At 45.6% G+C, this 70,966-nt stretch overlaps 12 protein-coding genes across 12 annotated transcripts; 8 read left to right on the forward strand and 4 right to left on the reverse strand.

Annotated features, from left to right (window-relative positions):
- Positions 1-1,656: 1,656 nt before the first annotated feature.
- Positions 1,657-2,190, forward strand: DFJ58DRAFT_733342 (uncharacterized protein; the record flags this gene model as incomplete). Its single annotated transcript, XM_041386286.1, has 2 exons — positions 1,657-1,969; positions 2,030-2,190. The coding sequence occupies 2 exons, from the start codon at positions 1,657-1,659 to the stop codon at positions 2,188-2,190; spliced, it is 474 nt and encodes a 157-aa protein (XP_041238577.1).
- Positions 2,191-9,864: 7,674 nt separating this feature from the next.
- Positions 9,865-10,437, forward strand: DFJ58DRAFT_667799 (uncharacterized protein; the record flags this gene model as incomplete). The annotated part of the gene is made up of 1 exon (XM_041382647.1): positions 9,865-10,437. The coding sequence occupies one exon, from the start codon at positions 9,865-9,867 to the stop codon at positions 10,435-10,437; it is 573 nt and encodes a 190-aa protein (XP_041238578.1).
- A 202-nt stretch (positions 10,438-10,639) lies between these two features.
- On the forward strand, positions 10,640-11,296 carry DFJ58DRAFT_733343 (uncharacterized protein; the record flags this gene model as incomplete). Its single annotated transcript, XM_041386287.1, has 2 exons — positions 10,640-10,988; positions 11,037-11,296. 2 exons carry the CDS (start codon positions 10,640-10,642, stop codon positions 11,294-11,296), a joined length of 609 nt encoding a protein of 202 aa, XP_041238579.1.
- A 26-nt stretch (positions 11,297-11,322) lies between these two features.
- Positions 11,323-12,623, reverse strand: DFJ58DRAFT_718552 (uncharacterized protein; the record flags this gene model as incomplete). The annotated part of the gene is made up of 3 exons (XM_041384490.1): positions 11,323-11,700; positions 11,754-11,868; positions 11,902-12,623. 3 exons carry the CDS (start codon positions 12,621-12,623, stop codon positions 11,323-11,325), a joined length of 1,215 nt encoding a protein of 404 aa, XP_041238580.1.
- Positions 12,624-13,253: 630 nt separating this feature from the next.
- Positions 13,254-16,001, forward strand: DFJ58DRAFT_845711 (uncharacterized protein; the record flags this gene model as incomplete). The annotated part of the gene is made up of 13 exons (XM_041393187.1): positions 13,254-13,344; positions 13,381-13,401; positions 13,576-13,653; positions 13,714-14,078; positions 14,101-14,349; positions 14,407-14,568; positions 14,635-14,695; positions 14,854-14,888; positions 15,058-15,096; positions 15,148-15,261; positions 15,382-15,453; positions 15,505-15,684; positions 15,741-16,001. 13 exons carry the CDS (start codon positions 13,254-13,256, stop codon positions 15,999-16,001), a joined length of 1,728 nt encoding a protein of 575 aa, XP_041238581.1.
- A 4,137-nt stretch (positions 16,002-20,138) lies between these two features.
- DFJ58DRAFT_733349 (uncharacterized protein) lies at positions 20,139-20,721 on the forward strand (the record flags this gene model as incomplete). Its single annotated transcript, XM_041386288.1, has 3 exons — positions 20,139-20,169; positions 20,218-20,370; positions 20,432-20,721. 3 exons carry the CDS (start codon positions 20,139-20,141, stop codon positions 20,719-20,721), a joined length of 474 nt encoding a protein of 157 aa, XP_041238582.1.
- Positions 20,722-20,831: 110 nt separating this feature from the next.
- Positions 20,832-21,384, forward strand: DFJ58DRAFT_667794 (uncharacterized protein; the record flags this gene model as incomplete). Its single annotated transcript, XM_041382646.1, has 2 exons — positions 20,832-21,054; positions 21,110-21,384. Coding segments are annotated over 2 exons (498 nt in total), but the record flags the coding sequence as incomplete, so codon positions are not given.
- An 8,114-nt stretch (positions 21,385-29,498) lies between these two features.
- Positions 29,499-30,215, forward strand: DFJ58DRAFT_859518 (uncharacterized protein; the record flags this gene model as incomplete). The annotated part of the gene is made up of 3 exons (XM_041393998.1): positions 29,499-29,624; positions 29,671-29,967; positions 30,015-30,215. 3 exons carry the CDS (start codon positions 29,499-29,501, stop codon positions 30,213-30,215), a joined length of 624 nt encoding a protein of 207 aa, XP_041238584.1.
- Positions 30,216-31,598: 1,383 nt separating this feature from the next.
- Positions 31,599-32,528, reverse strand: DFJ58DRAFT_845714 (uncharacterized protein; the record flags this gene model as incomplete). The annotated part of the gene is made up of 4 exons (XM_041393188.1): positions 31,599-31,769; positions 31,822-31,992; positions 32,048-32,256; positions 32,315-32,528. 4 exons carry the CDS (start codon positions 32,526-32,528, stop codon positions 31,599-31,601), a joined length of 765 nt encoding a protein of 254 aa, XP_041238585.1.
- A 6,112-nt stretch (positions 32,529-38,640) lies between these two features.
- Positions 38,641-39,954, forward strand: DFJ58DRAFT_733356 (uncharacterized protein; the record flags this gene model as incomplete). Its single annotated transcript, XM_041386289.1, has 2 exons — positions 38,641-38,761; positions 39,251-39,954. 2 exons carry the CDS (start codon positions 38,641-38,643, stop codon positions 39,952-39,954), a joined length of 825 nt encoding a protein of 274 aa, XP_041238586.1.
- Positions 39,955-43,865: 3,911 nt separating this feature from the next.
- DFJ58DRAFT_845717 (uncharacterized protein) lies at positions 43,866-45,377 on the reverse strand (the record flags this gene model as incomplete). Its single annotated transcript, XM_041393189.1, has 4 exons — positions 43,866-44,156; positions 44,211-44,444; positions 44,494-44,895; positions 44,946-45,377. The coding sequence occupies 4 exons, from the start codon at positions 45,375-45,377 to the stop codon at positions 43,866-43,868; spliced, it is 1,359 nt and encodes a 452-aa protein (XP_041238587.1).
- Positions 45,378-61,646: 16,269 nt separating this feature from the next.
- Positions 61,647-62,461, reverse strand: DFJ58DRAFT_812360 (uncharacterized protein). Its single transcript, XM_041391535.1, has 3 exons — positions 62,267-62,461; positions 62,078-62,215; positions 61,647-62,003 (listed from the first exon to the last, which is right to left on the reverse strand). The coding sequence occupies exons 1-3, from the start codon at positions 62,378-62,380 to the stop codon at positions 61,932-61,934; spliced, it is 324 nt and encodes a 107-aa protein (XP_041238588.1). The 5' UTR covers positions 62,381-62,461; the 3' UTR covers positions 61,647-61,931.
- Between the last annotated feature and the right edge of the window lie 8,505 nt (positions 62,462-70,966).

The following is a 70,966-nucleotide window of genomic DNA, read 5'->3' on the forward strand; positions in this document are numbered from 1 at the left end:
ACTCCTTGTGGCAATCTATACAGATCTCTTCATTGGCATCTAGCTTGCCATTCAAGAATGCACTGTGGAAATTGAATACATCAATGTCCACATATTGCAGTAACATATCTCCGTATTATACGAGTGAACGGACGTGCATAATATCCCGTATGATACGGGCCAGCGGACCATGGGCCGAAGGTAGATATATCCTCGACTGTGACGGATGGGCCGGGAGTGTTATTATTCCCGATGGAGACAGGTTGGCCCAGGTGGGGAATATGTAAAGTAGATGGGTGGGCCGATGGACATGAATTTTCAATAGACGGATCGGCCGAGGTAGTTGGATATTATGTAGATGGGTGTACCAAGGTAGATATGTATCAAATAGCCGGGTATATCAAGGGTGCTTGTTATCACATAGACAGGTGGGCCCAGATATATATCATATTAGACGGGTGGGCCGACGAATTAATATTATTTTGTAGACGGGTGGGCCGACGTATTGGTATTATTTTGTAGACGAGTGGGCCGAGGGAGCGGTGAAAGATTTATTATATACGGGTGGGCCAATGGTAGACATATATTGCATAGATGGGTAGGCCGACGTAGGGGTATATAATATAAACGGTGGGCCCAGGAGAATGATAATTGTAGACATGATGGAGCTCAGCTAGTTGTATATCATGGAGGTAATAATTCAAAGTCATCTAATGATGTAGTATGGCATGGAGCCTTGCAAAGGGGTGAAGTGGAAACTCGAGCGAAGTGTACCGAGTTCCGAGACCCGGGTCTCGACAAATGAATATGTGATGTCCAACACACTTCCGATTGTCTGGTATTTCATTGAGCAATATATGATAATAGATCTTTGAAAGCCAACATCATCCAAGCCTACCAAATGCCAAATGCCAAGTTCCAACTACCGAAAATCAAGTGAAGTGTACCAATATCCGAGCCCTGACTATCAAATCCCGACAATCGACCATTGAGTCCCGACTACCGAGTCTTGAAACCCGAGTCCCAAAGCCCGAGATTTGAGTCCTGAAACCCAATGCCCGACCATTGAATCCCAACAATCGAGTATCAAGTCCTGACCAACGAGTCCCAAATATTGAGTCCCGACCATCGAGACCCAACACCCGACACCCGACACCCAACACCCAACACCCAACACCCAACACCCAACACCCGACAACCGACAACCGACACCCGAGATTCAAGACTCAAGTTCCGACTATGGAGTCCCGGATATCAAAAATCAAGTGAAGTGTACTGAGATCCGAGTCCAACCTGAAGGATTCCTTAGGCTGGACTTCCAAACCTTTGGATTTGTCCTTCCATCTCTATCCAAGCTTAAGGATTGATTCCTTAAGCTGGACCTTTGCCTTTCTGGCACTTCCTGTCTTTCCAAGACTTATGTCTACTTCCTGTTATCTCCGACTCCACCTAAGTGTAGCCTACCTCTGTTTGCTTCTACTCCAGACCTTGTCCATGGTAGCCTTTATTCTCCTGTCCTATAATCCTGTCCACTCCTGCTGACCTCCAGACCTTTGGATCTCCGGACCTTTGGATCTCCGGACATCTTACCCTTCGGATATCAAAACCTTTGGACATTGTAACCTTTGGACATCATGACCTTCAGACATCATAACCTTTGGACATCTGAACATTCAGATGGCGCAACCTTCAGACATCCTGTCCTCTGGACCACTCCTCCTATCTGATCCTGCTTTGGACTCTGTCCCTTGCAGTCTCTCCTCCATGTGCTTCCATCTAGGAAGCTTACCTTCAGAAGTCTTATCTTCGGACCCTATGCAGCAGGTGAAACTCCTCCAGAGTTTCCTGTACTTCTCTAGAAGTTTCTATACTCCTCCGGAAGGTTCCTGTGCTCATCCAGAAGTCCTCCAGCACTCCATCAGAGTAGCCAGTCTCCGGAAGTCCTTCGGACTTCATTGGATTTCATCTGGACTTCATTCTGAAATTAAGGGTATGTACTTGGGAAAGGTGCAAAATAAAATATACTGACTACCAAGTGCTGAGCACTAAGTGTCGAGTTCCAAGTTCCAAGTTCCAAGTTCCGAGTTCCGAGTTCCGAGTTCCGAGTTCCGAGTGCCAAGTGCCCCGATGCTTTCGGGCATTAACACCCAGATAGCCCTCGCTCTCAGGGGCCCGTCAGAATTTAGATCATCTCAAACGGATGTGATTTGAGTGAGATATGAGCAAAATACTATATACCGGGTGAATTTTGGCATCAGAAGTTCGATGCTTTCGGGCATTGACATGAAGATAGCCCTCAATCTCAGGGGTGTGGGAGAATTCAGATTGTCTGAAATGGATATAATTTGAGTGAGATATATGCAAAATACAATATATTGACTACTGAGTGCTGAGTACCAAGTGCCGAGTGCCAAGTGCAGAGTGCCCCAATGCTTTCAGGCATTAACACCCAGATAGCCCATGCTCTCAGGGGCCCATCAGAATTTAGATCATCTCAAACAGATGTGATTTAATGTGTCCCAAGTGCTGAGTGCCGAGTCCCAAGTGCTGAGTGCCGAGTGCTGAGTTCCGAGTTCCGAGTTCCGAGTTCCGAGTTCCGAGTTCCGAGTTCCGAGTTCCGAGTTCCAAGTTCCAAGTGCCGAGTTCCGAGTGCCGAGTTCCGAGTGCCGAGTTCCGAGTGCCGAGTGCCCCGATGCTTTCGGGTATTGACACCCAGATAGCCCTCGCTCTCAGGGACCTGTCAGAATTTAGATCATCTCAAATGGATGTGATTTGAGTGAGATATGAACAGAATACTATATACCAGGTGAATTTTGGCATCAGAAGTTCGATGCTTTCGATGTTTTTGATGTCTGGTCTTGATGCTTTCGAGCATTAATATGTAGATAGCCCTTGATCTCAGGGGTGTGGCGGAATTCACATTGTCTCAAATGGATATAATTTGAGTGAGATATTTGCAAAATACTATGTATATACTGACTACCGAGTGCTGAGTGCCGAGTTCCGAGTGCCGAGTTCCGAGTGCCGAGTGCCCCGATGCTTTCGGGTATTAACACCCAGATAGCCCTCGCTCTCAGGGACCCGTCAGAATTTAGATCATCTCAACGGATATAATTTGAGTGAGATATTTGCAAAATACTATGTATATACTGACTACCGAGTGCTGAGTGCTGAGTTCCGAGTGCCGAGTTCCGAGCGCCGAGTGCCCCGATGCTTTCGGGTATTAACACCCAGATAGCCCTCGCTCTCAGGGACCCGTCAGAATTTAGATCATCTCAAACGGATATAATTTGAGTGAGATATTTGCAAAATACTATGTATATACTGACTACCGAGTGCTGAGTGCCGAGTTCCGAGTGCCGAGTGCCCCGATGCTTTCGGGTATTAACACCCAGATAGCCCTCGCTCTCAGGGACCTGTCAAAATTTAGATCATCTCAAATGGATGTGATTTGAGTGAGATATGAATAAAAGTACTATATACCGGGTGAATTTCAGCATCAGAAGTTTGATGCTTTCGATGTTTTTGATGTCGGGTCTTGATGCTTTTGGGCATTAACATGTAGATAGCCCTTGATCTCAGGGGTGTGGCAGAATTCACATTGTCTCAAATGGATATAATTTGAGTGAGATATTTGCAAAATACTATGTATATACTGACTACCGAGTGCTGAGTGCCGAGTTCTGAGTGCCAAATGAATACCACACACTGACTACCGAGGGCTGAGTACCAAGTGCCGAGTGCTGAGTGCCGAGTTCCAAGTTCCGAGTTCCGAGTGCCAAGTACCCCCGATGCTTTCGGGTATTAACACCCAGATAGCCCACGCTCTCAGGGACCCGTCAGAATTTAGATCATCTCAAACGGATGTGATTTGAGTGAGATATAAATAAAATACTATATACCGGGTGAATTTTGGCATCAGAAGTTCGATGCTTTCGATGTTTTTAATGTCAGGCTCTTGATGCTTTCGGGCATTGACATGCAGATAGCCCTAGATCTCAGGGATTCATCAGAATTTAGATAGTCTTAAATAGATATGATTTGAGTGAGATATATGCACAATCCAAGATACAGGGTGAATGAGTCCCGAGTGTTGAGTGCCAAGTGCTGAGTTCTGAGTTCTGAGTTCCGAGTGCCGAGTGCCGAGTGCTGAGTGCCCTGATGCGTTCAGGCATTCAATCACTGTCAGGAGGTGTTCCCTCATCCACCTCAGTGCCTTCAGTGTTGCAATCAGCTTTTCTGCTGTGTGCTGAGTGCCGAGTGCCGAGTTCCGAGTGCCCCGATGCTTTCGGGTATTAACACCCAGATAGCCCTCGCTCTCAGGGACCCGTCAGAATTGAGATCATCTCAAACGGATGTGATTTGAGTGAGATATGAACAGAATACTATATGCCGGGTGAATGTTGGCATCAGAAGTTCGATGCTTTCGATGTTATTGATGTCGGGTCTTGATGCTTTCAGGCATGAACATGTAGATAGCCCTCAATCTCAGGGGTGTGGCAGAATTCACATTGTCTCAAACAGATATAATTTGAGTGAGATATTTGCAAAATACTATGTATATACTGACTACCGAGTGCTGAGTGCTGAGTTTTGAGTTCCGAGTTCCGAAGTGCCAAGTGCCGAGTTCCGAGTGCCGAGTTCCGAGTGCGAGTTCCGAGTGCCGAGTGCCCCGAGGCCTTCGGGTATTAACATCCAGATAGCCCACGCTCTCAGGGGCCCATCAGAATTTAGATCATCTTAAACGGATGTGATTTGAGTGAGATATGAGCAAAATACTATATACCAAGTGAATTTCACCATCAGAAGTTTGATGCTTTTGATGTTATTGATATCAAGCCTCGATGCCTTCAGGCATTGACATGCAGATAGCCCTAGATCTCACGGGTCTGGCAGAATTTAGCCCATCCCAAATGGATAAGAGTTGAGTGAGATATGAGCAAAATCCCATATACTGTGTGTATTTCAGCATTGTAAGGTCAATGCTTTCCATGTTTGCAATGTCTAGCCTCAATGCATTCAGGCATTCACAAGCAGATAGAACTTGATCTCAGGGGCCTGTCACAATTCAGATCGTCTCACACGGATAAGACTTGAGTGAGATATGAGCAAAATATTATATATCAGGTGATTTTGATGTCAGGCCTTGCACCAAGGGTAAGCACATAGCACAACAGGAATAAATCCTGTTGTCCTAGTATCCTTATATATTGCATATACTATCAAAGGGATGTTGGGGATCATATTTTGCCTCAAACAGACATGATTTGAGGGAGATATGAGCAAAATACAATTTATTGGGTGTGTCTGAGCTTCGCAGGTTCAATGTTTTTGTTGTCAGCCTTGTGTGGGAAAAATTCTAAAACATCAGGAGAAACATAAAAACACATCATCAGGGACTGCATCAGGTTTGCTATGATCACACCTATGTATAATATGATAGATTGGCTTCCAGTGTACTGTTCCAGTCCCTGAAACAGTATCTGTCAGTGGTATGTATCTCTAAATACAAAAAAACTCGAAATTCAAGGCAATCACTGTGCACTGGTGCAAGAAAGTTACAATCACAAGATATATACATCAGCAAAATATGATTTTGCCACACGGTTACCAGAAGGTCACAAGCTTTGACAGTGCTTACTAGACTAAGGATATGATTGTCTTAACTCAATAGTCTTAACTTGCTAGGCATAATATAAGCTTTCTTAATAACCATGACTGTCATATCTTCCATAATAATCCTAACCCTCACAGCTTATGTATTATGTAGTAATCAACAATCATATTAGACTATCAAGTGAAGACTATCGTGTAATGACTATCAAGTTAAGACTACTGTATTTTATTCTAAGTCTGTACAATAGACCTGTGATACTTGATGAGTGTCAGCCTGAACAGTATATTAAAGATCACACTATCATACTACACATAGGTATGACTATTGAAGACATGATGTAGTGCCTTATGATGTGTTTTTATGTGTCTCCTGATGTGTTGAGAATGTCCTACATTACCTCATATGTCCATGTGAGGCCATATGAATTCTGTGAACTCCTGACATTAAGGGCTATCCATCTGGGTGGTAATGCCCAAAAGCATCGGGACACTCAGCACTCGGAAGGCACTTGGCACTTGGCACTCGGCACTTGGTACTCAGCACTTGGTAGTCAGTATATGGGATTTTGCATATATCTCACTCAAATTATATCTGTTTCAGACAATCTGAATTTTACCACACCCCTGAGATCGAGGGCTATCTACATGTCAATACCCAAAAGCATTGAGACCCGACATCAAAAACATCGAAAGCATTGAACTTCTGATGCCAAAATTCACCCGGTATATAGTATTTTGTTCATATCTCGCTCAAATCACATCCGTTTGAGATGATCTAAATTCTGACAGGCCCTTGAGAGTGAGGGTGATCTGGGTGTCAATACCCGAAAGCATCGGGGCACTCGGCACTCGGCACTCGGAAACTCGGCACTCCGGCACTTGGCACTCGGAACTCAGAACTCAGACCTTGGCACTCAGCACTCGGTAGTCAGTAAATACATAGTATTTTGCAAATATCTCACTCAAATTATATCTGTTTGAGACAATGTGAGTTCTGCCACACCCCTGAGATCAAGGGCTATCTACATATTAATGCTCGAAAGCATCAAGACCAGACATCAAAAACATCGAAAGCATCGAACTTCTGATGCCAAAATTCACCCGGTATATAGTATTCTGTTCATATCTCACTCAAATCACATCCATTTGAGATGATCTAAATTCTGATGGGTCCCTGAGAGCGAGGGCGATCTGGGTGTTAATGCCCGAAAGCATCGGGGGCACTCGGAACTCGGAACTCGGCACTCGGCACTCAGAACTCAGCACTCGGCACTCAGCACTTGGGACTCGGCACTCAGCACTCGGAACTCGGAACTCGAACTCGGCACTCAGAACTCGGCACTCAGCACTCGGTAGTCAGTATAGTTTGCAAATATCTCACTCAAATTATATCTGTTTGAGACAATGTGAGTTCTGCCACACCCCTGAGATCAAGGGCTATCTACATATTAATGCTCGAAAGCATCAAGACCAGACATCAAAAACATCGAAAGCATCGAACTTCTGATGCCAAAATTCACCCGGTATATAGAATTTGTTCATATCTCACTCAAATCACATCCGTTTGAGATGATCTAAATTCTGACGGGCCCCTGAGAGCGAGGGCTTTTAATACCCGAAAGCATCGGGTCACTCGGCACTCGGCACTCGGCACTCGGAACTCGGAACTCGGAACTCGGTTCTCTGCACTTGGCACTTGGTACTCAGCACTCGGTAGTCAGTGTGTGGTATTTTGCATATATCTCACTCAAATTATATCTGTTTGAGACAATGTGAGTTCTGCCACACCCCTGAGATCGAGGGCTATCTACATGTTAATGCCCGAAAGCATCAAGACCCGACATCAAAAACATCGAAAGCATCAAACTTCCAATGCTGAAATTCACCCGGTATATAGTATTTTGCTCATATCTCACTCAAATCACATCTGTTTGAGATGATCTAAATTCTGACAGGCCCCTGAGGACGAGGGCTATCTGGGTGTTAATACCCGAAAGCATCGGGGCACTCGGAACTCGGAACTCGGAACTCGGCACTCGGCACTCAGAACTCAGCACTCGGCACTCAGCACTTGGGACTCATTAAATCACATCTGTTTGAGATGATCTAAATTCTGATGGGCCCCTGAGAGCATGGGCTATCTGGGTGTTAATGCCCGAAAGCATCAGGGCACTCTGCACTTGGCACTCAGCACTTGGTACTCAGCACTCAGTAGTCAATATATAGTATTTGCATATATCTCACTTGAAATTCACCCGGTATATAGTATTTTGTTCATATCTCACTCAAATCACATCTGTTTGAGATGATCTAAATTCTGACGGGCCCCTGAGTGTGAGGGCTATCTGTGTGTTAATACCCGAAAGCATCGGGGCACTCGGCACTCGGCACTCGGAACTCAGTTCTCGGCACTTGGCACTTGGCACTCAGCACTCGGTAGTCAGTGTGTGGTATTTTGCATATATCTCACTCAAATTATATCCGTTTGAGACAATGTAAATTCTGCCACACCCCTGAGATCAAGGGCTATCTACATGTTAATGCCTGAAAGCATCAAGACCCAACATCAAAAACATCGAAAGCATCAAACTTCCAATGCTGAAATTCACCCGGTATATAGTATTTTATTCATATCTCACTCAAATCACATCTGTTTGAGATGATCTAAATTCTGACAGGCCCCTGAGAGCGAGGGCTATCTGGGTGTTAATACCCGGAAGCATCGGGGCACTCGGCACTCGGAACTCGGCACTTGGCACTTGGTACTCAGCACTCGGTAGTCAGTGTGTGGTATTTTGCATATATCTCACTCAAATTATATCTGTTTCAGACAATCTAAATTTTGCCACACCCCTGAGATCGAGGGCTATCTACATGTCAATGCCCAAAAGCATCGAGACCCGACATCAATAACATCGAAAGCATTGAACTTCTGATGCCAACATTCACCCGGTATATAGTATTCTGTTCATATCTCACTCAAATCACATCCGTTTGAGATGATCTAAATTCTGACGGGCCCTTGAGAGTGACGGCTATCTGGGTGTCAATACCCGAAAGCATCGGGGCACTCGGAACTCGGAACTCGGCACTCAGCACACGGCAGAAAGCTTGATTGCAACACTGATGGCACTGAGGTGGATGAGGGAACACCTCCTGACAGTGATTGAATGCCTGAACGCATCGGGGCACTCGCACTCGGCACTCGGCACTCGGCACTCGGCACTCGGCACTCGGCACTCGGCACTCGGCACTCAGTACTTGGTACTTGGTAGTCAGTACTCGGTGATTCAAGTCTCGAGACTCGAGACTTGTGATTCACAAGTCAAAATTTGACACTAATGTGTAGTATCTTATGTATTTCTGTACTCATTTCACTGACTACCGAGTGCCGAATCTCAGGTCTTGGGTATCAGGTCTCGGTACTCGGTACTCGGTATTTCCAGATGACAAAAATGTATATCATCTTCAATTTGAATTTTCTTAACTCGTAAAAATGTATGACTTTCCAGTTGGGTTTTGAATTTTGAGTTTTGAGTCTCTTGAGTCCCGAGTCTGGGTGTTCAGGGCTCGGGTTTCAGGTTTCAGGTTTCAGGTTTCAGGTTTTGGGTTTTGGGTTTTGGGTTTTAGTACTTGGTACTTGATATTACCCGATGTCGGCCCACCCGTCTATCTAATATGACCCCACGTCGGCCCACCTGTCTATGTAATAAATAATTCACCTCACCCTCGGCCCACCCGTCTATCTAATATTACCCCACATCGGCCCACCCGTCTATGTAATAAATAATTCACCCCACCCTTGGCTCACCCGTCTATCTAATATTTCCCTACATCGGCCCACCTGTCTATCTAATAAATATTTCACCGCTCCCTCGGCCCATCCGTCTACAAAATAATACTGATACGTCGGCCCACCCGTCTATATAATACTATTTGCTATACATCTCTCCTCAGGTCTATAATATATGTCAATCCTACTCTACATATTACCCACATGGGCCCACCCATCTCCATAATAATATTTCTCCCGGCCCATCTGCTATCATCGATGATATATATAACATCAGCATAGATGGGGCCCACCCGTCTCCATCGGAAATAATATTCCTCCCGGCCCACCCGTCAACATCGGGTATATACATAACATCGGCCCATAATCCGCTGGCCCGTATTACACGGGATATTATGTAGGTCGGGTGACCCATATAATACGGGATTTGTCACTGAAGGGGCTCCCAAATTGTGATGTCAATAAAGTATTAATAAATGCAGGGAATGGACGTACCAGATGTGACTTTGGTCATTCAGTGGCGAGCGTCGTGCAGGTTGTCTGCCATTTGGCAGTGGTTTGGTCGTGCAGCCAGAGACCGCACGCTGGAAGGGACTGCGTTGCTGTTCGCAGAAAAAGAGTATTTCGACGATATACGTGAAGATAAGCGTAAGCGTCAGGAGCGCAAAAAGAAAGCAACAAATGCACCAGATAACCAACCGGCTGCCAAATGCTGTGTAATTAATAGTTTGACTGCTATTGATGTTGCGCACCTGGAAGGAGAGGATAGTGCCCAGTCTACCAATAATACTAGTGGCTCAGCAGCAAACTCACCTAAGGTTATAATTACTGATGCACAGTTGAGGGATTTAATAAAACCGGCAAGCACATTGGAGAGGTTATCAAGGCAGAAGAGAGAGAATGAACTGGACCGAGCAATGGACTTGTTGATCAACGCTGATTATTGTGGCGTTGGGTGTCGTCGGAAGGTGTTTAATATCCAATTTGACAACGGATCAGCAGGTGCGACTTTCCTATACTGTATTAATAATTGCAATAATATTTTATAGATTCAAGTCACCTTACATGCGACCCATCAGATAGTAAGGAAGGCTGCTCACATTGCGCTCCCGTACTTCCTAAAGTGTGCTGTGACATTCATCACCCTTCAGCATTCTCGTCATTTGATCCCATCATTGTCCCTCAACCACCCAGACTTCCCATCCGCTCTAGACTTGCAAAACATACAATGGGCCCACAGGAGCACAAACTATGCGAGGCACTGGGCGCTCACACCTTATTGACCTCTGTCCAACTGTTGTAATGGGCGACTCAGTCCTTGACCGGATTGTTGACTGCACCCATTTTGAGAAGATTAAGATTGTTGAGGATCTCCGCAAGGAAACACATTGGCCTGTCAATGATGATCTGGCCAGGGAGGTGATTTCTCTAATCCACCACATCATTCCAATTTCACTCTACACCACTGCCCCTCTACAACAGCGCCCTCTATCTACCACCGCACTAAACAATGGGTCAGCTCAACATCCAGTCCTTGCTCCCCCCAATGGCATGAGAAAGGTGTCAAAATGCAGCGCTTGCGGCCAGCCTGGCCATCACAGTAAGTTTTTGCATTGTTTCTCCTTATATTTGCTGACCTTTTGACCAGAACGTGGGCGTGTTTGTCCCATGCACCCATCGAGGACATCTTCTGCAGCTGGGAAGGAGAATGAAGTTAAATCCGAGCGTCTTGCAAGAATGGTGAATTCTGATAATCAAGTGCAGAGCACATCAAATCCGAACTCTCAGCGTCTTGCAGGAATGGTGAATTCTGATAATCAAGCGCAGAGCACATCGAATTCGAACTCTCAGCGTCTTGCAGGAACGGTGAATTCTGATAATCAAGTGCAGAGTGTTGGTCAACCGTAATATTTACTCATCATATATCTTACTTACTACCAGACTAATTCAATCGCAACATCATCGACTGATGGATGCTCATCCTCACCTTCCCTAATAGCAGCTTCTTGCCCTCCATCTTCGTTATCTACGCTATTCTTTTCCATCAACTCCTGTCCCTTGGCAAGGACTTCAGGGATACTGTAATGGCTTCCGCGCCCCTTTACTACTTCGTTTGAGGAGTGTTTTCTCATGTGTCTGCATAGGACTTGGAACATTTTTGACATATCTGCCTCTGCGTGTTTAGTCGTTTGTTGAACATGCAGAAAGTCATTCTGGAACATTGTATGCAAGTTCCGGTATATCTGAATGAGTGGAGACTCCATTATAATCCTCGAAACAGTGTGGTTTGATCCTTTTCCTCCATTGGTAACCTGTGATTTTTGTTTACTGACTTGCATTTTTAATAGTGACAAGGGACGCGCACCTTTGTGAAAAGGTTATTCAATTCAACGCACCAGTCAACCGCTCGAAACTTTCCTTTCTTCCCGGTTGGATTGACCATGATGTGGTAGTGAACAGCCCGTCTGCCGATTGTAAGTCTTGAGTAGATGAAGATGTTTCATAATGCTTACTTCAATCCTTCGGGATACATGAAATGCACTTTGCACAGGAAGTCTGTCATAGCGTTTGCATATTTATGTTTTCCTGTGGCCTTAAACATTGGGATCAACGTCACAAGGCAAGTCTCAACCCGTCCAATGTCACCGATATTCATTGCATATGACAGCTCCTCATATATAAGCACGTACTTGTTCAAGAGGAGTCCATTTTCATATTGGACATCACGTTGAGCTGCCGGTGCACGTCGCATGCGCCAAAGTTGGTGACCTGCAATGTAGTTACGAGCAAGGGTGTGTGCCATTGCTTTGATGTCTTTCCATGTTGATTCTGATCCTGCAAATTCCTCCAGACTTGTCCACTTCGTGTCACCTTTCCCAGCCTCGACTCTCCAACAATCAAGGCGACAACAAATACTGTCGTGCATGATCAGTTCGTGCATACAATGGAACCCCGGCTTTGATCCATAGTGGCCGGTTTCCCTTGGCCGCGAGATACCTACATCTTGCATGAGACTGGTTTCATCTAGTCGTGCTGCATTGGGCTGCAGGAATATCCGCCAAATTGCATCTGCGGCCGCCATCTTCAAATGGAAAAGACCGGGGACAAAGACAACATGTTGTAAACGGTCCCATGGTGTGTTTTCAATTCCTCGACGCTGCTGCGCAGACTGAAGGCGTTCCCCCATCCCAAGGTTACCATGAAATAGAACTACATACTCTGAGATGTCGGGCATCCCTGGATCATTGATGGCTGCAGGATCTCCGATTCCGCCCTGCTCGAGCAGGTTAACGACACTTTGTATATTGCCTGTAACGGTGGAATTACTGACATCCATTGCAGATGTAGCAATGATTGGCGTTTTGATGACAGGGATGGCTTCAATGGCCTCAGGTTCGTGAAGTTGGTTATGGAATTGAGAAAAGTATGGAGGGCCATATGAGACGAGGTCCGAGAGAAACTTCCACGAATTAAATCTATCGTGACGGGTAAGATCTGCTTCATCTGGTGTGTCCTTGTGAAGACTGAGCAGATCTGTCCATCCCTTCTTTGGTGGCAGTTCTGCTTGGGTATTAAATGGTGACAGCTTCCACAATTCTTCAGAACACCTAAGGTCTTCCTTGGAGATGTTGTGCTGTGTCAGAAATTTACGAAAGCAGTTGCAATCAGCTATGTTTAGATGTCATTGAAATGTGTGCTGAAATAATAAAGTAATGTCCCTGGCTGAGTTTCAATGTATTGCAAGGATTTGTAAGCTTATGATAATCGATGACAAGCATATGTGTCAACGCCTGATGTGCCTGCCGGCTCTTTCTTTCTTCAATCTTGAAGTTTCTGAATCCAACCTCTGTAATTGTGTACCCAAATGGCTCCCGAGCGCTCAAAACTGTGTGAAATATGCGACCAAAATATCAAACCAAAAGGCTGGACTACTCATCGAAAAGCCTGCAAGATACGTGCGGATAAGAGACGTTGAGACCAGGTTATCGTAGATGCTATTCGGAAAGAGAAAGGTAAGAGCTCTTGGACTTCATACTGCGGTGTCGAAGCTGACACTATTACAACATCCAGCAGCAATCGAGGGGCGAAGCACAGCCCTGAATCAACCTAATAACCATAGGTCCAATGTATCTGCCGCACAAAGTACAGTATCCGTTTAATTTCTTGTAATATGTCACGCTCACTAGCTCTCTCAGTTGAAAACAGAAATCCTCCTGACCTCACGCATGGTCCTGACGCAGACTTTGATTATGGCAGCACGATTGGTGAGTCTCACAGGCGTTTTCATCAATCTCGCTATTAGTATTGACACTATCGAATTCCAGATGTTACTGTAATTGAACCTGAACCTGTCGACGCACACACATTCCCAGCCTTTGCACGTGATGACATCAAGGTCGAACACCATCCAAACAGCAGCATCAAGACTACGGTTCACTCATTTGAGACATTCAAGTGTCATCCAGCTCCCTCTGTGGTCCCACCTGATAGACAGCCTTGGTATCCATTCCAATCTAGGCTCGAATTCAAAGTTGCCGAGATCGCACTCGAGGCTGCGCTAAACAATGAGCAGACTGATCAGCTCATCAAGATCTGTCAACAATGCGCCATCGGGAAGGATAAGTTTACATTTTTTAACCATAAAGATATTCATAACAAGTGGGAAGCAGCATCTCACCGCATTACAAAGGTGATTTAATTTTCATGATTAGCATCATAATTTAACCTCGTTCAAAGCGCAGTTCACCAAAGAAGTGATTTCAGTACCTTACGATGGCAAATTGTGGGACTTTGATGTGCACTACCGGGATCTTTGGGAGTTCGCTACTGATCTACTTGGGGACCCCAGCTTATTTCCACACTTCACATTTGATGCACAACACTTGTCTAAGTTCGATGGCGAAATGTTCGTCCGCTTTGTAGACGAGCCGTTCACTGTGCAGGACTTCTGGGATATCCAAGTACGTATTGATACATAGTGTTTTTGGCCCCTTTTTATTCTATTTTAATTGTTGTAGTCGCGACTTCCACCAGGTGGCAAGCCACTTGCTTTCATTTTGTACGCTGATAAAATGAAGCTGTCGTCATTTGGGACTGCCAAGGGCTATCCAGTTGTCGCTAGAATAGCAAATCTACCTACGGACATTCGAAACGGACGAGGTATAGGTAGTGGCTACGTGGTAGGATGGCTGCCGATTGTATGGTCTGATGATTGCCTCATTAAATTGACACTAATGTTCGGATAGGTGAAAGAAGATAAAGACTATGCGGAAAAGTCTAGTTGGGTCAAAAATACTGTTTGGCATAGTTTGTTTGCGCACATAATCTCTTCGCTAGCTTCCAAATCACGAACAGGACAATGGTATCAGTGTATTGACGGTGTTCAACGCTGGTTCTTCCTTTGTGTGATCATTTTATCAGCTGATTATGAAGAACAGTTAGTACTATATTGTTTTTGCCTATAGCGCTTAGTTTTCCTACTAATGATGTATTACTACAGGTGTGTCATCTCACTTATTCGAGGGATCATGAGTCTTTGGCTGTGTCCCATTTGCCTTGTTCCTTGCGACGAACTTTGGGACACCTCTAAATCATATCCCCGTCGAATGTCAGATCAATCGCAAGCCATTGTAGCGACTGCATGAGGAAAAGACACTGTTGAGGAAAAGGATGAGATTTTGAAAGAATATGGACTGCGCGATGTTGATGTAAGTTCTCTGAATCGTCTCGATGTGCGAAGGTCTAAAATTTATTTCTAGAATTCATTATGGGCTGTACGATACACTGATGTCCATCGAGCTCTGTCACACGACCGTATGCATAACGGCGGGCTTTGGTCGCACCATCTATGGGTCAAACTACAGAAATGTGTTGTTAGTCTCGGAAGGTCAAAGGTATCTGCAGTCGACAAGATGTACATTCTTTTTGCGCTACTACGTGCGACCCTTCTCTAACAATTGTATCTAAGGTTTGAACAATTTTCACACTGGCAGAATTTTAAGCACCCAAACCAGGTTATGGGCGTAACGTTTGCAGACAGCTCCATGCATGAAGACATCTCAAAAGTATGTGATTCAATTAACACAGTTGTCTTGTACTAACTGTTTTGTTCATAGTTAATACTATATGCTACACATGACATTCTGACAGAACAAGACTCCCCACTTGGCTACCTGTTACTTCGATGCATACACCTTTATCTCGAAATCGACATATATGCCGCTTTCGAGGTCCACACCACAAATACTATTAATGAAGGGAGAAGTGCTGTCCAAGCTTTCACAGCGCTTATGAAGGTACGTTTCATCATATTTCATTTTAGCAACTACATAATAGGTTGACATTGTAATAGCAATATATCGCGGAAACCGTCGATGAGAACGACAAGGGCTGGAGCTTTCCGAAAATGCACATGATCATCCACATTTTCGACGATATAGAGGCTAAAGGTGCTACAAGGAACTACAACGCCAAACCAAATGAGCAGATGCATGGGCCATTGAAGAACTCGTATCAACGCCAGACCAACTTCAAGGACTTTGCAGAACAGGTGAGGCGCACTAGTACCAACCTCTATCATTCCCTACTGAATGTGTATTATACTTTATATTAGATCCTTCGGATTAATCACTGGCTACTCGTCGAGCCCCTTCAGTGACAAATCCCGTATTATACGGGTCACCCGACCTACATAATATCCCGTGTAATATGGGCCAGCGTATTATGGGCCGATGTTATGTATATTCCCGATGTTGACGGGTGGGCCAGGAGGCATATTATTTCCGATGGAGACGGGTGGGCCCATCTATGCTGATGTTATATATATCATCGATGATAGCAGATGGGCCGGGAGAAATATTATTATGGAGATGGGTGGGCCCATGTGGGTAATATGTAGAGTAGGATTGACATATATTATAGACCTGAGGAGAGATGTATAGCAAATAGTATTATATAGACGTGTGGGCCGACGTATTAGTATTATTTTGTAGACGGATGGGCCGAGGGAGCGGTGAAATATTTATTAGATAGACGGGTGGGCCGATGTGGGGTAATATCAGATAGACGGGTGGGCCGAGGGTGAGGGGAATTATTTATTACATAGACGGGTTGGCCGATGTGGGGTAATATTAGATAGACGGGTGGGCTGAGGGTGAGGTGAGTTATTTATTAGATAGACGGGTGGGCCGACGTGGGGTAATAATAGATAGACGGGTGGGCCGAGGGTGAGGGGAATTATTCATTACATAGACGGGTTGGCCGACGTGGGGTAATATCAGATAGATGGGTTGGCCGATGTGGGGTAATATTAGATAGACAGGTGGGCTGAGGGTGAGGTGAGTTATTTATTAGATAGACGGGTGGGCCGACGTGGGGAATTCTACATAGATGGGTGGGCCGACGTCAGGTAATATCAGATAGACGGGTGGGCCAAGGGTGAGGTGAATTATTTATTAGATAGACGGGTGGGCCCAGATATGTATCATATAGACAGATAGGCCTAGGTATTGTACATTTTTACGAGTTTCAAGTCTCGAGTTAAGAAAATTCAAATTTAAGATGATATACATTTTTGTTGTCATGAAATACCGAGAACCGAGACCCGAGATTCGGCACTCGGTAGTCGGTGAAATGAGTACAGGAATACTTAAGATAATACACATTGTTCTCAGAAATCACAAGTTTCAAATTTCGATTTGTGAATTGAGTCTCAAGTCTCGAGACTCGAATCACCGAGTACCAAGTACCGAGTACCGAGTACCGAGTACCGAGTACCGAGTACTGAGTACCGAGTACCGACACCCGATACCTGACACCTGGAATTCGGCACTCGGCATGTAAGAGAGTTGAGTTTGACATGAGCTAAGATTTTGTTTCAAAACATAAAAGCACTCATAAAAATAAAATAAGCAATAAGTGACAAGAATAACATCTGAAGTGAATGAACATGATGATTATAATTGATTGTGGCAATGAGGGGAGTTGAACGGCAGAGCAGCTTCCTGGCTAAATCCTGCACAGCATCGCAACAGGGACCAAGTTACCACAACACTATCCAGCTAATAATGCACAATCGATTTTCACTTCTGCTGCCACCCATTTTTGTCGTTTTGAAATACTGAGACCCAAGACCCGAGACCTGAGATTCGGCACTTGGTAGTCGGTGAAATGAGTACAGAAATACATAAGATAATACACATTGTTCTCAGAAATCACAAGTTTCAAATGTCGATTTGTAAATCACGGGTCACAAGTCTCGAGACTCGAATCACTGAGTACCGAGTACCGAGAACCGAGTACCAAGATTGACAGGAATCGGACCTGTGGATGGGGGGGCAGCAGTTGGGAGATCGAAGGTCTGGTCGCCTAAGGCGTTCCAGGCGAGGACCTTGGGGTACCAGGTGTGCCTAAGAATGTGAGGATCGTCATACCCGATGGAGTGCCAGTCTGACCAGACCTTGGGAACCATGTTCCGAATGCGCTGGAGTTCTTTGGAGCATGAAATGATGAGGCCGGGAATAGGACCATCCCCGGACCCATACTCCTTGGCTACATCAGACTACCAAGATGTTAGAGAAGAAAAAGCACCCAAAACAAAATACATACCACAAGTGTAGCAACCTGTTTTCCCAAAGCCGAGTGGCTGGGACCCAGGGGAATCTGCCGGGCGGCACTGATGATGGCCATGATCTGGGCAGCGGATGCCTTGAGATGGGTCAAAGAGTTGTCAACTGGAGTGGACATGATGAGTGGGTTGAGAGATTTAAAGATCTTGAAATCAGATTGAAATCAGTTATCAGAAAGATGAAGTTTCAAACAAACAAGACATTTGATGGGCGATCCACAAAATCGTTTATTGTTTGTGTTTGTTTGGTCGTGGTTCAACTTTTGGCAATTGCTGGCTTTGTGTTGAACTTCGAAGTTTTTTAGATCATCAGTCAATCAGTCCACCAATTCTCCACACATGAGTTCCCATCCAGCCGTTAGATTTAATGACCCACCAGTGACCGACTATAATTCTATGGATGTGGATGACTCATCTATGGCCCAGGCATCACTAGGTATGTTGTATTCTTATCATGCCTTATCTATTCACCGGGTATCCTTTAGATGACTTAGATGACTGATACCTCGGGCCGGATGATGACATAGAATATGATTCTATGTCATCCGGACCCCCGGATGCGTCGGCTGCAATACCCGGTATGACTATACATTACTGATGACCTGGGATCACCATGCATGCTAACTTCACCCTTGAAGATCAATCACATCCGGGTCAAGCTGATGATGCCAGCTGTCTCATTGATCCAGACTTGTACCTCAGGCCTGAGGATGATGTCATTGATGTTGATGAGTTGCTGGACTCTGCTGATCCTCCCACTTTTGCTCCGGCTACCTCAGAGGTGTCTATTTCATGTGCGTCCATTCATTCTAGACCATTATGGAGACTGATCTTATCTCCCAAGCCGACAAATCATCTACCGAACTCCCTGGAGACCAGCCGGAGCTCAATATTGAGGATGTATGGTTGATGGTCCGGGAGCTCCATCCTTTCGGAAAATACCAACACCCAGAATGTGAGTATCTGAAAGCAGAGCATTTATCTTTGAGCTAATCTTTCTGGAAGACCAATCCGTCCAAGATTGACTCCATGACTACAAACGCCGTACTGGAGGTCTTCCTGACCCTTCCATCCAACAACTAATCGAGGCCGAGCGTCCATTCCAAACTGCTTGGGCAGAAACATCTGACAAACTGAAAAAAGCTGATGCAGACCTGCAGAGGTTGCAAAGAGTTGAACAGATGAGCATTGAAATGCTCAAGGTAGTAGATTCCATGATTGAACACTTTGAAGAACAACTGACCATGTACATAAATTACTGCATTGCAACCTGTGAATTTTCATGGACATCCCCACATCATGTACACGACCGAATTTTTCAATACATGTCCCTGGGTGTCGAACGGGACTCGATACACGATGGTCGGGATTCAATAATTGGGACTCAACACTCGGGACTCGATAGTCGGGACTTGATGTTTGATATTTGGGAGTTGATAATCGGGACTCAACACTCGGCACTCGATATTTGGGACTCGATGTTCGATGCTTGGGACTTGACGCTCAATAGTCGGGACTCGGTGTTTGACGAATCTCGGGGTTCGGGACTTGAGGTTCGATAGTCGGGATTCAATGTTTGTGACTCAATAGTCGGGACTCAATAATTGATATTCACTAGTGGGGACTCTGCATATCATATTAGGTCAGATATATGAAAGTTACACATTGACATGTAAATACAAGCAGGTAATGGCAGGTAGTGTAGTATCAGCCCATTACTTCTTTCCCCATTTCCCAGAATCGGATTGTGGCACATCCACGGACATCAGGACAGCTGCTATGTCCGATATGCGTCGAATTTTATCGAAGGCATCGGTCGGATTGATGGAGAGATCATGGAGACCCTATGATCACGTCTCAACCTGATTTCCCCTGCTGCTCGGGGAATGTCATCCCCGCATCGAAAGGAATGTCTCGATTATCAGATGAATGATTCCAATTTCTGCAATATGATCCGCATGAAAAGGACCCTTTGCCGAAAATACAAGCAGGCGAAGAATGGCATTGCCGAAAGTGAAAAGGCTTTTGACATACTCAATGAAGCAGCACCTGGCGATTCAAAGACAGAGTGGCTAGCCAGCGAGAGGGATCGCTCAGTCCAGCAGAATAAATAATCCTGCGGCTATGGATGTATATGAGATTAATATCAAGAAGGGTTAGTTGACTTTGTCTCCATCAAAGTCTGAATTAATTTTGCATTCAGCACCGAGCAAAAAGGAGATCGAGCTTAGGCTACTAGAGGAGGGTAATGCCCGAAATGCAGCACCTGCTCGCAGGTCTGTGGCGACATGGATATCAATGGGGTTGGCAATTGAAGAGGCTCAAATCGCATTGCTCATTGAGGTCCGAAGAATTGGTAGAAGAACTACCGAGACACAGAAGTTAGACATCGCCCGGCAAACGCGATCGTCTCCAAGGCCAGATAGATGGATTCACTCGGTCTGCTATTACGCATCTCGGAGAGGGATTTGATGCAGATGATGATCCTGAAGACTTGTACTTGGACATTCTTGATGATCTCGATGATGACTTGGCAGACTTCACCGAGACATCTGACACATGGGCAAACTCCCCTGAGCTCACTGTAATCCCATTGCCATCAAACCTCGGGGTAGATCGATGCAGACGCTGTATGGCAGACGATCTCATTCCGCTGGAGATGTCTCTTCGTGAAGGGCAGGCCAATGACTCCCTTCACAACCTCTGAATTCACTTGTGCAACAAGGCGATTCTGTTTCGAACAACAGTTAGGCAAGCCAAATCCCAGGCCCTGAAACTCGAGCTTGGTCCCAGGTGACGTCGGTGCAGCAGGCAGTGTCCCTCCATGCCAGTATATATACGAAGACGAGGAAGCAAATGATGCAACTGGAGCCAGGGCAAGACCAGGTTCAGAAATACAAACCCCTGCTTCGAGAGCAACTCAAAATCAGCACTGCTGTCGGCGATCCAAATGCCCGAGGTCAGCGAAACAAGTCCCTCGCTTGGTTCTGGTCAGTCGAAGTCGACCTTGGGGGTCCCGATCACTCATGGAATGAGGAATGTGAGTTCGGGCATGCTTGATGTGTCCCGCACTCAGCTGACGGAGTCATCCGAAGTTTACCGAGTTCATTGGCTCCGGGAAAAGGCACTATGGGATCGATGGAAGGAAGAAATGATGTTGGTCCAATTGGAGATGGATTGGACATGTAACTTTTTCTTGTGGAAAGCAACCCAATGGGGTGACAGGATGTGGGAATCATTGGTGAAACACCTTCCGGGTCATGCATGCTACTCGGGAAGGCAATCCCAAATGTATTCATTGCTGGCACAGGATGCCCAGGCAGCATTTCAAGACCTGAAGACCGGGTTTATAGATGCTCAAGATGAATGAAATTTTTTGCCAACGATATGAAACAGCTACTTTGACCCAAACATTTTAGTCCCGGGAATTGGCCGGGTCGACCCATGTTGGAGTTTGAAAATTTTTATCAATCAACCAGTGGCTCATATCTTGACCTCCGAACCAACTGCCATTGTCATTGTCATTTCCAGCTTCATAATCCTGTTACGAACTAGGATGGTTCTGACGTATGGCTACTTGATAAGAGTAATCGGCCAAGGTCAGTTCAAGACTTCAGCGTATACTGAAGCTTCAATGTTCTAGACAAGACAAGGAGAGTGTCCTCGACTTGAATCAAGTTCAATACGACTTAAGATTGGAGGTCTTAAGCGAAGGAAGTTCCAGGTAAAACCTAGTAAGATTAAAGTAAAGAACTACATAGTACAAGACGAGTTTATATAGGAAATGATAACAGCTTTAGGGCCAGTACGATGAGGTCATAGAGATGAGTCAGAGATAAGGCGAGTCAGAGATAAGACGAGTCAGAGATAAGACGAGTCAGAGATACCAAGAATAGATCATCTAGCGACGGCAGGATGCGATCGTGATGTAATACAATGATGTAAGAGAAAGAAAATGAATAGGGGCATACTTGACTGTAACATTACCCCGTTATTATCGTTGAAGTCACCGATTTCAACAATCAAAGTTATTGTAAGCGTCATAGTTATCACGATCACCTGCGCATTGAACGAACATTCTCTCATCTTCTTCGATTGAGATCTGTTCCATAGCAGCGTCCTTGTCAGCCTCCCATCTAGAGAGGGCCTCGTAAAAACCTGCGTCCATCCATACTAATGGGATAGGTTTCTCGCCTTTAAGATCTTTGCAAAAGACCGAAAGATGCCCTGGCGCGAGGTTACGACATACACGGCAGAAGTACGTAGGGCAGTTCTTGTGACGATGACCGATTTCATTACAATTGCGACACTTAAAGTTGTCGATGGGGTCGGTTTTCACGATGGTGATGGAGGATGATCGCGGAGGCGGGGATGGTGTCTTGGAGGGTAGAGTATGGTTGTGAGAGGGAGGGGAGACGGAGATCTCTCGCTTGGAGGGTCATCGACGGGTAGGACGTATATGAGGGGTAGTTGCCGCCGGGGCAGTCGTAGGAGCAAATGGTATGATTGGTACAGCAGGAGGAACGATATCATTAGGCGTATGCTCAATGGGAGATGATATCTCGACCGGAGGTGGGATAGGAATTGCAATATGTGGGGATGGAGGTCTGGCGATTGGGTTTGTTGCAATTCGTTCAGTAACGATATGGATTGCCTCTCTAACGACTTCCTTGGTAGAGGTAGGCATGAGACGTATCGCAGAATTGTGAATGTGTATGTGAAGATGATGAAAGATGAAAGATGGTCTTAAGACGTTCATCATCAAGAAGTCCTGCAGTACGTTTGACGAGATTAGTGGCATGAATGATGTTGATGAGGAGTGTGCTAGAGAGGGCTCCTTGTTCAGCGAGGAGGCGGTCTATCTCGATAGTGTATTGTTCAGAGAGGAGGGCAGACTCGAACAACATATTGGTTTCAATGTTGTCGAGAATGGAAAAGTAGTTTGGGGATTCGGTGGTTTCGATCAATGTGATAGACGTTGTAGAGGGGGAAGCAGCAAGACTGGCGGACATATTATTAAGGGTTTTGACGAGAGTTTGGAGATGCAGGAGACAGATTTGGAGAGTGCGAAGTTCTGAGAAGGACATCTTTTCGTGACGATTCTTATAACTGGTGAGCATTCTTATAAGCAGCGAGGATTGCAGAGGCGTTGAGGCGATCTCAACCTGGCTGGGCTGATATGAAATATCTAAAAATGCTCAACCAGTATAAGTGAGTCTTGGCTCTGCCTAGCTGCTATACTCACAGAATGCAAGAATGTTCGACCCTAAAGGGGACTGCTACTGAACACAGAACCAGATGAAAGAAAGACCCTTGAAGTGCGATGGATGCGCGAAAGCGCAAGAAGAAAAGCGAAGTGAGCGCGAAGCGCGAGAGAGCGCACTAAGGTAAGCGCGAGCGTGGGAACGTGAGCGCTAAGGCGCGCATTGTGCGGAAAATACCAGATAAGGAAAGAGATAAGGAAGTGGATGTGGAAAGCGAGTGCAAACGCAGAGCGAGTGTTATAACGAGCGTGGATAAAGGTCTAGTATAGGCGGATAACGATAACCATTGGAAACACAAAGTGCGCCCAAGTGGTGACTACTACTTTAAAGTAAAACCCAATAGCGAGGGAAGTACAGCAAAGGGGAGTAATAATGATGAAGTAGTAAGTCAGCAAACTTTATACTATGGAAATCGCATCGGAAGCGGAAGGGATAGGAGCAATAAGCGCTATGAATACGTAATGACATGTAATAACGCTGCAATGCTTGTTACAAACCACGAGGCAAGGCATATGACGTACCAATGAGGTGGGTGGACATAGAGGGACGTTCCTGGATGATAGGCGATGCAGGGCGCTTAAGCACGAGAAAGCGCGCAAGGTGCGCGTGTGGGAATGCTGCGCGTTGTGTGGGAAAGTACCGCGCCTATGGCGCATTTCGCGGGAAAGCTGCGCGTTATGTGTAAAACGACTAGGGACATGATAGAAGTCGAATATAGCTGATGGTGCGAGTCGTGCATTGAAGGCCAATTGTCATGAGTTGTGAAAAGGTGCGAAATGTGCCTATATGTGCCTGCAGAAACGCGAGTCTCTACAGCGTTGCCGAGGTTTTTCGTGGGAATCCATTCGTTACTAGCGGATGAATATCCTTTCCAAGATACGAGATAGCATCTTCGTTTACCCATGCCTTTGTGCGATAAGATTGCTTCGACTTCGTTTTCTTCTTCGTTATCGATGATATCAGGTGGAGGATCGGGGAAATTAGGACCGTGGATTTCGGTTTCGTGATAGGATGATAGTTCAGAAGCGTGGAACGTGGGGTGAACCTTCCATTGCTTGGGTAACTGGAGTGTGAATGTGATCGGTGATAATACTGCGGTGATGGTGAAGGGGCCGTATCGTTTTGGAGCGAGTTTTCGTGATGGTAACTGCATGATAAGGTTCTTCCCTGATTACCAAACTTTATCACCGATTTTCCATGGTTGATACTTCTTTCCATACGATCGTGCTGCCATTCGTTGCATTGCGAGATTATGACAAGAGATAGCTTCTTCGCGTATCTTCTGAAGAAGGCGAAGCCGTTCTTCTGTGGCTGGCACAGTAGAGTCTGGGAGTACGTGAGGGAGAGCTCGTGGCTCGTATCCCATCATAAGGAAGAATGGGGATGCGTTGCGAGAGTCGTGTTTGCGATGATTGTGGACGAATTCAGATATAGGGATGTGTTCAACCCATTCTTCTGGGTTGTTGCGGCAATAGATTCGGAGATAGGTTTCTAGTTCTTGATTCAAATGTTCAGTTTGACCGTCCGTTTGGGGATGATAGGCGGTAGAAGCGGTGATGTCATATTTCAAAAGCTTCGCAAGGGCTTTAGAGAATTTGGATACAAATTGTGGACCTCGATCCGAGATCACCTTCTCATGGAGTCCAAAGCGGCGGTAGACGTATTTGAAAAACTTCTTTGCTATGCCTTCTGAAGTGATGGTTTTCGTACAAGGGATGAGAATTACCCCCTTCGTAAGACCATGGTCTACCACGACCATGATAGAATCGAAGCCATTGCAAGGTGGTAAATCAGTGATGAGGTCGACGGAGACTTGGGAAAAAGGAGTCGAGACCAAAGAAGGAATAGGGACCAGTGGAGGAGTCGTAGGGTGGGTATCAGACTTCATTTGCTGACAAAGGGCGCAACCCTCAACATATTTTCGGATATAAGTTCCCATTGACGGCCACCAGAAATCGCATTTAACCAGTTCTTTGGTTTTAAAGCGACCGGGATGCCCTGCTGTGGCGTGGTCATGGGTTCGTTCTAAGATAGAGTGACGTCCAGCCGGTCGGACGTAGGCACGGTCTTTGTAGAATAAAACATCATCCTTAATTGTCCAATCCGAGAGAGCTGATTTCATAGGGGGAAGACAAAGACCGTTCAGGGCGTCAGAGGCGGCTTGGAAGATCGGGTCGGTATCATCAGGGTCAGGGTTTGCAAGAGTGGTCATAAGCTCTTGATCAAGAAGGCGGATAAACATGGAATCAGGGAGGAGTGTTACATCTTCGTTATCGACAGTATCTAGCGCATGATCAGGTCGGCGAGACAGAGCATCAGGTGCAGCGAGTTTGGTTCCTGGTACATGATGGAGTTCGATATCATAACATGAAAGAAGGAGCTGCCATCTAGCCTGACGACAGGTTAACTTCTGAGTGGTGCGGAAATAGAGAAGGTTCTTATGATCAGTGAATACGATGACCGGATGTGGGTTTCCTTCTAGATAATGGCGCCATTCTTGGAGTGCGCGGATGACGGCCAGGAGTTCCCGGTCAAAGATCTGGTAATTACGTTCTGCCGGGTTCAAAGATTGGGATAGATATCCACAAGGGTGTACACGCCGTTTTCATCAGTTTGTAATAAGACAGCACCGGTTGCAACAAGAGATGCATCGGTGGCTACTGCAAATTGTCGTGATGGGTCAGGGTTACAGGAGGACGGGTTGTCTCAGGAAACATTCTTTTAGTGTCGTAAATGCTTCTTGACAGGGTGTGGACCAAAGGAAGACATTATCTTTCTTTGTAAGATCGATAAGAGGTCGTGCGATATCGGAATAATGAGGGATGAAGTTCCGGTAGAAGTTACAGAATCCAAGGAACGACCTAGTTTCTTTAACAGTAAACGGGATTGGCCAGTCGCGGATTCCATCAGTTTTAGCAACGTCCATAGCTATGCATCCTGGGCGAATAATCATGCCGAGGTATTCAACTTCTTGCGCATCACAGGTACATTTCTCCGGTTTCAAGAAGAGTCGTTCTTCACGGATCTTCGTAAGAATTCGACGGGTACGAGCGTGATGTTCATCAAGGTTATCCGAAAAGATGAGGATATTGTCCATATAAATTACCAACCATCCTTCATTGATTTCTTGTTGGAACATGCGATTCATGTAGGCTTGGAACGTGGCTGGAGAGTTGCAAAGTCCGAAAAACATGATGTTCGGCTCATAGAGTCCATATTCTGTGGTGAACGCAGCTTTCCATCTATCATCAGGGTGAATGCGGATGTTGTTATAACCGGATCGGACGTCCATCTTGGTGAAATACTTTGCCCCATGTAATCGTGCGACAAGGGATAAGGGAAGTGGCAAAGGGTAAGCATTCTTGATCGTCCAATCGTTGATATACCGATAATCTTGACAGGGTCGAAGGTCTCCGCTTTTCTTTCCCATAAAGAAGAAACCACTGGCTTGTGGCGACTTAGATTCTGAGATGAAGCCTTTCTTCACATTTTCATCAATGAATGCTTTGACAGCGGTTCGTTCGGCGATAGAGAGGGGATAGATTTTCGACGTTTTGGGGATGAATCCGGGTTTCGTTTCGATACGATGGTCGATACCGGGTCGTTCAGGGGGTAGTTGGTTGAGACCGTCTTTAGCAAAGATGTCGGCGAAATCATGTAGGTAGGAGGGTACGAGCTCTTCGAAAGTTTTCTTCTTCTGTTCTAAGCCTGCAGCCAGAGCAAACTGCTGAGCTTTGTTACTAACTTTCGCGTATTCCGTGGGCCGTGGCAGGGGTTTGACCGTGGGTTTCTGTTCCGAACGACTGGTCCCATCTGGGGTCAATGGCGTATCCATGGTAGTGTTTGAAATTACCCGGAGTTCAGATGCGTCAATGGAATATTCTACCAGGAACTCGTCATCATCTAGATTGTACATAGAGACTTCTCGCACTGGTGCGGCAAAGTTCTCTTGTGTCCAGACGTCTTCCTTGGTATCAAAGGTTTCGTCGTCTTCATCAGGGATGGGGAGCAGATTGGGGAGTGGGTCAAGGGTAGGAAGGGCGGGGTGGCGCCTCTTCGTCAATGATTTCTTCGATAGTTGCTTTTGGATAAGCGACAGGGGTTTCTATAATTGGTACTTTCCTAAGTTTGGATTGCTTCCAGGTCCGATCAATGGGTTCTTGTCGAAATAGAAGTGGAAGGTCATTCTTCTTCCTCTCTTTGTCAACTTCTTCTTCAACCTGATTACTCTTTTCCGTTCGGGAAAGGATGAGGGTTTCAGCTGCCCAGTCAATGACTGGGTTCATAGCCCTTAGCCAAGGGATTCCGAGGAGAATTTGGTCTCTTCTGCCAAGACGTGTGACGTTAAACTTTCCAACCATGGTTCGTTCGTCAATTTTGACAGTAAGGATGCAGTATCAGCGTATGGCTCCGTGTTTGGAATAGCTTCCATCGGCGGTAGTAACCCTGAAGGGTTTACTAAGGGCGTGGGTTCGGATCTTGTGCTTCTTGACGAAGTCTTCTGAGATAAAGGTTCCGGCTGCTCCAGAATCAACAACTGCGGTTGTTTCAACGGTTTTCAGACGTGTTTTCGAAATGAGGGAAAGGGGAACCCGAAGTTCTTTTCGTTCACCAACTTTTCATACAAGTCTTATGGGTACATCGAGAGATACTGACGTTGATCCAGTCTCCCATATCAAAATCCTCGTTAAGACAACGGACTTCCGCTTCTTCTTCTTCTTCGTCACTGCTTTCTACTTCTTTGTGGTGTACCGGGGTTTTCCCTTTCTTCTTTTCAGGACAGTTCTTAAACAGGTGTCCGGTCTTGTGACAGGTGAAACATTTTCCGGTTCAGAAATGTTCAGCCCGTTCTTCTTCAGAAAGCCGATCGATCACCATGGCGTTGGGATCTTTAGAAGGTACGTATCGGTTAGATCCGAAGTTCTTCTTCTTCTGGGGTTGGTTGTGTGCCCGGATGGTGTTTAAGTGAAGGCGTGAATTGTCGAGATTGATGCAAGTGGTAAGGACTACTTCAAAGTCGTCGGAGACGTCTCCCGTGCCATAGAGGTGAGCGAGCAGTCCTGGATGTAATCCGTCTAAGAAAAATTGTTTCTTAGCGATGTCACCTTGAATTCCAGCCCTTCGTGTGAGCATTAAGAATTCCGAGATATAATCTTGGAGTTCGGTTCCTTGTTTCAGGTTGCAAAGCTTGGCTAACGCGGTTCCCGAGGGATCAAGCGGCCTAAACGCGCTTTTGAAGTCAGCGAGGAATTCAATCCACGTACCGTATCCTCTGATGAGGCCTGCGGTAGTCTTGTTGTTGGGATCCTGCGCTTGTCTGAGGAAATCTTCCTTCCAGTAGCGCGCGTTCCCTTCATTCATGAAGGAGGTTACGAAAATGTTTTTCTGTTTGTCGTCGATATAGATCTTTTTGTTGATATTGAGGTAAGACATGCACGACATCAGGAATCCTTCGGATTTATCTCTATCCCCATCAAAGACTGGGGGAGATCCGATCTTGATTTCAATGGGTTTCGTGGAAGACATTGGGGGGTTCAAAGGTGGTATGGGTGGTACAGCACCTAAGTTCAAAGCGCCAAAGATTGGTGTTAATGATGTCAGCTTGTTTCAGCTTTCTTGGGACCTGGGGTTCTATCTGTCGTGATGACCAGGGTTTGTTCTTTCTTGGCTACAACGCGTGATGGTGATGTGTTCGTGGAAGACTTTAATCTTTTGTTACAAACTGGGATGGTTCTGACGTATGGCTACTCGATAAGAGTAATCGGCCAAGGTCAGTTCAAGACTTCAGCGTATACTGAAGCTTCAATGTTCTAGACAAGACAAGGAGAGTGTCCTCGACTTGAATCAAGTTCAATACGACTTAAGATTGGAGGTCTTAAGCGAAGGAAGTTCCAGGTAAAACCTAGTAAGATTAAAGTAAAGAACTACATAGTACAAGACGAGTTTATATAGGAAATGATAACAGCTTTAGGGCCAGTACGATGAGGTCATAGAGATGAGTCAGAGATAAGGCGAGTCAGAGATAAGACGAGTCAGAGATAAGACGAGTCAGAGATACCAAGAATAGATCATCTAGCGACGGCAGGATGCGATCGTGATGTAATACAATGATGTAAGAGAAAGAAAATGAATAGGGGTGTACTTGACTGTAACAAATCCTGCATAAACCGGCAATGGGTTCCGACCCCTCACACTCACTCAGGCAGATATTGCAGCTACAATGTCAATGGCTGCATCTCACATCCGAGCGTCCATCTCTCAATATCAGATGGAGGCTGCCCACACCCAGGAGCCTTCTGCTACTCGGATCACGCACTTTAAAGCCAGGCTGCAATGGGAGATAGCTGTAAGAGGCTGATGACTGTGGTGGTCAATGCTGACATTTCCAACAGACTTTTGTGACTCCCATCCTGCAGTACTCAGCTGCAAGGAACATCATTTCAGTTGTTCCGAGCCCGGTTGCTCATATTCTTCAGTTGATTCCCAAGCTCACCTGGAACATGGTTCCGGACCACATCTTTTCATCCCACCTATGCCAGTTTCAAGATGTTGCAGATCTGGGGGATCCCTCCCGCATTGTATCCACCTATGGTACTCAATGGTGGACTGGATCAACTGCCATCCCGAACGAATTATGGCCATGGGATCAGGTATTCGCTAATTGTGTCTGTCACTACCAGCATTGGCTAGTAAGACTTGTACAGAATTTCCTTGAGTGATGACTAATCCTTTCTAGTCTGGCATTGAGGACGAACATCTTGTTGTTCCCAAGCAGGTGGATGAAAGCTCGCTTGCAACACTGAAGGCACTGAGGTGGATGAGGGAACGCCTCCTGACAGTGATTGAGGATCAACAAGCTGGCATCCGTGAAAAGATGGCAGAGATTCAGATGTACACCGCCGTCCTAACCAAATTGAACCCAAGGGGACCAGAGTAGTTCTAGTCCTTCAGTTCAGAATGTTGAAGTCTAAATTCTGCACATGATGAAATAAGTACTGAAAATTACATACTGACTTTCAAATATCTGACCTATTTCTATATGCTGAGTCCTGCATACCAAATATTGAGTATCGAGATCCAGATATCTTGAGTCCCAAATATTGAGTCCCAAACATAGAGTCCCGGATATCCAGTCCCGAAGCCCAAGATTCGAGATGAGACTTGAAACTCGAACATTGCTATGAGTTGCGAGTTTTGAGTCCCCACCGAGTCCTGACAATCGAGTCCTACAGCCCGACTATTGAGTCCCAACCATCGAGTCCCAACCATCGAGTCCCGACAATCGAGTCTTGAAACCCAAATCCGCACTATCGAGTCCTGACTACCAAGTCTTGAAACCCGAGTCCTGACAATTGACTCCCGAAGCCCGAGATTTGAGTGCCGACCATCAAGTATCGAGTCCCCAATATCAAGACCCAAAACCCAAAACCCAAGAAGCCCGAAGCCCGAGATTCGACATGAAACAAATCAAAACTCAAAACAACACAACACTTTCTTGAATCACCGAGTACCAAAACCCGAGTACCGGGTACCGAGTCTTGAAACCCGAATCCGCACTATCGAGTCCCAACTACCAAGTCTTGAAACACGAGTCCTGACAATTGACTCCCAAAGCCCGAGATGTGAGTGCCGACCATCGAGTATTGAGTCCCTATTATTGAGACCCGAAACCCAAAGCCCAAAGCCCGAGATTCGACACTTGAAACAAATCAAAACAAAACTCAAAACATGACACTCATCAATTTTGGGAGTTGTTTTCTTGAATCACTGAGTACCGGGTACCATGTACCAAAACCCGGTACTCGGTAGTCGGTGAAATGTGTACAACATCACTATGGAATATACTCGAATATTGAGTCCCGACTATCAAGACCTGAAACCCAAATGTTGAGTATGGAGTGCCTGACATCTAGTATCATGTATTTGAAGGTGGGTACTAACACAGGTAACTACCTTTCTACTTCTTCCAATCCAACCTTGCCCATCCACACGACGGAATCCCAGCATAAACATGAACAGCATCCCTCATATACCATGCCCAGGCAATCCGATCCCCTTCCACTGCATGAACTGCGTGTCTGACAATCCTTCCCGAAAATGCAATCATGCACCCCGGATCATACCTTAACTCCAGCTGCAGGCTTGGCATACTCATCCGAGCATTAGAATAATTCCCCACGCTAGTGAGAATATCGAAGCATTTGGAAATCGATGAGGGGTCTCGATGATTCGGGGTTTCCCGATTGCATATGACAGTGAGGCTGTTAAACACCGTTGCCCAGTACTGGAGAGTCTCTGACATCTTCGGCAGTTCCTTGCTTCATGCCTTTTCTCCGAGGCTCGCAAAGGCTTGCAACCCTGCCCAGTACTGCTCAGGATGCATCACCCTGAGTGCCGCTGTGGCAATGGCTGCTGGCCTCGCAATGGCTTTGAGGATGTTCTCGGAGGATGGTCCCTTCAATGATGCAGATACCTCCGGATCGGACTGATTCTATGGGATTGGTGAGTTTAACTACTGAGATCGCCATCTCATCAGATCCTACCTCGTGCCCCTGCTGAAACCATGCCGGAGATAAATTAACGCATCCAGGAGTTAGGACATCATTTTCCGAGCTTGGTGTGAACCACTGTTGATTAGTCCACCAAATCCCATCGAGCTTTATGCTTTGTTCGAGCATGGGAGCTAGCAAATCCGAGGCCGCCCAAATTTCATTCTGTACGTACCATTTGATGTTCAATATCCATCCAGTCACAATATATATAACACACCTGGGTGGCATCGGTCAAGGTGTCTGGGAGGTACCATGCGATGATGGCACCGGATGCATCAAGAATTGTTGCGGGTATGTCGATCAACTTTGTGCCCTCATGGCCAGGAGGACACCTCTCAAGCAACTTTTCCTCTCTCTCTTCATTACGCCCCGTGTCCTTTGGGGAGATCAATTTGCTATATCTTGCAATATCAATTGGCATCTGAACTGTGATGAAGCAATTTGACCGATAAAATGAATTTTCCGAATCTGCAGGAAGACTCACTGGGATTTTTATATGCCTTTATGAGCCGATCAACCAATTGATCACAAGCCATCACCAGATCAGTGTCTAGGTTTGGAGAAGGTATAACTGGGTCTCCTCCTGTCTTCTCTGCATTGAATTTCTGTTCCGTATAATCACATGCCACATGAGTGACAGTCAGGGCCCAAGTGCGCAAGAGGGTTATTTCATCATCGGAAGTGGAAGAAACATCCATGATTGAATTGATCTTGTGAGATCAGAAGCTGAATCCTGAATGTCCGCACTTTGGTGTTAAAGGGGGTGGAGATTGAGAGGATCAGATAAGGGAGCCTTGGATGATCTGAGCTTTCAAAGATCTATTTCTCTTATCATCTATTGCTCAATGAAATACCATATGATTGGAAGTCTGTTGGATGTCAGATACTCGTTTGTCGAGACCCAGGCCTCGGATCTCGGTACACTTCACTCGATTTTGATACCCGGGACACCATAGTTGGAACTTGTCTCAAATCTCGGGTCTCGGGTCTCGGGCGTCGGGTCTCGGGTCTTGGGCGTCGGGTCTCGGGTCTCGGGCATCGGGTCTCGGGTCTCAATGGTCGGGACTCGATATACGGGACTCGTTGGTCGGGACTCGATACTCGATTGTCGGGATTCAATGGTCAGGCGTCGGGTTTCATGACTCGGTAGTCGGGACTCGATAGTCGGGACTCGATGGTCGATTTTCGGGATTCGATAGTTGGGGCTCAGATATTGGTACACTTCACTCAATTTTCGGTGGTCGGAACTTGGCATTTGGCATTTGGTAGGCTTGGATGATGTTGGCTTTCAAAGATCTATTATCATCCATTGCTCAATGAGATACCAGATGATCGGAAGTGTGCTGGACATCACATATTTGTTTGTCGAGACCCGGGTCTTGGAACTCGGTACACTTCGCTCGAGTTTCCACTTCACCCCTTTGCAAAGCTCCGTGCCATACCACATCATTAGATGACTTTGAATAATCACCTCCTTTGATTTGGATGATATACAACTAGCTGAGCTCCATCATGTCTACAATTATCATTCTCCTGGGCCCACCCATCTATCTTATATACCCCCACGTCGGCCTACCCATCTATGCAATATATGTCTCCCGTCGGCCCACCTGTATATAATACATCTTTTACCACTCCCTCGGCCCACCCGTCTACAAAATAATATTAATTCGTCGGCCCACCCGTCTAATATGATATATATCTGGGCCCACCTGTCTATGTGATAACAAGCACCCTTGATATACCCGGCTATTTGATACATATCTACCTTGGTACACCCATCTACATAATATCCAACTACCTCGGCCGATCCATCTATTGAAAATTCATGTCCATTGGCCCACCCATCTACTTTACATATTCCCCACCTGGGCCCACCCGTCTCCATCGGGAATAATAACACTCCCGGCCCATCCGTCACAGTCGAGGATATATCTACCCTCGGCCCATGGTCCGCTGGCCCATATCATACGGGATATTATGCACGTCCGTCCACTCGTATAATACGGAGATATGTTACTGCAATATGTGCACTGACTAAGCTATGGAGATCGCCGAAAGCCTGACTGCCTCTTGTCTATGTGCCTTCCTCTAGTCTATGCCTTGGGACCCCTGGTCCACCGTCCTGATATGCACCAATGTCAAAGTAAAGCACCGATCGAGATACATACATATACTCACCATCTGGACTACACAAATAGAAAGAGAGGGACATGGAAAGTAGAAGTAGCGTGTCTTTCAAAGTTGAGTCACTGGGAAGTTGAGGTACCCTAAACAAGTCGTAAATAACAGAAAGCAGGTCAAGAAGATGTGAAACAGAAATAACGGCAGAGGAAGATGAGAATATATGTTTGTATTTCGAAGTTTTAGGTCCCTAGGCAGGTTCGTCAGCTAGATACTCCTTCACAAAGACATACTCAAATACGTCTTTGATCTGCAATAGTGTTAGTTATTGAGTTCATGTGTATCACATTAGACTTACAGATATGTTCAGCTGACCATTTTGTGAGGAGCTGGGATGTAGGATAACTTTAATAGAGGGGCTATATAGTTGTATTTCCAGAAGTTATGAGCTGTGTGTAACAGTCAATGATCACCTGGTTCACATGACTGGACTTGTGACACTCACCGGAAGCTGGATACATGACAGTGTGAATGTGGAAGTTAGAAGACCACTGGCAAGCCCCACGGCCTGCAGGAAGCTCAATGGTGGTGGCAATGAACCGGGGTCGAGGCAAAGGTGAGGCTTGATTTGGAGTGGCAACATCATCCAAGCACTGGGTGGGGTTTGACGCGGCATAGGAAAGTGTGGAGGTTGGCATTAGTACAGAGGTTGTGAAGATGTTGGGGAGAGCTTGATGTGGTATAAGTGGTGCTTGTCGCAGTCTGAATGAGGCCTGACATGCGTGGTTTTGTAGATGTGGCGTCATGTGAGCTGACATAATTTTTTTTGCGGATCAGGGTGCCTGGATGATTTCAACCGACAAAACCCCCTCCTCCCCATAAACTTATAAAGTGGGTGTCGGGAATCAATCAATCACAGATAGTAAGGTTAGTTATATGTACTCCGCCTCAGCCCATTCTGTGTTTCTTGTCTGATTTCTTTGGTGGAATGCCACAGAGTGGGACTTTGTTAAGAGTCATCGGCGGAACCGTTATGCCTCAGGCCCAGCTAGCAAGGCAAAGAGAGTGCAAACACTTGTTTAGCCTAGACCTCTGTTAGATCGATGACTACATGATTGCATACGGAACTCCTCAATCGATGCAAGTGCAGCAAGAACACCTTGAAAGTGGTGTTTGTAAACAAGTCGCCGACTCATTACGAAACACTGTTCGAACTTTCCTGATGACTTGATACATTCTGTGTGCATGATAAGCACTGGTTTGCAGATCAAAATTTATTTGATTCCATCAAGGGTTTTCACTTTTTGATTGATTTTGCACTGCAATACTTCAACCGACTAAGGGCCTTGAGGGGGAATAAATATTCGTCTCCTGGGCCATCATGCTGAATTTGGTGGTACAAGCGCTGAACGGTGGTATATCTAGCATGAACACTATTGTTATATCCCCCACTCACTCCCACCCATCCCTTGAATATGACTATAGTCTCAAATGATCCTATTTGGTGGCCGATAATCAATGCAAATGTTTTTTTCAGTTATTGGCCAGGTTCGTCGCTTCAATCGGTGATGTCTCGATCTAAAATTGACTTGCATTTTTGCAGTTGCCGCCGGCGTCATCGTGGTGTATGATTGGGGTGAGTAGGACATTGTTCGGAAACTTCTGACATTCTTATGATATTTCCAGTACTAACACTTGGACAAGAGGTAGGTTGGTACTGTCGCCAGAGGAGCCAACTCACTAAGAATGGTGTCATAGATTGAACTAATCTGGGTGAGTGATAGAGTCCCATATCGGAAGAAAAACAGGAGAATACATGAATTCACGACAGAGGCAATGCTGGTCTCTCATGACTGTGCTGTATCTGGTGGTTTGTACCTCATGTTATACCATAGCATAGTTGGCAAGTTGTGCTGACTGCAAAATGTTGCAGACACACTATATTGGACTTCCATATTCTGTGTATGTGTTTGAGGCCAGAAAATTGGAATGTGCTAATAGCTCATCTCTCATGATTAGTACCAGTGTTCTGTGTATGTCTCATATGTGCTGTGTTCAATTCTTCTGACTGGTGGCATACAGCAAATATGCCATCAGTCTCGATGACAGATGCAGTACGTGGTCCCTAAATATCTCATTCACATTGAATGATTACACTCATTTGTAGGGGTGAGTGAGATTCTGACCATTGAACTTGGCTCAACATAATGACCCAATAGGTGTGAGTCAGAGTGTTTTATCCTAGTGCGAGGGTGATCACTGATTGGGTGTTTCAGGCAATATTACAGACTACATAAGGAATGTGACAAATGTGGTCGTAGCTGCCATGTTGGGTGGTGAGTTACCCAGCTGCAATACCTCAGTGATATTGACTCAACTGCAACATGATGCAAGTCATCATGATGGCTCGGTTACATGCTATGTATCAGAGATCTAGAATGATGCTCATCTTCCTTGTTATCGTCTTCCTGGCTGTAAACATCGCCTGCGGAGTGATCACGGCAATAGGACTCAAGTATGTGGTAGGGGGTAAGCTTTACTTGTTCACTTGAAGAACATAACTCATTGGAAAAACACCAGAGGAGCTGATACTCTCTGGCATGTATGTGTGCGGTTTTGTATCTGAGGGGGATGTCCAGCTTCTGGCCTCAATGATTTGGATGCTCAACACAGTTTGGGAGGTCCTCGCACTGTGTCTTTTGGTTTGGATTGCTGTGAAAAACTTGCATGACGTGTCATGTTTCAGAGTTCTGATACAATCTCACGTGCTTTATTTTGCAAGGTGAGCTTGTAATGTTGATGTGGCTATCTTGTTTTGCTCAAGTTCTGCATGTGCTAGCTTTGCTGCAGTCTCTTGCCTGCAACTTACTTTTCTCTCTCTAGGGCTCTCAGTACGTCAACCTGCTGTTGATATCTGCATGGAACCACTGCTCATCACTCTGCAGAATTTGAATGATATAGAAGCTATGGTACTCGATTGTGCTATTCAAATTTTACCGCCCGTGCAGATGTTTGTGCTGGGACCACACCTCATCCTTAGCGTTCGAGAATATCACGCAAAACTTGTGGCCGACTCCAACGTAGAAACTAGCATGACTTCGATTGTCTTCCAGGAGCGTGTAGATGTACCAACTAGCAGTACTGTATAGGGAAATGTTTGCCAAGTGTTCTGCAGGGAGGAGAAATATGGTCGAGGATCCATCGTGGTATTTATTTAGTGTGTCGAAGTATATTTAAGATGAGGTTATGTAGACAAACCCATTTCTTGTTGAATCACTACTGGAAGTCAGTGAACTGCCTGCCCATACTTGCATCAAGTGGTAAGCTGAAGTTATCTGGAATGTCTAGTAACCAACAGTCCTTGATGCCCAATACTGAAATACTTACAGCAAGAATCAGTACAAGTTGCTAGACAGCTGATTCTACGTGTTTGCAGAGTTCCACTGTCTGAGCACACAAATGATAAAGAAATGACCGTGAAGCACAAAGCCCAGATGGCTAATAGCTTATTGGTCTGAGATGCATGTTCATCCCTCTGGGTCACAGTGAAGGAAAATGAATGAATTGCGCAGACTCGTGGCTCAACTGTATTCCTTTATCATGAATGAGCATGGTAAAGACATAAGGCGTACTGTGCAAGGAGTAGCCAATTCGAGAATGCTGTCAAGCTATTAATGAGGCATCGACTACGATATTCTGAAATTGTATACATACATACATTGATCGGAGTTCGCGCATGCAACTGCAAATTATGCATTGGGTTCGCATCCTTGCAATCATCTGCTAGAGCCCGTCCTGATATGCACCAATGTCAGATCAAAGTACCAATCAAGATACATACATATACCCACCATCTGGATCACACAAGTAGAAAGATAGGGGCATGGAACGTAGAAGTAGCATGTCTAGAGCTCAGACAGCTGATGACACAAGAGTTCCGCAGCATAATGACTCTTGCCTTCTCCTGAACTAGCATCTGTTTGAACACAGAAAAAATAAGTGATGTGGGCGGGCGAGAACACTGCAATGGATACTAAATCATCGTGATCACGATATAGCAACCCCTGACCAGGCCTAAAGAGTGGTGATTCTGAATTCTGTGGTCAGAGAGGGCAATCATGGTTCTGGATGCAGAAGTGAATATGAAGGTGGAGATGAGGATGTATTCGAAGATGTTTTGCAGGAATGTTTGAGGGTACCATGATATCTCCCACATGGGCCGTTGGAACAACTAATAAAGAAAACCACTTACAGATGGCCAGTGATATAGATATGCGGAACGAATCAATGCAGGATGATCATGACTCGGAGGATAATGAGAGCGATTATGACTAATGATTCCAGGTATCGATGGAGACATGAGGTGTTTCGATGGCGGGAAGTTATCTTTTATAGAAGAAGGCTTGGATACAAAGTTTGGGTATTCAATTATGACCAGATGAAGGACAAAGTCCAGTGTTGCAACTCTGCACTAAATGGACGCACAATGAAATTAGAAGAGTGGGTCGATCAGATCACACGCACCTTAAGCTTGTCACTGCGTGTTGTCCAAAAATTCCGACATCTGAGACTTGGCGTAAATTCTGGGGGGTCCCCAAGGTTTCAGCCACATCACCCGCCACCAAGTATCAGCCGGCCAGTACTGAGTCGTCAACTTGATACTCTAAGTTAACACTCCACGCAACGATGGCGGATATTGTCAGGCCTCCTCGCCTTGATTTCCACTTGGTATATATGGCTTCGACTCAACCCTTCAACACACCTCAATGTACGCATACCCAGCTGCAGCTGCAGACCTACCACATTAGTATGTATAATGTTAACCCATAGCTAGGGTTTATCTGACGAAAAAGGCAACTCGAACTTGGTATTTGTTTGCACTCCAGTGTCGTCGACGCTGCTTGTCTCGAACACAATCGACACCACAGCACTCTCCTATGTAAGTACCTTGCCTTCAATACTACAGGTACCCCTCACTGATACCACCTTATCAGTCTTTTGATCTATTCCACCTGGGCCAGGACCATAGCACAGGCAAATTGTGCAAGTTTTACCTCGGATTTGAATGTCTATTGCGGCCGTCAACTCGAGGATAATTACACGTATGAAGACTAATGTACAGCTTGTAATATACCTGGTCTTTCAAAGACCGTTCTTTGATCATCTGTTGTATCTAATTCATAGCCACCACAGCGCTTGTGTCCTTGCACTGTGTGTACACCAGCGGGTCTGTTCCAGACAATTCAAAAAATCAAACTCCATGTTGGGAGAAACAGATATTCTCATCATCAGCCAGGTCCAAACAAGCTTGTGTTTGAAGACAAGTTAGATCAGGGATTCAAAAGCTTGCAACCTGCTGCCAAGTTTGAATGTCCACCCTCACCTACCCTGGAGGAAAATGAGTACTTTGATTGCGAAGCAGACACTGATATTAACATGGGCATGGATGTGGATCCTATTGACAGGGACTTGTATGTTGACGACGATGTTTGCGAATACTCTTCCCAACCCAATTCTCCTCGTCTATACTTTCCACCATCTGACGATGAGTCTCTTGACAACCAAAGTGTACTTTCTCTCAATCTCGGCACTCCTGCTATCACACATGACGAGCATCACGAACAGGTCAGTACCAGTGAATATATTGAGGGAGGTGACAAGCAAGATGATGAGCGAGTTTGGGATCCAGAGGGGGATCCTGAATACTTGTCAAATGATGCCGTCCTCGAGGATGGCCCCGCACAAGAAGACCAAAGCAAGCCGGAGGATATCCTCCCACAAGCATTATTGGAGCATCCAGCTCTTCTTAATGGCTACTTGACTGTGTTTGTCAATGCTGCATACCGACATGCAACACATGCAGACTCAGAGGCAACACTCACCCTCCTTTGCAGTACAATCAAGACATGTTATCGAGACCTTGGCGGAGTTCCACCAGGACTCGACCTAGATAACATGGCTCACACTCTTTGCAACCGTGGAAAAACGCCTTGGCGTTGACACCAGCAAGATTATCACCACTTACATTCTTTGTCCGTCGTGCTGGAAAATGTACCATCCCTCTGACTTTGCACCTTATTCAATCCGACCTGCACTAAGCCAGATTACTCTACAACGCTGTTTCAAACCAAACACATGACATCCGAGGGCATAAAAAAATTCTTTCAAGGTCATGCCGGTCACATCATTGAAAACTGCGCTTGTGAGGCTTCTTATGCATCCAGGGAAGTGGGACGAGCTACAGCACTGGCGAAAAGAAGGAGATGATGAGCCAGCACCACCCATCACACGCGAAGAATGGTATGCAACAAAGGCACTTGATGAGCCACTCTGTGACATTTATGATGGTTGGATGTGGCATTCTGTTCCAACAGGCATGACATGCGAGTGGGACGAGAGGAATCAGAAGGTTAAAGACATCAATGTCAAAAATCTCCACCAAAGATGCGTGTTGCTAAAATGTGGTATTGTAGTGCATATTAACATTGACTGGTACGTGATCTTCAAACTTTCTAGCTCTACCTTCTGTTAATGTCAACTCTAGGTTCTGAGCTTTGAAACGTGCCAACTACTCTACTGGGACAGTCTGGCTCACTATCGACAATCTGCCACGATCAATTCGATTTCTTCGTGAAAATACATTCCTTCTGCTCATTATTCCTGGCCCAACAGAACCGAACACAGACCAGCTGAATGGGCTTCTTGAGCCATTCGTTCCAGAGCTCAAAGATCTCGGTGAAGGTATGTACATTGCAGCAGTTATGTAGTAGCTTATCGACATTGATAACTGAGATAACAGGAGAGTTCTTCAAGGTGTTTGGACATCAAGATCTCGAACAAATTCATGTTGCGCTTCCATTTGGAACTATGGATACACCTGCTCACCTCAAAACAGCTGGATTTGTCTTGCAAAACTCAGAGGAGCATATGTGTCCGTGTTGCAATGCACCATTCTCATCATTAGTTGATCCAGTTTGCTTCGATCGCTCAAGTAGGTGTTTTTTTTTTCATATGTACCGAGTCCTCATGGTTTCGCAGAATTCTGCTACCGGAACCCAGAGAAGCAGCTCAAATGGAAATTTATTTACAGAGATTCCGATGCTGACACTCGAAAGAACATTGTGGAGAAGAAGGGTGTCCGTACTTCGATTCTCGACAGGCTTCCGACCTGGAATGGAGCTCTGAGCATTCCATCAGAAATTCTGCACCTTTTCTGGGGCCCAGGTGTGTTTCAAAACTCTCTGGTCGGTTACAAGTACCATGGTTGAAACTCCAAGTCTCTTACAGGTGCTTCTGGCCAGATCCATAGGGTCATTCTCATTGAGGGTTCCATGTTCACAGGGACCGGAAAATGGGGAGAAATCACACCCATGGATCGGCTTACCGAGTTTCTGGAATCATTGTGGTGGCTGAACAATTCTGGACGCTTCCAAATCAAGGTAAGCTTGATATGAGCTTTGAATGATAATACTAAATTATGATGGCAAGATTGCCAGTGGAGGAGAGCTGTTAAGACCGTACTCAAGTAGTATCGGATCCGAAGGGCTTCGGCCTCAGCTCATGCGCTGTGCCCCTTTCCCGAGTCTTGCCCCTTATTTCAGAGAGCTAAAGTATCGCGTCTAGTGAGACGGATAAGTATCGTAACGGATAAGTCTTGTATCGCAACGGATAAGTATTGCAACGGATCCGTTAAGACTTCCAGATATCGAACATATAGAGTAACGGCTAATCCAGATCGGATCCGGACTAGAAACTAACGGGTGAGGACTGTCCGAAGACAGAGGCGGATATGTAGACTATAGGAATCTATCCTAAGTCTCGGAGTAGACAAGAGTAGCGTACTCAAGTCCGGACGGATAACGAAGGGACTTAGAGTCCAGACGGAATGAGTGCAATCTAAGATGATATTCGAACTGATCTACTACAGCGCATATACAAAGGTTTATATACTACGGATAGCTAACGGAATGATCAATAAGCAAAGGTGCGAGGCTATGTACGAAAGTATAAGCAAAGTCTAAGTGGAGCGTATTGGTAAGTCGGATGGATCACGAATCATGAACCGGGAATGAAGTACAAGTAAAAGCGGATTCGTAAGTGTAGCGGATCAGTAAGCAAAGCGGAAGTAAAGGATAACCGGTATACCGGTGTACAGGAATACCGAAAGGAGATGAACGATAGTTAGAGTTATATGAACAGGAAATGAAATAAGAATCAAAGCGGATCTGTGGACCGGACGACGGATATGTTCATCGGATCTGGATCGGATCTGTAACCGGATATATGGTATATGACAAGAGCGTCCAAAAGCTGATGAATGGTGCAATTTTATGCGAGTTTATCCAGTTGCACTCGCAGTTGCTTGGCAAATGTGGACCCATCAACCAGATGAAGATGCACCTGCTCCACATAAACGTACTAAGGTACACCAAGCTGTTCTTAAATCGAAAGAGCTGCTGCATACATAAGTGTCATATCAAAAACCTTGCTCGCGACGAGGATGCACAGGGTGATGATTACATTGCTCTTGAAGACATCGAGGCAAGCCGCAACTATCATGATCACTATCAAAATGTGCTGTGCTATTGTACTGCAACACGGATTTTTGCCTCTCGATCCATCACACCCCAAGAGGCAACTCGTGCGTCCAATTTCATGTCTGAAGCGTCACAATCATGGGCTGCAATGAACTGCCACCTAACACTGAACTATCACTTTGCCAGCCATGTGCTCGAGTATATCAATACATACGGTCCAGCATATGTGTGGTGGGTGTTTCCATACGAGCGAGCCATTGGTGTCCTTGGAAAGGCTAACCACAATGGACATGGAGGTGGCGAAGTTGAGGGGACATTCATGAGGGCTTGGTGGAAGAGTATTTGATCCAGGAGCTGGTAGGCCACACTTTCTAGTAATTCACTGTGTCTTCACTGATTGTCCATTAGTTGATGCACCTACAGGTGCGGCCTAATCAAACAGATGAAGACGAGAAAATTGTCCAGTTATTGTTAAAAGCAGTCAAAGGTGGCGCGGAACTCAATCGCCAGAAGAGGAACACTCCTGAACTACCTTGCCCTTCTATCTGCACCGGAAGACTCAGGTTCATGAGTTTGTTATCAATTACAGACACAAATTAAAGAGTTACTACTAGTCAAGATCGTTCTCCCCAATCGATTTAAGATAATTCCCTTGCGACCTCTCAACATCTATCCTGTCGTCCTACATTTTCTTCGACTGCAGTTCCCTCACCTAAATTTGATCTTGGATGCTGGAGAAGCATTGCATGGGATTCCATTTGAATCCCGTGGTGCAAGATCATATGCTACAGTAAATATCAGGGCCGCAAAGTATGGATCCTCACTTCATCACCGCGGCAAGGGATTCTGCTATGGTTATGTCGATGGCAGACATGCAGCTCGAGTCGACTACAACCTGTCTGTCACTATCCCTCATCAAAATCCTCCTCTAATTGTCAATTTGGCCCTTATCTGACGGTTTCAAGAGCCTGCCTGAGACATTGAACATCCGTGGTCTTTGTCAGCAACTGATCTCGGAATCGTGACTTGGAAATACAATGAACTGGGCAACCTTGAAGCTTGTCTTCTTGAGGACTTTACAGGTCAGTTTGCATTTGCACGAATCTGTGTTCCTCATGCTGGTCATTTCTGGGTTACATTCTCCTTGAACACTGTGAGTGCACGAGTTGAATAACCTCTGTCAAATCAGCTGAACTTCAGATAGACCACTCAAGAACCTGATAGCAGTGACAACGAGTGTCACGAGTGAGCCTCATGAGAGTTGATCAATTACTGGATGCTGTTACAAAGAAGAATCTATGGTAGTATAATGATAACGAGCAATTCCGAGTCCAAAATATAGCAAACCTGATCTAGTCCATGAATGTGAGTAACCTAAACTGACTCGGATGACGAGCTTTCGGAGTATGATATGTCTGCATCGTGATTGTCGGTCATAAGTGCCTCCTGCTGTTCGCGGTCCTCTCGCATCAGGCTCTTAAGCCATTGTGTCGAGACTGCCCATCGTGGAGTCTTGAGGCTGTTGTGTTGTGGCAAAGAGTCCACCGGCCGAGGTTGACCTTGAATCTGTGGCACTTGTTTCTTCATCCAGTTCTTCTTATCAGCCTCCCTCTCGGTAACAATCTTTTCAACTTCATCCTTGATAAGCTGAGAAAGAGCACGATACTACATTGGCGGAGGTAAGAAAATAATCAAAGATACAGTCAAAACACGACCTACATCCTTTGAATGCCACGCTGGAGGATGTGTTGTGAAGACACCCTCCTTCTTTGGCTTCTTGTAAGCTTTGCGTCTCTTGTTAACAACAATGTTGACCTCATCACTTGAACTCTGGTGTGAAGCGTCAGAGGCACTATAATCTGTCGACTGCCATTTTGGTGCAAAAGCAAAGTCGTACATCTGGTCCTTGATGTCTGGGATATTTCTGCAAGCCTCAATTGCGAGTTTGGATTTCTGTATCAATAGTTTGTTAGTGCAGGTATGTCAATACATTCATGCTCACATCAATTTGGCGCTTCTCGCGACAAGCAATGGCAACGTTCAGAGACTGAAGTCCAATCAGCCTGTTTCCCTCCTTATAGCCCTCCTTTAACATCTTGAATACTTTACCAGCAACACTCCGCAATGTCTTATCGGGTATGCCTTTGACTGCATCCTGCAAGAGAGTTGGTTCATATTTGCTTGCATCTCGACGGAACCGCTCAAAGAATGATTTGTGCCACTTGGAATTATGGGTCCATGAGTCGGCCCATTTTGGTTGAAGAACAGAAGTTGCTGTCGTTGTTCCATAAACCTCAAGCAAATCGATTTCCGTCCAGTAGGTATCCTTCCCATCCACAAGGTCAGGAAGAGCTTCATTAGACTCGATGCCCATCATCTTAAACAGCACTTGACGGATGGCACTCTAGAAGCACAGTAAGATAGGTAGCAGTCAACAAGGATAAAACAACGTACATTCATTGCATTGTTCCGAACACCAGTGGCAACAAGTGCTGTGGGTTCACGCATCTCAAGGGCCTCAATGCGCTTGATGAGGCTTTCAATCTCTCCCTCGAGCCGTGTTGTTGTTGTTGCAGCATGGTGATCTGAGAGCCTGGCTTGCTCTTTGTGAAGCCGTAATATCTCTGACTGCGAGCTCTCAATATAATTGTGTTGGCAACTCGCTTGGAGCTGAGTCTTCAAATGAGCAGAGGCTCGTTCCTTCTGGCTTAATCCCTTTGCCGATCCAAGCGGGGTACGTGACTTGAGCAAGTCGTTGTCGGTGTCATCCTTGCAAACAGGGGGGGTGCGTGAAACTCCAGTCATACGCTGCGAAGACGTTGCAGGATTTGTGTTGCAGGGTGCTGCAAACCCAACAGGCTGCATCAGGTTGGTAGTGCCATTCATTGGCTTCGACTTTGAAGCCTTTGAGGGCAGGCCCTTGTCTGTGAGGAAGGGACGCGCTGTCTTCTTACTTGAGGGTCTTATATGTTGATCAGAATACAATGACTATCACAATTGTATTCTTTAAGACTAAGGTGCCAGCTCCTCAAGTTCACGGTCAACGGATTTTCTACTTCTCGGTTGATAACGTGGTGTTTGTGGGTGGCCAAAGGGTAATAAATTACTTCTTTGCTAGATCACTTCTTGATAGTAAAGGAGTATGTATATTTTGTCAGGTTAACTTAAACCTAGTAGGTAATATGGACCTCTCTGAACTGAATGTTGCACGAATACGTAAAACGATGAATAAAACGATAGATTATTGTATAGGCGATCCCTGTAAGATAGTATACAATCAATCTAGACTAGTGAATACAATTGTTTTCAAAGGCAACTCATAGGCCTTCACTTTCTTCGTGATCTCACAGTGTTGAGACAGAAAGTGGGAAAACTCCTGACTTCAAATTCCTACGTTCCCACACGGTTTGGGAAAAGAATGGAAGGGGAAAAACTTATATATTATGTGAGAATGGAGTCCTTATATACATTTTAGAAACCATCCTTACTAAGCAATGAGTCATCACTGGATTGGTAAGATTATGCTTACAAACCAAGCCTTTTGGTGTGCTGAATCAGCTGCTTACTAAAGTACATGAGTAAAATATTACAAAGCATGACGAATCATGACAAAACATGATGAGTCATGGAAAGTCCTTACAAATCAGAATATTACCAGTCACATGACATGCTTACAAACATATCTGAGTGGCTCACTGATGTAATTAAGTGGCTGAATAAACATGAACAAATAATGGAAAGAGACAGAAACTACAAATACAACTAAATAAATAGAAACAAAGCTTATGTAAGTAAGAAGTATATCCTTTGTACACTCCTCTACTTATCTCCTTTTATACTGCTATTTGTATATGTCATGGTATGAACTCCATACCATGCATGACAGCGCTGAGGAGACTGGTTTTGGTGCAGCAGTGCAGCCCGCCACTGCAACTGCTGGTGGATGGGATGATGGAGCAGAACGAGGTGCCAAGGGTGCAGCTGGTTTCAAATACAAAGTCGACTTGGATGAGAAAGTCTGATGCCCCGATGGGGGTGGCATCACAGAACTGGGATGTGTGCTTGCTTACATCTGCTTTAACCTTTGAATGACTTGAGATTGCTTGCTGCGGTTGCACGATCAGTAGTAGTAAAGATGATACCAGCCTTAAGTGTACTTCACTGATGGTTGATTTGTGCATGACTCATCTGATTGTTTCAACTTTTTTGCCATTACAGGCCCAGGTGAGCACTGAACTGAAACCGAGAGCGGCCACGGTCTTCAATATAGACATGAGAAGAGAGAGACAATGCAGATGCCTCTGGGTATGTGCTTAGAGCCTCAATCTTTCGCTTCTTTGAAGAGACATCATCCTGAGAATCGGAGCGCAGAGAAGGGTCTATAAAATAGTCTGACTCGTACTGATGTTGACAACCGAGTGGCTTGTTGGAAAGATGAGGGGATCGTTCAGACTCCAAATCAGAGTGAGGGGTAACAGGTGAAGTGAAGCTTGATGCATCAGCTTCGTCTGAAGTACCAGTTGTCATATCAGGTGGAAAGACATATTGCGGCTCCTCATAAGCCTGAGGAGCAGCGTTCAAAAGGTCACCAAGACGCACTGATTATTGGTACAGTCAGTCCTCAATACAACATACAAATTAAAGAAACCTACTACTCAACAAGGATCTTTGTGCTCTGATGTGCTCTGTGAGTTGAATGTACGCGCTTGCAGAGTCCAGACTGCAGTGCGGTAAGTCAGTAGTACTACAAGCTTAATTGGGAACCCCACATGCACGGAGTTTGAAACTACCTTTGCTCCTGACTTCCATGCAACGACGACATCCGCATTCTGGCAACGTCAACTAGTACATCACAGCTACAAAGTGAGTGTACTCAACCATCCTTTCAAAATCATTTGATGACTGACAAGCCCACCCGGAAGAAGCACTGGGGGTTGAAGCTGAAGCTGCGTTGTTCAGAACTCATTCGGCAGAGGAGATGGAAGCCAGTGAAAGTGAGGTATTGAACATCTTCGCGTGTTCCATGTGTGATATAACTGCCGCAGGATTCTGCACTGCTTACCACTCCCACTACCGAACCAAATCCTGGCCAGTCTTCAGTCTTCAAGCTTCCATTCAGCCATTGCAACAGTAAGTCCAACTTTCTTATCTCCCCCGGATAGTGTACTAATCTCTGTCATCAGTCCGAAGCAATCAACGACCCAGAATCCACTCCAATATGATCAACAAAATGTACATGCTTCAATCTTTATTTTGTGCCTGGCTGACCTTCGTGCATAGCTCCATCTGTATGCGAAGGTGGCATTATGTTTCTTCACTTGGGTGTCAAAGGTACGCTTGTTGACCTATCCTTACATTTCACAAGCTAATCAGAATGTGGCAGATGATTCTTGATCAGAGAGATCACAATGATGCTGTTTCCCATCTGCTCTCAAAGGTCATGCCGATTTCATCATCCATTACTCGGACACGAAGAATTTCTGTGAGTCGTTCCTACCACTTCGTCACCCGAGACTCACCCACTCTGTATAGGGAAAAGACTTGGCAAGGATGTCGCCAACGAAACGGATGCTGCGATTCAGAGCTGGGAGTACGGGTATGGGTTGGTGTCTGCACACCGTGGGTTTGCCCCTGTTGATCGCGAGTATACGAGTCTGTTAGCATCTATATAGACATGCATCATGTATCTAGCACTGAGGAGTGGGCGCGAGTATTAAATAGCATTGATTCATCTGGTATTTTAATGCCCTAGCTAGCAGAAGCTCAAGCGGCCGCACGTGCAGGATCGAGGCACTATAATAATCATTATATATATATTATATATCAATAGAGGTATATATGTAATATACGAATATTAAACCTCGCAAGGTCGCCCTATCGAGGATAGGCCATGGTTTCAGCTGGTGTTGACGAGAGGGCGAAACCTTGACTGCTACATGGAGGGAATGCGACAAAACCGCCATGTCGACGCCGGTGTCCAACGAAGGCGCTGACGTGGCTGAGACCTAACCCTAGGGTCAGGTTCTGCCCTCGTTTCAGACGGCTGAAAATTTTGATAACACGCAGTGTGTGGTACAAGACAAGATGGACATCGTTTAATTGAAAATGTTCAACGACGACACAAAAGTAGATCTTGAAGGGAGGCGTACTTGTTGACAGGAAGTATGAAATGTATCGGGCATTAGATCCCCGATTTTGCTTTATCTAGATTGAGAGGATTCTCAGTCACGCTGAGTGGGTCGATCAGATAGGCTAGATAAGGTTTCGATTAAAAATGATACCAATCGAGAAAGATCATCAGATTACACGCACCTTGTGGTACAAGACAAGAATGGACGTCGACATCATTTACAATTAAATGTTCAATGACGACACAAAAGTCTTGAAGGAAGGCGTACGTACTTGTTGACAGGAACTGCGAAATGTATCGGGAATCAGATCCCCGATTTTGCTATCACTCCAAGGTTTTGCGGCTGGCTTCTGTTTGCTTTATCTAGATCGAGAGGATTCTCAGTCACGCCATACGACAGAGTTTGGCTTAGAACGTACATGTTTGGTTCAACGTGTGCCTGGGAAGCCATTGGAGTGGCCTATGTAGTCTCTGAATGGACTCGTCGCTGGTGGTCCTTCTCCACGCTGTCTACCGTCGATGGCACTTGTGAGTCGAGCCCTTCCTAAATGACTGAGGGTCGTGGATAAGAGCGGAGCCGGCCAGACACATGTCCACCTCATATCATCCATCTGGGCGGCAGAGACCAGCAGAGAATCGGGCCGTGAAGAATGGAAGATCCATCAGGGCCGGGTGTGTGGAACGCAATGTGAAAGTTCCGTGAACCAGGAAAGTAAAAGCATCGTGTCTGAGCTCACACAGCTGATAGCCCGAGAATTACACATGCATTTAACTAATTCTCCGACCATCGTCTGTCTGAGCACAAAGAACAATAAAGGGAAATGCCGGTGATCACAGAATGATGCGTCGTGTTTGTATCATAGGGAAAGTAGCACGTCTGTCAGCGTGAGGCATCGAACGAGAGTGCGACATGAATACAACTGTTGACACTATCGTCATTGATCACTGGTACCGAGTAGCATGTAGAAGCTCAGATAGCTAGTAACATAACGGTCCTGCCCATCCATCTGGACCAGTCGGTGGACTCGGGCGAATGGAGTACAAGGGGGAAGTTCTATTTTTGAAAATGAAGATTCGCGGAAGCCCAGATGGTTGATGGAGCAGAGATTCTGCTTCGAATGCCTGACCCATCATCTATCTGGGCTATCCGTATGGATGAACTACGAAGGGAAAATAGGTGGGTTCCAGAGAGTCAGAGCATATCCTAGACGAAAGTTCGTAGAAATGCTTACCTTGAGTGTAGAAATACATGGTTTGATCAATAGATGGGCTGATCGTTCTCAGGTGGGGTCGGGATAAAGTCTAGGTCTAGACTCAGATCAATAATTAAGCGAGTCTCGCCACAAGTGAAGGAGAGGAATGTTTAGGACTGGAAAATGTGCGAACAATAAACACGAGGAGCGGCACTACAAATACATCTTTGCGCGTATCTCCCAAATAACCTTGCGCGCAGGGAGTCTTAAAGAATAATTAATATTTTGATTTCCCCAGAAAATGAGAAAGATGGACGTACATAGGTTGGTAAAGTGAAAGAAGGACTGAAGACCGAGAGTATATAAGTACTTCTGGTATGTAAAAATGTAACGGACGCTACATGCGCTCAAGGATGGCGAACGCATGAGTGCTGCTGCATCGACGTTCAACCTAGCATATGGCGTTGAGAGTAGTGGAACAGGGTAAACAACTTACAGCTGGCCAAAACTGGACGCTCTAAATAAGTCGCCTCCAACACCACTGCCATTTTTTGGGGGTGCAGACTCCCATATTGGAGCGCGCAAATCAGCGTGGGCGCATATGGGCGGACGTTGATCACTATCAGATCGGAAAGGGTCGGAGTATCTTCGTGGCGTACAAGTACTTGTAGTAGACTAAATGAGTAGTAGAATGTCCTTGAGCACGAGGAAGACTGTATCTGGAGGATCTGTCAAATGTATCGAGAGCAACTCTAGTTATATACTAGGCAGACCAGATACTAGATAGAAGATAGTGGTTCCTTCTAGTTTCGATGGCAGTGCCTGGAGTCCGTCGAGCCTCACGCGCACACCTTGTTCAGATTCTCGTCTTCTATGATTGACCGAGCGAGGCAAGAGAGTGGCATGTGCAGGTGTGAGTTCCGGAACGGCCTTTCAAATTTCAAGTATAGTAGCCTATCACTTACAGAGCACAATACTTTGACAGTACTTGTCGGTTCATTGACTCTCAGCAAACACTGAACCTCGTAGCGCCGCCGCTAAAGTAAAAGGTTCTTAGATGAATGATGAATCTAAAGTACCTGATGTTCCCACGTACCTGATCTAATTAGACGTGACAGGGAAGCCTATCAGGTGAGCATGTGTGCTTTGTGCTCTACATATGGTTACCATCATTTTGATACCATGATAGGCGTGCGAGGCGGCAGACCTTAGAACGTATTTGCAGCGCCCAACATCAAAATGTCTTGGCCATCAAGACGCTCCGGCTCCACACTTTGCCGGAGCTATCGATCGGGTGCAGGATAGAATGGAAAGGAGGAAGGTGAAAGATTATCGTAACGCGAGGCAGCAGCTGGAACTGGAACTGGTTGGTGTACGTGCATGGTATCCAATGCTGTGAGTTCCTTGCCTGACTGTCCTGAGTGAGGTGCTGGCCTGGTCAACACGGATGTACGCATGTTTACCTTGTACATGTCGACGTATGTCGACGACATACGGCATATGCAAGTAAAATTTTCAGATTCCGACGCTGTTCGCAGGTTACAGGCTGTTACAGGCTCCACGTGCACACTTGCATGTAAACTTGTAGGGTGGCCCGTGGGTCATATTTGCTCCGTCTCGGCCCATGGGACCTCGTTATAAGGGTCATCGGTGGAGCCATTACGCCTCAGGTTGAGCCAACAAGCCAAAGAGAGTGCAAACGTTTGTTGATAATGCCAAGACCTGTGTTAGATCGATGACTACACGATTTCATACCGACGGAACTCCTCAATTGATGCAAGTGCAGCAAGAATACCTCGAAGGTGGCGTCGTCAACAAGTTGCCAACATCACGGAACACTGTTCGATCGAACTTTCCTGATGTTCAAACATTCCGCGTGGATGATAAGTACTAGTTCGCAGGTCAGAATCTACATTGATTCACTGATTGATAGCTTCCACGTTTTACTTGATTTCGCACCGCAATACTTCAACCATCCAAGCCTGAGAGCCTTGAGGCAGGGACAAATATACATCTTTATCATACCAAATTTGGCGATACAAGCGATGGGCCGGAGCGCTGAGCGCTGAATGTTGGTATATCTAGCACGAACACTGTTGTTATACATCCCCAATATCCCTCACTCGCTCACACCCATTCCCTAAATATGACCCTAGTCTCAAATGATCCCAGTTTATGGCCGATAATTGATCAGAATCTGTTTTACAGCTATTGGGCAGGTATGTCGTATCAGTTTGGTGATGTTGACCAGTCACGATCTAACATCGACTTGCGGCTTCACAGTTGCTGCTGGCGTCGTGGTTGTATACGATTGGGGTGAGAAGGGCAGTGCAGTTTTCGATAACCGCTGATATTCTTATGATTTATCTAGTGCTGACGCTCGGAGAAGAGGTAGGTCGACGTTATCGCTGGAGTAGCCAACTCGCTAAGAACAGTGTTATAGGTCGAACTAATCTGGGTAAGTAACAGAGTCCTATATCGGAAGAAAAACATGAGAAAACAATGAATTTGCGACAGAGGCAACGCTGGTCTCGCATCACTGTGCTATATCTCCTTGTTCGTACCTCATGTTATACTATAGTGTGGTTGGCAAGTGGTGCTGACTCCAAAATGTTCTAGATACGCTATATTGGAATACCATTTTCTGTGTTCGTTTTTGAAGCCAACAAGTTGGTGCCGTACTAATAACCCATATCAGTGTCAACGTTCTGCGTATGTCTCATGTGCATTGTATTCGATTCTTCTGACAGGCGGCACACAGCAAATATTGCATTGGCCTCGCTGACAGATGCAGTAAGTATTCCGTAACCATCTCATTCCCATCCAATGAATGCACTCATTTGTACTAGGGGTGAGTGAGATTCCGACCGTTGAATTTCGCTCAATGTAATGATGCAATAGGTGTGAGTCGGTGTTCGATCCTGGTACGAGGGTAATCACTAATTGGGTATTTCAGGTAATATAACTACCTACGTAACGCAGGCGACAAGTGTGGTCGTAGCTGCCATGTTGGGCCGTGAGTTACCCAACTGCAATACCTCGGTGATGCTGACTTGACTGAAACATGATGCAAGTCATCATGATTGCTCGCTTACATGCCATGTATCAGGGATCCAGGATGATGTTCATCTTTCTTGTTATTGTCTTCCTGGTTGTTAACATTACCTGCGGAGTGCTAACGGTAATAACACTCAAGCACACTGTATCGGGTAAGCTTTACTTGTTGACTTGAAGAACACCACTCATCGGACGGAACACCAGAGGAGCTAATACTCTCTGGCACGTATATGTGTGATTATGGATATGAGGGGGATGATGCTCAGTATCTCGCCTTAATTGCTTGGATGCTCAACACTTTTTGGGAGGTCCTCACACTATGTCTTTCGGTTTGGATTTCTGTGAAACAGTTCCGTGACCTGCAACGACTCGGCCGATCGAGCAGATCGACCATCGGTGACTGTTTCACAGTGCTGATAAAATCTCACGTGCTGTATTTTGCAAGGTGAGCCTGTAATGTGAATGTGGTTATCTTGTCTGCTCAAGTTCTGCGCATGCTAGCTTTGTTTAGCGTCTCTTGTATCGATCTTACGATCAATCTCATCTCTTCAGAGCTCCTGGTGCGCCAACCTGACGCCGACATCTGCTGGTAACCGCTGCTAATCATTTCTGTAGAATCCATTGTCGATACCAATCGGAATCCAGATAATCATTGGCGTTTATCAAATTTTATTCGTCGCGCAGTTGTTTGTGCTGGGGCCGCGCCTCATCCTTGGCGTTCGAGAATTTAACGCAAAACTCGTGACTGGATCCGACGCAGAGACTAACATGACTTCGATTGTCTTCCAGGAGCGTGTAGATATACCAACGAGCAGTACTATATAGGGAAATGCTTACCGAATGTTCTGCAGGGAGGAGAAATTTGGTAGAGGATCTGTCGTGGTATTTATTTAAGTTATGGTGTTTCGAAGTATATCTTAGACGAAGTTTATGTAGACATACTCTTCATATTGCATCACTACTGGAACTCAGTGAACCGCCCGCCCTCACACTTGCACAAGTGGCAAGCTGAAATTATCCGGAACGTGTTCAATTATGGACACTCCGCGTGATGGACAAAGTCCAACCCCGCACTAAATGGAAGCACGATGGTTCAGAAGAATTGGATGATCATACTAATCGTGGAATGCACTAGTTGACCAGACGGCACATTATAATCACAGATGATATGGATGACGACACAAATTTAAGACACGAACGATGGTGTAACATTTGATTTATGTAGATCAAGCGTATTCTCAGCGCATACGACGTGTCAGAATTTGGGTTAGAACAAGGCATACCTGGGAGGCGTTAGACTGGCCAATACAGCCTCTGGATGGACTCCTTGCTGATGGCCCTATTCCACAGGATCTACCTTCAATAGTCCTTTTGAGTTCTGCCAAATGAATGTAGGATCGAAGATATGAGCGGAACGGCCTCTTCGACGTTTTGCTTACTCACCTTAGCTTACCCATGTCTTGCAACAGTTCATTGAGGTTTTCACCTGCGGCTCTTTAGTGTATCGTGAATATTGCAATATACCTCATGTGTGCCAATAGTTTGAGTGGGTGGTGTAGCGCTTCGGAATGGAGCGGCTTACATGTATAAGATTAACTTATTGTGAGAGGTGTTGATCGACAGTTAGAGGGACCACGACAATCTGAATTTTGGAGATACATACATTGATTGTGGTCGCTCTGGAATAGCGCCTCACCCACACAACTCCCCAGCAATGCATCGCCCACACCGTGGATTGGTTTACATTCAAGATCTGCCGAGTCCGGACAGATGATATGTGGAAGTTTCTTGTCTTCTATACATCATTTGTCTGAGCACAAGGCAGACAAAGAAGTGGCCATGTGCGTGAGATCACTGACGACAGTCATAAACACCCTATCATCCATCTGCAGAAAAGCAGTAACAATCGTGCGTGAAGACTGGATAGAAGGTGTAAGATGAGACATCGGATATCCAGATCAGTTGTCGTGCGGATGTTACTACTGCATGAACAAACGCGTGCGTCGCCGAGATAGATCGACGATAATATAATTCCTAAAAGCCCGGATTGCCGATGACACCATAACAATGAAGAAGTTATCACTGCGTAGGTGTTATCAGTCATTTGGATGAACAAACGAGGGGTTCGCGAAGGGGCTATAAAGTAAAAGAAAGAGAAAAGTAGCGTGTCTGTGAACATGGGGAAATGGTGATTCGCTAAAAGCCCAGAAGGTTGATGATACGATGGTCCTGGTGACCAGAATCACAATATGACCATCCATCTGGACGAACGAACAGAGAGCGAAAGGAGTATAATGAAGATGAAAAAAAAAGCAGAAGCAGAAGCGTGTGGTGTGAGTGGAAGCGCAGGTAGCTGATAACACCATGGTCCTGGTTCGCAGGACACAAGCAAGGTGACACCTGCGATCTGGACTTGACTCGGGTGAATGGGGTAGGAGGGGAAAAGGAAGTTTGTGAAGACGAATAAAGTGCGAGGGGAATAACGGATGGAGATCTTGAGAGGAGTAACATGATATTTCCAGTGACTGTGATTCGGAGTGGAAGGTCAGATGGCTGATAAGGCAATTGATAAGTCTGCTCAAATCCCTAAAGAGAGCTATCTGGGTTTTCCGTATGAATGGAATGCGAGGTGAAAATCTAGGATATCCTAGACGAGAGTTCACGGTGTAAAGGAACATGCGTGTGCATGAACATGCATCACCATTGGATGATCGTACCAAGTAAGCTCGTTTTGGGTCCGAGTCGATGATGAGAGCGGATGTCGACGGTTTAAATAAGGGACTGAATGACCACTAGTCAGCTACAAAGTGAGTGTATGGGTTAATATTGCAGTTGTCAAAAGCTTGTTCGAAGTTCGAACGCAAGGTTGATGGTTACAGCCGCATTCGGAGATTACCGGTCCCGAAGAAGGAAGTTCACTATCTTCCTTCCGAGTACGCCTGACTATGTAGGCGAGACTACTAGTACCTCTACGACCTACCTCCATCTTTTTTCTGGCAATCCACCGGCCAGTCTACTGGCGAGCAAGACCTAGTACTGGTGTGCTGCCTGCACAAACTCCATGTCCTCGATTCCCACATTGAATCAGCAATCCTTTTTTTTCATTCGCCGACATGCATTCTAGGTGGGGGATACTACCAAGTTAGTACCAACAGCGCGTAGCACTATGATGAGATGTTTCTCCTCAGACTTTGGCCATACATACGGTGGAACCATCAAACTACGGCGCAACTTTCGTACCCTGCATATGAAACTACTGGGCATGATGAAGATCCGACGAGTTTGTTCCCCCTTTGACCATTCTCAGTAACTCGCAACCTTTAATTAACCGGTTAGGACATCAAAAGATCACTGAAATGCAATCGCCATAGACACGAACTGTATGATCAGATACCGAGCTTCCGGTGTGTTGATGCGGTCGTACGACGGGCTTCTTTTATTCCATGTGCGATTTCTCTTTCGACCTATGAATGTTGTATGCCCAATACTTATCAATCACGGATCGTGGACTAGGACGTATCTAGCAGTGCAATACATCACCATCGCATCAAGTGCACGATGCATTGGATATCGTGCGCTTTGTATCGGATTCACTCCATGCTTATCACACAGCGAGGGTTTCAACACTTTACGACATTTTGCCAAGTGAAATCACATTCCAAATGCAATCTAGAGCGCTCCAGGGCATTCCAGGCTAGGTCTAGATCTGCTTTTGATTGAAGTTTTGCAAGAGGTAAAATGTCCAAAACCTCCGATGTGTCATGTCTTTGTTCATTATTTTCGTACCATAGCCCAATGATAGAGATGTACGAGGCAACAGATGGTAAGTAGTCATATTTGGTCCGCTTCAGCTCACTCTGTTTCTTGTCTGACTTCTCCAGTGCCGTGTCACAGAATTGGACCTTGTTAAGAGTCATCGGTGGACACGTAAGCGACAGAAACTTTGAGAATGGCGCGTTTGCCAAAACCTTTCCCCTACTAATCGTGGGAGTCGGGGACCTTCCAAGCAAGGTGATTGTCGGAAATGACTTCGGCTTGATGAGTCGTCATGCCGATTTGGGCGATACAAGCATTGAATGGTGGTATATCTAGTTTGAACGCTAACATTATAGATCCCCGACATCTCCCTACTGGCTCACACCCGTCCCTCGAATATGACCATAGTCTCAAATGATCCCAGTTGGTGGCCAATGATTAATGCGAATGTTTTTTACAGCTATTGGACGGGTTTGTCGTATCAGTTGGTGATGTCTCGATCTAGCATTGACTTGCAATTTCAAAGTTGCTGCCGGCGTCGTGGTGGTATATGATTGGGGTGAGCAGGATAGTGTTCAGAGGCCGCTGATATTCTTATGATATTTCCAGTATTAACACTTGGACAGGAGGTAGGTCAATGTCATAGCCAGAGCAGCCGACTTGCTAAAAATAGTGCTTTAGATTGAACTGATCTGGGTGAGCGACAGAGTTCCATATCAGAAGACAAGCAACATTGAATTTTTGGCAGAGGCAACGCTGGTCTCTGATGACTGCGCTATATCTCACTGTTCGTACCTCGTGTTATACCATAGCGTGATTAGCAACTTGTGCTGACTCCAAAATGATCTAGATACGCTATATTGGAATACCATATTCTGTGTATGTTTTTGAGGTCGGCAAGTCGGTGCTGTACTAATAGCCATCTCTCATTATCAGTCTCAATGTTCTGCGTATGTCTCATGTGCGCTTGTGTTTGATTCTTCTGACCGGCGGCCCACAGCAAATATACAATTATCGCTGACGGATGTAGTGAGTATTCCGCAATCATCTCATTCCTGTCCAATGAATGCACTCATTTGTAGGGGTGAGTGCCAATATTCATACCATTGAACGTTGCTCAACATAATTATTTAATAGGTGTGAGTCGAAATGTTTGATCCTAGTACGAGGACGATTGCTAATTAGGTGTTTCAGGCAGTATTTTGATTTGCACAACACTTGGGACAGATGTGGTGGTAACTGCCATGTTGGACGGTGAGCGCCCCAGCTGCAATACCTCAGTGATATTGGGTCAACTGAAACACGATACAAGTCATCATGATTACTCGGTTACATGCCATGTATCAGAGATCTAGAATGATGCTTATCTTCCTTGTTATTATCTTCCTGACTGTTAACCTGGCCTGTGGGGTAATGGCGGCAATAATACTCAAGCATGTTGTAGGGGGTAAGCTTTACTTGTCAACTTAAAGAACGCAGCTCATTGCACGAACACCAGAGGAACTGATACTCTCCGGCATGTACATGTGTAATGTTGTACTATCTGAGGGGTATCTCCAGGTTCTGGCATTCATGTTTTGGATGCTCAACGCTGCTTGGGAGGTTCTCGCACTGTGTCTTGCAGTCTGGATTGCTGTGAAATACTTCCGTGACTTGCGACGACTTGGCCCATCGACAGGGTCGGCCATCGAGGACTGTTTCAGAGTGCTGATAAAATCTCATGTGCTTTATTTTGCGAGGTGAGCTTGTAATGTGAATATTGTTGTCTTTTTATGCTCAAGTTCCGCACGTGCTAGCTTTGTTTGTGTCTCTTGCCTCCAGCTTATTTATATCATTCTGGAACTCATGGTGCGCCAACCTGTCACTGATATCTGCTTGTAACCACTGCTGATCACTTATGTAGAATTCAAATTCTATTGGGACTATGATACTCATGGGTGCTCTTCAAATTCTATGGGGCGTGCAGTTGTTTGTGCTGGGACCACGTCTCATCCTTAGCGTTCGAGAATCTCACACAAACCTGGTGGCCGGATCTGACGCAGAAACCAACATGACTTCGATTGTCTTCCAGGAGCCTGTACATGTACAAACTAGCAGTACTGTGTAGGGAAATGTGCGATGCATAAGGCAACTTGAATGAGTCCGCTTCCTGGTCAACCGGTTATCACTATATTACCGATCAGACTCATTTGCACAGGAAGCAATCACGTGCAGACGGGCAGAGAGTGGGTGCGAGTGTGATGGTGATCATAGTAAGTTAATATTTAGGAGATGATCAGAGGGCGTGGGCAGCGTTGCTGTAGACATTGTATTTTGAATAAATAGGGACCCAGGTATATCACTATCAGATCGGAGAAGGAACGAAACTTGCCAGTGCATGTTGCATTCGCGTGTGTGAAATTGGTTCGCAAGTCAAAATCAACTTTGATTCAATCGAAGCCAAATTTGCAATTTTACCAGATTCACATTAAATTGCAATACTCACTTCGACTAATCAAGGATCTATATCTTCATCACTGAGAACACCCCGAAGATCAGTATTCCAAATGAGTTGCCAAAATCACCAACGAGTGGATCTTTCACGTGCGTGATATTGGTTTACCATTCAAAATCAACTTTGATTCAATCGAGGACTTCACTTTTTGCTCAAGGTACACAGTCGTGGATACACCTCTCCAATGTCGAATGCCTCTTCTCACATATGTGTAACACCCGGTCTCTGCAGCGCTGCAATCTCACAATAGACATGATTCAAAAGCACTAGCAAGGATTTGAGCAAATTTTCATTACCATAATCATTAGAAGGCCATGGCTAATGGCAGGCCAAATCATTGACGTCATGCGCACATGCACACCAGCACCCAGCCAGTCATCAACATTGATGTAACTGCTGGATGATGGAAACGAACCTCACACGACGACGGACAGTGGGATGTGGACATGCTGGTGTCTTCTAATGGTGTCTCCTAGTGATACACCGTTGCACGCATAGCCCTGTAGCACTTTGATAGTTTGCCAAGTGGCAGAAGTGGCAGAACCGCCACTTCTGCCGGTTGTGCCGGCACAATAGTTCGCAAATAGTTCTGCCCCCAGCACTAATCAAGGGTCTTGAAACAGGATCAAATATCCATCTCCATCACATGATGCCCATTTTAGCGATACAAGCGCTGAATGGTGGTATATCTGGCACGAACACTAGATCGTTATAACCCCCAACATCCTCCACTCGCTCTCACCCATTTCTCGAATATGACCGGCGTAGTCTCAAATGATCCCAGTTGGTGGCCGATAATCAGTTTGGATATTTTTTCCAGCTATTGGACAAGTTCGTCGTATCAGTTGGTGATGTCTCGATCTAACATTGACTTGCGGTTTTGCAGTTGCCGCCGGCGTCGTGGTGGTATACGATTGGGGTGAGCAGCACAGTGTTCGAAAACCGCTCATTCTCTCATCATATTTCCAGTCCTAACACTTGGACAAGAGGTACGTCAGTGCTATTGCCGGAGTATCCAACTTGCTAAGAACGGTGTCATAGATTGAACTGATCTGGGTGAGTGATAGAGTCCCATATCAGAAGAAAAGTAACACAATACAATGAATTTTGGGCAGAGGCAACGCTGGTCTCTCATGACTGTGATGTATTTGCTTGTTCGTACCTCATATTATGCTATAGCCTGGTTGGCAAGTTGTGCTGACTCCAAAATGTTCTAGATACGTTATATTGGAATACTACCATATTCTGTGTATGTGTTTGAGGCCAACAAGTTGACACTGTACTAATAGCCCATCTCTCATTATCAGTAACAATGTTCTGGGTATGTCTCATATGCACCGTGTTCGATTCTTTTGACTGTCGGCACACAGAAAGTATGCAATCGGTCTCGCTGACAGATACAGTGAGTATTCCGCAACCATCTCATTCCTATTCAATGATCACTGCTCATATCTAGGAGTGAGTGAGATTCTGACCATTGAATTTGCCTCGACATAATGACTCAATAGGTGTGAGTCGCAGCGTTTGGTCCTACTACAAGGGTGATCATTAATCGGGTGTTTCAGGCGATATCATGAACTACGCAGGTGGTGGGACAAATGTGGTCGTAACTGCCATGCTGGGCGGTGAGCTGCAATACCTCAGTGATATTGACTCGACTGAAATACGATGCAAGTCATCATGATTGCTCGCTTGCATGCCATGTATCAGGGATCTAGGAGGATGTTTATCTTCCTTGTTGTCATCTGTCTGGCTGTTAACATCGCCTGCGGAGTACTCATGGCAATAGCACTCAAGGATACTGTAGGGGGTAAGCTTTACTTGTTGACTTGAAAAACACCGCTCATTGGACAACCACCAGGGGAGCTGATACTCTCTGGAACGTATATGTGCGGCTTTAGATATGAGGCGGATGTCGAGCGTCTGGCTTCAATGATTTGGACGCTCAACACTGTTTGGGAGATCCTTGCACTGTGTCTTTCAGTCTGGATTGCTATGAAACACTTCCGTCACCTGAGACGACTCGGCCCATCGACAGGATCGCGCACAGGGGACTGTTTCAGAGTGTTGATAAAATCACACGTGCTTTATTTCGCAAGGTGGGCTTGTAATGTGAATGTGCTTATCTTTTCCCGCTCAAGTACCACATGTGGTAGCTTTTTTTGCGTCTCTTGCTTCGAGTTAGTTCTTAATCTCGCTCCAGAGCTTGAGGTGCGCCGACCTGTCGCTGACATCTGCTTGTAACCACTGCTCATCATTTCTGTAGAATTCAGCTTCAACGGGAGTAATACTCAATGGTGTTTTTCAAATTTTATTGGCTGTGCAGATGTTCGTCCTGGGACCACGCCTCATCCTTAGTGTTAGAGAGTATAGCGCCAAGCTCGTGGCCAATTCCGACGCAGAAACTAGCATGATTTCGATTGTCTTCCAGGAGCGTGTACATGTATCAACTAGTAGTACTGTGTAGGGAAATGCTTGCTGAGTGTTCTGCATGGAGGAGATATTTGGTCGAGGTCTGTCGTAGTATTTATTTAAGTTATGGTGTTTCAAAGTATACTTAAGACGAGGCTTATGTAGACAAACCCGTTTCTTGTTGTGTCACTACTGGAAGTCAGTGAACCGCCCGCCCACACTTGCACCAAGTGGCAAGCTCAAATTATCCGCAAGAACGTCTAGCAATCAACCCAGTCTTTGATGCCCAGACAGCTGATTGCGGAGTTCTGCTGTCTGAGCACACACATGATGAAAAGTGACCGAGAGGCATGAACCCCAGATGGCTGTAACTCATTCGTGCTGAGAGGTGCTTCCATCTATCTGGGCCACGGTGGCACGGTGAAGGAACAGGAATGAATCGCGCGGACTTGTGGTTCGACTGTATGCCTCTATCATGAATGAGCATGACAAAGAGATGAGGTATACTGAGCGGGGAGTAGAGAATTAGAGAATCGGGGCTCACTATTAATGAGACCTCGACCACGAGATTCTGAAATTGCATCCATATGTACGTTGGTCGGAGCCGCGCCATCGTAATTCTCCGCCAATGCGACTGCAACTTATGTGTCGGGTTTGCATCCTTGCAATGATCTGTTGGAGCCTATCCTACTAAGCACGACCGTCAAAGTAAAGTACCGATCGAAATACATACATAAATATATCCATCATTTTGACCGAATAAATGGAAAGCACGGGCGCTGGCAAGTAGAAGTAGTGTATCTGAGCTGAGACAGCTGATAGCCCAAGGTTCCGGAATCCACAGCATAATCAGACTCGGACTCTCACCTTCACTCGTAGACTGTCCAGGCAAAGCGTCCCTGCCATGCACGCAAGACTTTCCCCTCTAATTAGTAACTGCTGTAGTGTATGTACTAACATTACTAAATAGTAACATAAGCGGTGTCACCCAGGTGTCTCGGCAACGGTACACGATTGTGTATGTGTGAAAATGTTGTGTGTACTAGTATGTATGGATTTTGTGTGTAGAATTTTTGAACTGATCCAGCACCATATTATACACCCCCAACATCTCCCACTGGCTCACACCCGTCCCTCGAATATGACCGTAGTATCAAATGATCCCAGTTGGTGGCCGATGATCAATGCAAATGTTTTTTTCAACTATTGGACAGGTCCGTCGTGTCAGTTGGTGATATCTCGATCTAACACTGACTTGCGGTTTCTCAGTTGCCGCCGGCGTCGTGGTGGTATATGATTGGGGTGAGCAGGACAGTGTTCGAAAACCGCTGATATTTTTATGATATTTCCAGTATTGACACTTGGACAAGAGGTAGGTCGGTGTCATAGTAGCCGGAGCAGCCAACTCGCTAAAATTAGTGCTTTAGATTGAACTGATCTGGGTGAGTGATAGAGTCCATATCAGAAGAAAAGCAACATTGAATTTTGGGCAGAGGCAACGCTGGTCTCTGATAACTGTGCTTTATCTCACTGTTCGTACCTCATATTATACCGTAGCGTGACTAGCAACTTGTGCTGACTCCAAAATGTTCTAGATACGCTATATTGGAATACCATATTCTGTGTATGTTTTTGAGGTCAGCAAGTCGGTGCTGTACTAATAGCCATCTCTCATTATCAGTATCAACATTCTGCGTATGTCTCACATGCGCTGTGTTCGATTCTTCTGACCGGCGGCACACAGCAAATGCTACACAATTCTCGCTGACGGATGTAGTGAGTATTCCGCAATCATCTCATTCCTGTCCAATGAATACACTCGTTTGTAGGGGTGAGTGAGATTCTGACCATTGAACTTTGCTCAACATGATGATTTAATAGGTGTGAGTCGAAATGTTTGATCCTAGTACGAGGGCGATCGCTAATTAGGTGTTTCAGGCAATATTTTGTATGACACGTTAAATGGGACAAGTACGGTCGTAACTGCCATGCTGGGCGGTGAGTTACCCAGCTGCAATACCTCAGTGATATTGACTCGAATGAAACACGATACAAGTCATCATGATTACTCGGTTACATGCCATGTATCAGAGATCCAGAATCATGCTCATCTTTCTTGTTATTATCTTCCTGGCTGTTAACATCGCCCGTGGAGTAATCCTCGCAATAGTACTTAAGTATACTGTAGGGGGTAAGCTTTACTGGTTGATTTGAAAATACAGCTCATTGAACGAACGCCAGAGGAACTGATACTCTCTGGCACGTACATATGCGATTTTGTATCCGAGGGGTATCTCCAGCTTCTACCATCAATGTTTTGGATGCTCAACACTGTTTGGGAGGTTCCTCGCACTGTATCTTTCAGTGTGGATTGCTTTGAAACGGTTCCGTTACCTGCGACGACACGGTCAATCGACAGGATCGACCATCGGAGACTTCTTCAGAGTGCTGATAAAATCTCACGTGCTTTATTTTGCAAGGTGAACTTGTAATGTGAATATTGTTGTTATCTTTTTATGCTCAAGTTCCGCACGCGCTAGCTTTGTTTGTGTCTCTTGCCTCCAGCTTATTTATATCACTCTAGAACTCATGGTGCGCCGACGTGTCGCTGACATCTGCTTGAAACCATTGCTCATCATTTCCGTAGAATTCAAATTCTATGGGAACTCAGATAGTCCTTGGTGCTCTTCAAATTTCATCGGCCGTGCAGATGTTTGTACTGGGACCACGTCTCATCCTTAGCGTTCGAGAATATCACAGAAAACTGGTGGCCGAATCCAACGTAGAAACCAACATAAGTTTGATTGTCTTCCAGGAGCATGTACATGTACCAACTAGCAGTCCTGTGTAGGGAGATGTTTATTTAAGTCATGGCGCTTCAAAGTATATGTAAGACGAGGCTTATGTAGACAATCGATGTCTTGTTGTATCACCACTGAAAGTCTGTGAACTGCCCGCCCACACTTGCACCAAGTCGCAAGCTGAAACTATTCGGAACGTCTAGCAACCAACACAGTCCTTGACGCCCGATACTGAAATACAACGAGAATCAGTATAAGTTGCCTAGATGGCTGAATCTGCGCGTTCGCAGAGTTCCACTTTCTGAGCAGAGATTATGATAAAGTGACCATGAAACGTGAGGCCCAGATCACTGATAACTCACTGAGCACTCAGATGCGTTTTCACCGATCTAGGCCACAGAGAAGGAAAAGGAATTAATCGCGTGGAGTCATGGCTCCACTATATGCCTCTATCACAAATAAACATAACGAGGAGAAGAGGTATGCTGAACGAGAAGTAGAGAAATAGAGAATGGGGGCTTCAATTCATAAGGCCATGAGTACACCTGTCAAACTATTAATGAGACATCGACCACGATATTCTGAAATTTCATTCATACCGGAGTCGCACCATCGTAGCGTTGTGCGCATGTGACTGCAAATTGTGCGTCGGATTTGCGTCCTTGCAACCATCTTCCAGAACCCGTCCTGCCACACACGAACGTTAGAGTAAAGTACCGATCGAAACACATACATATATCCACCACCTGAACCGAACGAATGGAAAGCCAGGGGACTGGAAAGCAGAAGTAGGGTGTCCAAGCTCAGACAGCTAATAGCTCAAAGGTTTCGCACCCATAAAGACTGTCACCCTCTCCTGAACTAGCGTCTCTTTGAACGCAAAGGAGGGATAAGTGACGTGGGCAGGCGAGAATCTTTTAATGAATACTAGGTCATCGTGATCATGATACAACGACCACTCACCAGACTTATAAGAGTGGTGATTCTGAATTTAGTGGTCAGAGAGGGCAATGCAGAAGTGAATATGAAGGTGGAGAACGGGGAAGAAGAAACCCACTTGTGAATGACCGGTGAACCGGTGATATGCGGAACGAATCAACGCAGGATGATCACGAGGAGAATAAAGTTCCGGGGAGTGGCTATGATTGATGGTTCCAGGTACCGATGGAGATGAGAGGTGTTTCGATGGTCTTTATTACATAATTATGGAGGAAGGCTCGGATGCGAAGCTTGAGTGTTCGATTGTGGCTGGACATGTGGCGGACAAAGTCCAATTGCTCTGTACACGATGGATCAGAAGAGTAGATAAGGCTTCGATTAGCAATTTGAATGTTTTTGCAATATGTCAAAGATGACATCGATGATACCGATCGAGGAATGCGTTGATCATCAGAGTACATGCACCTTGTGGTACAGTACAAAATGAATGTTGTTTAAAAATGTTCAACGTCACAGATCTCACATTCTTGTCGACAGGATCTGTCAAATATATCGGGAATCAGATCCCCGATTTTGCTACCACTCCAAGTTTTTGCGGCTGACTTCTATTTGATTTATTCGTGTTAATCTAGATCGAGGAAATTCTCAGCGATGCCATATGACAGAGTTTGGCTTAGAACCTACGTGGTTGGTTCAAGGCGCGCCTTCCACCCATCCGTATAGTTCTGTCAAATATTTCGGGAGCAACACTCTTCAGTTCAGCTGATTCTCATCATCGACATCCTTGATCGACGTGAGTGAGGCAAGAGAGAGTGGCCAGGTGTGCATGTGAGTTCCGGAACGGCCTTTCAGGTACACTAGTAGGGCTACTAACCACACGGTCGTGACGCGCCTGCTGTGACGCGGCTAATGCCGCGTCAAGCGCCTCGTCAAGATCACCAGGTCTTCTCTGTGGCCCCAATGAACGAAAACGCATCTCAGCACCAATGATTTATCAGCGATCTGGACTTCACGCTTCACGGTCACTTCATCATCTGTGTGTTCAGAACGGAACTCCGCAAACGCGTAGAATAAACCATCTGAGCGACTTATACTGATTCTCGTTGTATTTCAGTATCGAGCATCAAGGACGGGTTTGGTTGATAGACATTCGGATCACTTCAGTTTGCCACTTCGCGCAAGTGTAGCCGGGCGGTTCACTGAGTTCCAGTAGTAATACATCAAGAAATGAATTTCGCTACATAAATAAACCTCGTCTTGAATGTATTTTCCATGAAACATAATATCTTAAATAAATACCACGACGGATCCTCGACCTGATATCTCCTCCCCGCGGAACACTTGGCAAACATTCCCTACACGGTACTGCTAGTTGGTACATGTACACGCTCTTCGAAGATGATCGTAGCCATGCTAGTTTCTGCGTCGGAGTCGGCCACGAGTTTGGCATGAAATTCTCGAATGCTAAGGATGAGACGTGGTCCCAGCACAAACATCTGCACGGCCAAGAAAACGTCAAAAGCACCATCGAGTATCTGAGCTCCCTCCGAATACACATTCTATAGAAATGATGAGCAGTGGTTACAAGTGGATGTCAGCGACAAATCGGCGCACCAAGAGCCCTACAGAGAGATAAGCAAGCTGGAGGCAAGAGACACCAACAAAACTAGCACATGCGGAAGTTGAGCAGAAAAAGATAACTACATTCACATTACAAGCTCACCTCGCAAAATAAAGCACGTGAGATTTCATCAGCACTCTGAAACAGTCCCCGATGGTCGATGATCTAAGTCGTCGCAGGTCACGGAAGTGTTTTACAGCAATCCAGACTGCAAGACACAGGGCGAGAACCTCCCATACAGTGTTGAGCATCCAAACCATCGAGGCTAGAAGCTGAGAATCCCCCTGAGATCCAAAATAGCACATATACATGCCAGAGAGTATCAGCTCCTCTAGTGCTCGTCCATTGAGTTGTGTTCTTCAAGTCAACAAGTAAAGCTTACCCGCTACAAGATGCTCGAGTCCTATTACCGTTATTGCTAGGCAGGCGATGTTAACAGCGAGGAAGATGATAACAAGGAAGATAAGCATCATTCGAGATCGCTGATACATGGCATATAACCGAGCAATCATGACGACTTGCATCATGTTTCAGTCGAGTCAATATCACTGAGGTATTCTAGCTGGGCAACTCACCACCCAACATGGCAGCTATGACCACATTGATCAAATTCATTGTGTAGGCCGCAATATTGCCTGAAACGCCTAATCAGTGGTCACCCTCATACTAGTATTAAACACTCTCACTCACACCTGTTGAGTCATTACGTTGAGCCAAGTTCAATAGGATTCTCACTCACCCCTACAAAATGAGCGTGTTCATTGGGTAAGAATGAGATGATTGCGGAATACTCACGGCATCTGTCAGCGACACCATTGTCATATATGCTGTGTACCGTCGGTCAGAAGAATGGAAGACAGCAGATATGAGACATACGCAGAACGCTGATACTGATCGTAAGAGATGGACTATTAGCACAGCGCCAAATCGTTGGCCTCCGAAACATACACTGAATATGGTGGTCCAATATAGCGTATCTAGAACATTTTGGAGTCAGCACAACTGTCAACCACGCTATAGCACAACATGTGGTACGAACAACGAAATACAGCACGGTCATGAGGGACCAGCGTTGCCTCTGTCGCAAATCCCACTGTTATTTCCTCTAATGTTGTGAGACTTTGTCACTCACCCAGATCAGTTCAATCTATGATAGGTGACCATTCTTAGTGAGTTGGCTGCTCCGGCGATAACATCAACATACCTCTTGTCCGAGCGTTAGTACTAGAAACATCATAAGAACATCAGCGGTTTTCGAACACTATCCTGCTTACCCCAATCGTACACCACCACGACACCAGCGGCAACTGCGAAACCGCAATTAATGTTAGATCGAGAGACATCACAAACTGATATGACGAACCAGTCCAATAACTGAAAAAAACATTGACATTGATCATCGGCCACCAAATGGGATCATTTGATACTACGGTCATATTTGAATTTGAGGGATGTGGGTGAGCCGCCGGGAGATGTTGGGGGATGTTAACAATAGCATTCGTGCTCAAGCTTGATATACCATCATTCAGCGCTCAGCGCTTTGCATCGCCAACATCGGCATGACGACTCATCATGCATCAAGCCCCTCTGAAATCGAAGTAATTTCCGATGCCTGCAGGGTCCCCAACTCCCACGATTAGAGAAGAGTTTTGTCAGACGCAAACGCATCATTCTGTCAAAGTTTCTGTCACTTACAGTTACGTGTCCTGATGACCCTGGCTTGCTGACTCAGAGATCCCACGCTTGTTCGAAGTGTGAGATCTTGCAAGTTCATGGAGGTTTTCCGTTGACCAGCGGCTCCTTAACGTATTGGGAGTATTGCAATATACTTCTTGTGCACCAATAATCTGAGCGGGTGGTGCGCCGCTTCGGAATTGAGTAGATTTCATATATAAGAATTTATTGAGAGATGTGGATCGACGGCTAGAGTGATCACGACAATCTGGATTTTGAAGATACATACATTGGCTCTGAAGTACCAGTAGCGTCCCGCCCAAACCGTGCATCGATATTCGATTTACATTTGGGATCCATGTGATCCGCCGAGCCCAGACAGTTGATATGAGGAAGTCAACAAAAATAATACTGCCTTCCACTTATCATCTATCTGAGCACAAAGCAGACGAAGAAGTGACGGTTATTCGTGGAAGCGATAGCATGTGAGATAACCGACGACACTGGTTATGCACGCCCTATCATCTGGACTGCAGAGTAGTAATGAATCGTGCACGATGTGTATATCCCTCTGTCACGAATGCGCATGGCAAGGACATCGGACGTGGTGAGTGGTGAGTAAAGAAGAAAATTGAAGCTTCGAGTCAGAAAGCACCAAGCGCACCTGCGAAAGTATCAGTAAGGTGTCGATCGCGAGATTCTGGCATGCATACACACATCAGTTAGAGCATATTTGTATCAATGCCCTTGCAACGATCTGTTTCTAACCTGCAAAGTAGTACGATTGTCGGAGAAAAGCACCGAACAAGATGCATACAACAACACACCAGTTGATATCGATCAGAGTCGCCCTGGAGCGAGGAGACGATAAATTATAAGTATGCCTTACTCACAATCATCGTCTGCTCGCCAAGGTCGTACGCGAGTAGTGTGTCTAAGCCCATACAAGTGATAATCCGAGGATTTCACTGTGGAAGACAGCAAACTATCAGCTGTTTGAACACAAAGACCAAAGGAAGAAGTGCGCACAATCTGCGGAAGCTCAGATTGCTGGTGACGCAATGGCTCTGTCGCGTATACTCATCCATCCGGGCCGTTCAGGTGGGGCGCGATGCGAAGATTCCATAGACCGACGAAGAACGGGGAACGAAAAAGAACCAAGGAATGACAATGATCGTAGAATCGTGCATCGGATATGCATGGTCTGTTGAAGTCTTACTAGTAGCACGTCCGTCAGCGTAAATCGTCGAACGAGATTATGACATGCGCACATCCATAAAATTCAGATTGGCCTTGGAGTAGCGTGTCGAAGCCAAGACGGCTGATAAGTATCAAGGAGATATCACCAGAGTAAACGATAAGCAACTTATCATCTGTCTGAGCACAAAGAATGATCATGATTCGTAAAAGTCTAGACGGCCGATGACGCAAGAATTTGTCAGAGCATAGGTGTTATCAGTCCGAGACATCTGAACGAACCAACAGAGAGTGAAGGGACTGGGAAGTAAAAGGAAAAATAGCACGTTGATCGAGGTAACAAGAGTACTGGCACTCAACTCGGCAAACACCGAAGGTAGCCCCGCGTTGATTTTAGACACTTCAAGGTTGCAACTTCAAATCTGCCGCGAACAGATGGAAGCACCGTATCTTTCGTAGTGCCATCTTGAGCCTCCTGCCTCAAAATGGCCAGTTCTTTCTCTAGACTAAGTATCAGCAGCGCTTTCAGTGGTGCCTGCTGCGTTGAACGTGCAATTTCATCAAGCAACCCTCAATGTGCCTGCAACCACAGCAAAATTGGCCCTGCCAGGTCTCCCAGTCACCTACACCATCGCTAAAATTCTATTTCCTCGCCTCCAGCTGTCTATTTGGTGCGTTGATCAAGCTGTGATTCATTGTTCGCAAACCGTTTATTTGCAAAGCACAGCGATCATTTCGTGCTTATAGCGACAACACGTCCAACGACCATCAATGTACCTTCTCTGAACATCTATCACATCTTTGCCTTGTCGTGTCTCATACGCGCATATTATGCAACCCCTTCGACATGTTATTTTGCGATACTCTCGACACTCCTTTCCGTTTCTCCTCCACTTCCATTGAGAGCAATGCTAAATCCTTGGCTCATCGCCGTGATTGGGTGTGCCGCACAGGTAAGTATATCATAGCTTTCATGTGTTTAACATTCGATGACACTGACCTGCGCCAACACAGGATGGACCTACACGTGAATTCCGCAGCCGAAACAGTGATCGCGACAATCGAGCTTCCCGCTCTCGAACAACAAGATGTCAACGTCGAAGCCCACTCAATATTTGGAGGTTTCAAGTGCTCGGAGAACCATGGCAAGGGCAGATATACGGTACAGGTATGTTCGTATGGAATCCAGGACACGCCGATT

The sequence above is a fragment of the Suillus subalutaceus genome (assembly GCF_016647625.1).
Source record: "Suillus subalutaceus strain FC151 chromosome Unknown DFJ58scaffold_146, whole genome shotgun sequence".
NCBI classification, from domain to species: domain Eukaryota; kingdom Fungi; phylum Basidiomycota; class Agaricomycetes; order Boletales; family Suillaceae; genus Suillus; species Suillus subalutaceus.

What these genes read in the sequence shown, in the direction of transcription:
- DFJ58DRAFT_812360 (XM_041391535.1), bottom strand. Translation starts at nt 62,380, where the DNA reads ATGCTGTGGATTCCGGAACCTTGGGCTATCAGCTGTCTCAGCTCAGAT. An exon ending in AAAATGATGGATATATTTAT is followed by an intron (nt 62,216 to 62,266) that starts GTATGTATTTCG and finishes TTAGTAGGATAG; the next exon opens with GCTCCAACAGATCATTGCAA. An exon ending in TGGTCGAGGTCTCATTAATA is followed by an intron (nt 62,004 to 62,077) that starts GTGAGCCCCGAT and finishes CATTCATGATAG; the next exon opens with AGGCATACAGTCGAACCACA.